The sequence below is a fragment of the Camellia sinensis genome, chromosome 3 (assembly GCF_055761805.1).
Source record: "Camellia sinensis isolate YWXY chromosome 3, ASM5576180v1, whole genome shotgun sequence".
Lineage (NCBI taxonomy): Eukaryota > Viridiplantae > Streptophyta > Magnoliopsida > Ericales > Theaceae > Camellia > Camellia sinensis.
The window spans coordinates 93,672,687-93,744,775 of record NC_138963.1 but is presented as its reverse complement, the minus strand read 5'-3'; the positions used below and the strand labels follow the sequence as shown (position 1 = coordinate 93,744,775).

The 72,089-nt window shown below is 34.1% G+C and overlaps 3 protein-coding genes and 1 long non-coding RNA gene across 9 annotated transcripts; 3 read left to right on the top strand and 1 right to left on the bottom strand.

Annotated features, from left to right (window-relative positions):
• Positions 1-2,300: 2,300 nt before the first annotated feature.
• On the top strand, positions 2,301-5,615 carry LOC114303957 (kinesin-like protein KIN-12D). Its single transcript, XM_082917362.1, has 8 exons — positions 2,301-3,001; positions 3,083-3,141; positions 3,238-3,349; positions 3,466-3,621; positions 3,797-3,967; positions 4,256-4,321; positions 4,915-5,034; positions 5,217-5,615. The coding sequence occupies exons 1-8, from the start codon at positions 2,960-2,962 to the stop codon at positions 5,352-5,354; spliced, it is 864 nt and encodes a 287-aa protein (XP_082773488.1). The 5' UTR covers positions 2,301-2,959; the 3' UTR covers positions 5,355-5,615.
• Positions 5,616-7,233: 1,618 nt separating this feature from the next.
• LOC145821069 (uncharacterized) lies at positions 7,234-8,639 on the top strand. Its single transcript, XR_014363108.1, has 2 exons — positions 7,234-7,571; positions 8,374-8,639. It is a non-coding gene; the product is annotated as an uncharacterized LOC145821069 (long non-coding RNA).
• A 7,713-nt stretch (positions 8,640-16,352) lies between these two features.
• Positions 16,353-26,623, top strand: LOC114303952 (uncharacterized). 5 transcript variants are annotated; one of them, XM_082920401.1, is made up of 5 exons: positions 16,353-16,722; positions 16,960-17,115; positions 23,285-23,713; positions 24,545-24,781; positions 26,358-26,623. In XM_082920401.1, exons 1-4 carry the CDS (start codon positions 16,666-16,668, stop codon positions 24,746-24,748), a joined length of 846 nt encoding a protein of 281 aa, XP_082776527.1. In that variant the 5' UTR covers positions 16,353-16,665; the 3' UTR covers positions 24,749-24,781; positions 26,358-26,623. The 5 variants fall into 5 exon arrangements, with proteins under 5 accessions (XP_082776527.1, XP_082776525.1, XP_082776526.1 ...); XM_082920399.1 differs by having other exon boundaries at positions 23,282-23,713; XM_082920400.1 differs by lacking the exon at positions 26,358-26,623 and adding an exon at positions 25,511-25,915.
• A 646-nt stretch (positions 26,624-27,269) lies between these two features.
• LOC114303950 (serine/threonine-protein kinase SRK2E) lies at positions 27,270-35,048 on the bottom strand. 2 transcript variants are annotated; one of them, XM_028249131.2, is made up of 9 exons: positions 34,328-35,048; positions 33,507-33,581; positions 33,257-33,358; positions 33,122-33,175; positions 32,930-33,022; positions 32,608-32,700; positions 29,249-29,353; positions 29,064-29,162; positions 27,270-27,837 (listed from the first exon to the last, which is right to left on the bottom strand). In XM_028249131.2, the coding sequence occupies exons 1-9, from the start codon at positions 34,502-34,504 to the stop codon at positions 27,550-27,552; spliced, it is 1,086 nt and encodes a 361-aa protein (XP_028104932.2). In that variant the 5' UTR covers positions 34,505-35,048; the 3' UTR covers positions 27,270-27,549. The 2 variants fall into 2 exon arrangements, with proteins under 2 accessions (XP_028104932.2, XP_082776523.1); XM_082920397.1 differs by lacking the exon at positions 29,249-29,353 and having other exon boundaries at positions 34,328-34,998.
• Between the last annotated feature and the right edge of the window lie 37,041 nt (positions 35,049-72,089).

Here is a 72,089-nt window from a genome sequence, read left to right as displayed (position 1 = left end):
TAGGAGAAGCAAAGGGGCAGTAATGTCAGCAAAGTCAACAATGACAGAAGTTTGGGGGTTTGGAAACTAGGGTTTTGGCTCAAGAAAGGAGATGAACAGTAGGAGGGTCGAATGACCCCTCATGTGTGTATAAAAAGGTGGGAAACCCAAAAGGCGCATCCGTTTGAATTTTGCGCTTGAGAAGACAGCTGTGAGGCTGCACGCCACCAATGGCGTGACGCCACGTGGCATCGAAAGGACAGCTCCGTCAGTACGGCTGTACGACCCTTGACAAGACTACTGGCGCAATTCAGAAGACCGACCAAGTGGGATAGCTCGGTCATTGCGGTAATCCAAATCACGCTTAGCTTGGATGGGATTAAGGGGCAAAAGGGGCAATTGAGAGGGAGATTTGCGCTGGACAGTACGACCGAGCTACAATAACGTGGGTTGTGGCAAATGGTTACATCGTATGCTCGATCAGGGTGGCTCCCCGGCGAATCACGCCGGGCTGAAGTAGGTCTAGCGACCGGAGTACGGGATCAATGATTCGGCTAGATCTGGCCACTGAAGTAGACCAGGAAAAACACAGCCCAGAAGTAGTTCTGATCGGGATGGGGGTCGGCGCGCCCCCAGCCGGTCTGATCGGAAAGATCGCCCTTCTTACGGCTCGGTCGTGCTGGTTACGGTTTGTGGTTCTTTCAAGTGATAGGTCGGTCATGGCATCCCGGTACGGTGCGCCACCTGGACCAATGGTGAGATAGAGGAGAAATCCACTCCTGGCACGCGTCAATACCATTTGGCAGTTTCGCACGTACTATTTGGAGGTTTTGGCCTTTACACGTGTAGGGTGGTGGGAGGCGAGCACTGCCACCTGTCTAGGGAAGGACAGCAAAGGTAGTGCGCGCACAATCCCTGAGGCTGCATGGCCAGCCTAGAAAAAGGAATGGAAGGGGAACGTTGGAGGTATGCTATCTGAGCAACTCTCTCTCTCTCTCTCTCTCTCACAGAAACGATATTCTTCTTCCTCAAGTGGTCTAACTTGATCGTCGGAGGGATTATCTGGCAACACTCCGCCGGGCAGCTCACCGTTTTTGTGTTTCCAGGACAGACGCCATTACGCAAAGCTTGAGTTCAAGGAGTACGGAAGGCGAAGGATATTTCACTCCCATACAGCTTTTAAATTTTTTGATCTAATCAAATGGATGGAAAAAAAAAAATTACATAGGTTTGTTTGGACCACCACTTCATCGTATGTTCTATCAAGATTGTTTTATAATTTGTTTGTATTATTTTTATTTTTTGGGTGATATAAGTATATAATCCCTTACTAATAGACAAACAAATGGCTAACATAGTATTTCGAGAAAAATGAATAATTTAATTTGAAAAAAAAAATAAAAAGAAAAAGAATTGAGTCCTAAACTACTAATGGACCAGCGCCCACAGGCAGTTGAAGCTGATGAGGCCGATTCTGGTTGGTGTTCCTGGTATGGATGTATATTTCGTGTTCTTTTATCTTTTATTTTTAAGTAAATTATACTTATCATACTTAAAATTTGAAAAAAAAATACAATTACACTTACATTTTTAATATAATTATATCAACCTCTCATGAGATTTGAATTCACGTAACACTTACGCTCTTTTTAATAAGTAATTTGTTAGTTATGTGAATGGAAAAATAATATTATCATTGAGGTCTTGTTTGGCAAGTAATTTTTTTAGTCAAAAAGTCACTAAAAAAATCAAAAAGTCAACACTCTATACCAAAAAGTCAAAGGTTTCATTCTCTCTACTTTTTGCACATCTTTTCGTAAAAAATTAAAAAATCTTCCAAACATACTAATTTTTTTTTACATTATATTTTAGCCAAAAAATTAAAAAGTTCCTAAAAAAGACTGTTTCCAAACGAGACCTGAGAGGGTATAAAAATAACCATATGAATTATATAAGTCCTAATCTTGAGAGAGAAATAGCTGCCAGGGATGCAGAGGTAAAGTTCTTGTGCATTTATACTTGTGCTTGTGATAGTTTTTCCGAGTTCCGAAATAAATTGTTACTCATTGGGTTATTCATGCGGTTCGAGTATTTAAGGTTTGTACTGTTATTTTTCAACAGATTGCCCAATGCAAACTTCATATCACTGAGCTAAATTTGCATGCAGAGGCACAGGCTTGTGAGTACAAGCAAAAGGTAGGCCAGCCTATGTACTTTATATATTGGTTTGGCTAAAAGCCTACAACTTATTTTGTCTGCGAAGAGTATTTTTTTCCTTTTACATTTTCTTGAACTACATATACTATGAACTTGGAAACAGTTTAAGGCATTGGAAGCCATGGCGGAACAAGTCAAACCTGAGGGCCCTGCTGCCCATATAGCAAATTCATCTTCAAGCAAGTTAGAGAAAAATGGATTGAAGTCTAGGGGTTCTGGTTCCCCTTTCAAATGCATTGGATTGGGCTTAGTACAACAAATAAAATCTGAGAGGGATGAGGAGCTAACTGCTGGAAGAGTTCGTATTGAAGAGCTTGAAGCCTTAGCTGCAAATCGACAGAAAGAGGTAGGTTTGATGCTTTATTGTGTTGTAACATATTCTTTTGAGATTGACACAATGCATCACTACTTTCAATTTATGTCCATTTCCAGATCTTCATGCTGAATGCAAGATTAGCTGCTGGAGAGAGTATGACCCATGATGTAATTCGTGATTTGTTGGGACTAAAGTTGGATATGACCAATTATGCGGTAAATTTACAATGTTCTATCCCAAATTTGTTGAAGTCAATCATGCTATTTATTTCCCATCTTTGAGAATTCGTTTTTAGGATGTTCTGCATTTGACAGTGTATATTGGATTGAGTTGGTGATGCTTATGAACATTGATTACAGAATATCTTCCCAAGTCAATGCAATTATGCTTATCTTTTTAGTTTCTTAATGTCAGTCGTTGCTGGATAATCAGCAAGTGCAAAAATTAATGGAGAAGACTCGAATCTATAATGCTGATGCTCAAGATAAGGTACACTCAGCTTCAATAACACTGAAACTGAATTGGACCCCCGTGCATTTTTGTTGTCTTGAACAGCATCTTTTGTTTCAGGACCAAGAGGTAATGATGCTAAAGCAGCAGCTCAATGAGTTTATCGAGGAGAGAAAAGCGTAAGCAACTTTGACCCAAAAACTCAAATTTAAGAGTTCATAGATTCTTTTTGTTTTTCCAGCATGTGTCTAATCAGCTTTGAGGCCTTACTCCAGATGGCTAGAGGAAATTGACAGAAAACAGGCTGAGATGGTGGCAGTACAGGTTGCATTAGAAAAACTTCGTCAGCGAGATCGGTTACTTACAACTGAAAACGAGATGTTCAAGGTGGAACTCTTATTTATTTTATTGTGTATGTAGGTAACAATAAGTCTTTATAAAAACATGGATTTTTTTTCCGTTTATTCTTCCTGATTAGGACTACTTGCTTTTGATTTGTGTAGATGGAAAATGTTAATCATAAGAAAAGGGTAATGGAACTTGAAACTGAAGTAAGAAGTTGTCTGGCCTGCAAAACCTTCAGCAACGGATCCATCATCATACCAAAATTAAGGCAAGATTCAAGTACTTTTGAATTTGGAATTACTATACTTTCGGTGGTCTCAAGTGGATACTAACTGGTTTGGATGATGTCTTCGGCTTTGTATTGATTTGTTGCTTGCTAATTTCAGTAGAATTTTCAAATTCACTTTGCCTTGAAACTATTCAGCAAAACATATTAAGCAATTTCTTGAAAAGTAATTTTGATAGCAAGCTTTCTATTAAATTGAACAGGAGGAAAACAATTTCTTGAAAAGTCAGAATGAAGAGCTTAGTATTAAGGTTCGACGAACAGAAGCTATTCTTACACGTGTAAAGGAAGAGCTCACTCACTATCGTGCAAGTAATGGCAGAAACCCCAACATCCATTTTGACGAGGAGAATCGGTTGAATAACTTATTGAAGGTAGGCAAAACTGTTGCTTTTTTCTTTTTTTTTTTTTTTTTTTTCCTTCTGTTTTTTGGGCTAGTACCTGAGAGAGGGAATAGTTTGGTCTAAGCAAAACACCCTTCTGCACGTGTAAGTAGGCAAAACTGTTTCTTTTTTCCTTTTTTTTCCTTCCTTTTTTTGGGCTAGTACCTGAGAGAGGGAATAGTTTGGTCTAAGCAAAACACCCTTCTGCACATGTGTTTGCACGTTTATTTGCAAGAGAGAGACAGAGCGAGTGCTAACATTCGAGTGAATGTGCAACAGGAAACTGAAGGGGAAAGGCTGCAATTAGCACAGAAGTTAGTGAGCTTGTGCACCAGCATTTTAAAGGTTTGTGGAAGTTAATTATTGATATTATTTTCCCTCATAAATGACAAAACTCATGCCAGTAACCCAAGTAGCACCTATGAAATATGGGCAATATCTAAAAAAATAGGATACGGTAACAACTGGGGTATGTCAATAAATGTTTTGTTTTTTATAATTTATAATTGGAGATTCAATTTACAAATCAAAGTTCAATATCAAAACTAAAATGAGAAATTATAAAATTAAAAGGAAAATCATATTTCAACAATACTAATACTAAAGCACAGTCTATAAGCTATTTTAATGTCATTAAATAGAAGAAATTACAAAACAATTTCATTCTAAAAGCAAGTTAAGCAAAATTTGAAAAGTTGAAACTTCAATTTTCACTTCTGTCAACTTCATCGTTGAATAACACATTTTTCATATCTGGCACATCAAATAAAGGATTTAGAATATTTTTAGATTCAACTTTTTTATTAAAATACACAGTTGTCAGACACGATGCGCCTCTTGCATAGAAGTGTTTGTACTTCTTAGCTAGGATCTTTTTCATCCAAATAAACAAGTGTTGCTTCTTACAGCTCATCTCTTGTTTGAATCTAAATTTATAGGCTGCGGATATAACAAGGCCGGTATCTGATGTAAGTGTCTCCGTGGCTGAAGAAGCACTAGAACAACTCAAGAACCGGGTTACTTCACTGGAAAGAGAGTTGCAGGATGCCCAATTCAAGGTAAATGAAATCATTTCTCTTTTTTCTTTATCTTTTTTTCGAATTGTAATTTTGAATTTTGATAGCAATGATTTTTCGCCATTCTTTCAGTTTTTCTTTTTGGGGTGACTGATAGTTTAAGTGATTTGTGATACTAACTTTTATGTGCTTGGGACTGAGATGGTTTTTAATTAATTCAACAGAATAGAATTACCAATGAAAGAATTCGATTGTCCGAGTTCATGCCACAAACCTCACCGTATAGCTCAAGAGCAGACGAGAATTGTCAAACTTCAAATAGAGTTTCTCAGACTCCATTTCTTTCTGCTTTGGATAGATAATGCTGATTTACAGATTCATTTCAGAGAAGAGATCAAGATGAATGGGTTAGCCTTTTGCTAGCAGTCGCAATTTTTTATTTTATTTTTATTTTTGGAAAGAGAAATAGCAGTTGCAAATTTGAGTTCAGCTAGCGTTGTTTGGCTGTAAATTGATTATTTCTTATTTGTATATTTTTTTCATCAAAAATATATATATTCAATAGAACCTGTATTCTGCTAATCTACACCCTGTAAATACGGTACAATAAATTATAAGGGCGATAAGGTCTGTAATGTTCTTGCAATTTAGTAATTTGAATTTTTTTTCATAATTTTAATGTTTTGAATAGGAATGGCCCTGTTTGGTTTTCTTTTCAAAATTTGCTTTATGAATATTTTTTGGAAAAAAATTGAAGTTACACCAAAAAATTGAGAAGTCCCATCAAAATTTCTAATTTTTTTTTTACAATTTTTATAATTCCATTTTTACCTTTCATACCTATCATTCACTCTTCTTATTACACCCAAAACTTAAAAAATTCTAAGTTCTTGTTTGTTTTACAGATTAAATTAGATGGATTAAAGATACAGTATGCTTGAGTGGAGAAATTATTAGTGTGATAATATTAAATGGGAGATGAAGTGTGTTTGTGTGTGCACTAGTATGGTGGTATTAGTTAGTTATGATTAAATCTATAAATTACGTAAAAATCCTTATTAGATAGAAGATATTTTTGTTGATTTTGTGAATGAGGGGCAAAATAGTCTTTTTGTCATCAATCTATGGGAGTGGAATGCTAATCCCATTCTTTCCATGGAAATGCTAATCCAGGGATTGATAGTCATATGGGATAATCTCATATCATCCCTCTGCAAACAAACATGCCAATCCTCCTTGAGTTTTGAATTTTAATTTATATTTTTAACATATGTATATAAAGAAAATATTTTAAATAAAAAATTTACAAAAATAATATTTAGAATGAAATGTGTGGCATTTTAAAATTTATAGTGGTTGTTTTTGTTGAAAATAAAAAGGACCGTAACAAGCTACATTATTATGTATAAAAATTCTATAAAAAAATCTCAATACAATGGTAATATCTATTAAGTTGAAAAATGATTAAAAAAAAGTCAAAAAAAAGTCAATAAATTATAGAAAAAAATTAAAGATTTCATTTTCTTTCTACTTTTTACACTTTTTTTGTGTGTAAAAAGTTAAAAATTTATCCTAAACATAATAATTTTTTGGAAAAATAATCAATAAGTCATATTCTGCTCTTAAGATTACTAACGAGTCCTTCAATATGGATAACTAAGTCCTATTTGCGATAAAGGGTTCCCAAAAGATTCATTGCTCTATAATGGTATGTTCCCAATTTTACCTTCATATTTAATATGAATAACAATTTTATAAATAACTTAATTAAAATTTTAATTGTAAAAATTATAGATCTTATATCTATAATTTTTTTAGTTTATGAAAATCATTTAATTTGAACAATTAAAAGTAATTTACTTATAAAATTTCTTATACATTAAAATTATTTATGAAAGTTTTTGTTCATATTTTAATGAAAAAGATAAAATGAAAATAAAATATACTATTATGAACAATTGAATTTTTTTTACGTATAGCAATTTATTAAAAAAAGATTTATTTGTTAACATTGAAATTTGATATAACTAAATAATAATTTTCAAAACAAAATAGAACTTTTTAATGATTTTTTCATTGTGATTTATGATTTTTTTTAATACAATATCATGATTTTTATAAGTAAAAAATATTATTTTATTTAGATTAAAAATATTTCCATATTAATTGAGGGGTAAAATTGAGATAACATCCACCATTATAAAGTAATGAATTTCTTGAAAATATATTATAAAAAGGGAAAATTGGTCTAAGGTCCCTACCCAACTTTTTGTATGAGGAGAGATCCATAATAATATTTTCTGGTGTCTAAGGTCCCTTAATGTTAGTTTAGTTTATAAAATACCTATTTTACCCTTTTGTATATTATACGTGGTTTTCAATTTTGGAATCTGAAGATTACGTTACTATTTTTATGGAAGATTACTTTGGGATGAACTTGGCGATCGATGGAGATTTCGATGATGCAGATTTCGTGGAAATTTTGTAGGAATTTTGTAGTCGTATAGTAGTTGAGTTTCGTTGATCGTGTAGAAGTTGAAGTCGTGTTGAAGCTCGAATTTTCAGTAGAGTTGAATCAGGTAAGTTTGACAATCAGTTTACGTTTTTTATTTTTCATTTGATTTGTATATATGGACTCCGATTTCAAATAAGTTTTTGTAGTTTATTTTGAATTAGGTTTTTATTTTCAATTTTGATCAATGTGATAGAAAAGCCAGCTTCGTGAATTATTTTTTGATTTTTGAAGTTGATTTTTCATTCTTTGCTTTTGACAATGGAGTTGATTTTTCATTCTGTGTTACATGTTTATCAATGATAAGTTTTGTTCTTCGTGTTTGGAGACCGGCTCTGTTTTTCTTCACTGTCTTAAGTTTTGTGCTCTGTTTTTTTCATTTATTCTGCACTTTTCATTTTTCTACACTTTGCTTTGTATTCCAAAGAAAATTATATGTTCATATTCCAGGGAAAATTGTATGTTTATATGCCAGAGAAATTTCTCTGCATTCTGATTTGAGTCTAATAATGCACAATCAGACAGAGAAAATTATAAGCTTGTAGTCCAGTGAAAATCACAGAGAAGCTTATAATTTGATAACTGATCTTCTGTGTGATTTTTGTCTATGATTGTGTTTAATAGTTAGCATTGAATATCTCTGTGATTTTCTCTAGATTCATTAATTTTTCTGTAATTTTGTTTTTGTTATCTTGAAGGTGAATTTAAGTTTGTAAATTTCTCTGGACTTTATTTGAGTCCAGAGAAAATTATAACGTAGGTATTATAATCCAGAGAAAATTATAATTATTAGAAATTTCTCTAAACTTTTATGTTATTCTTGTGAAGTATTTTTATATTGAACAAGTTATTTTTGGTATTTTTTGCAGTGTTGTTGCTGCGCAAATATGGGAATGATACTATTATCATTAATGTTTCATGTGAATTGAATTGATGATGCTATGATTTTACTTGCATTGAGTAAGAGATCAGCTAGGAGGCCAAAGAAGAACAGAATTGCTTCTACTGAAGAGTTTAAAAGGGTGATGAAGTGTAGTCGATGTGATAGGATTGATCGCCATAATAAGAGGACATACAAGGAACCTTTGTTAAATAGATGAGGATATTACATTTATTGATTGAATAATACATTTGAGAATTACTTTGTGTATTTTGTTTTGTGAAATGTACTTTTTGGATAGTGCATGTATAATACCAATCAAATTCATTCAGAAATTTTTTTAATAGTAATGAAAATTACTTTTTGTGTTACGTTTTTAGAAACATACTTTGGGAGTGCTTTTATAATACCAGTCAAATTGATCCAGAGAAATTTTCCCATAGCAGAGAAATTTGCTATGTGCATTGTGTTTGTTGAAATGTGCATTGTGTTTTGTGAGGTCAAATTCATCCAGTGAAATTTGTCAATAGTAGAGAAATTTGTGAGGTCAAATTCATTCAAAGAAATTTACTATGTGCATTGTGGCAAATTTATCCAGAGAAATTTTCCAGTAGCAGAGAAAATTACTTTGTGCACTATGTTTTGTAAGGTCAAATTTATCTAGAGAAATTTGTGAGGTGAAATCCATCCAGAGAAATTTACTATGTGCATTGTGGCAAATTCATCTAGAGAAATTTGCCACTAGCAGAGAAAATTACTTTCTGCACTATGTTTTGTGAGGTCAAATTCATCTAGAGAAATTTGTCAATAGTGCACTGTGTTTTGTGTGCTCAAATTCATCTAGAGAAATTTGCCAATAGTAGAGAAAACTATAATGTGTATTGTGTTTTTTGAATTTGATGATTGTTTCGTACCAACACAGTGCATTACAAATTACATGATCATATAGGCACCCTTTTGGCACGATACGAGTTAAATTTTTCTGTGAAATTATGGTAACTTCATACAAGAAAAATTTCTTTAGACAATTTTCTCTATGTGAATTGTGTTGATAATCACCACTAAATATGCATTATAAAAAAAATATTTAACCATTGATAGTTATAAAATTTACATTAGTTAAAAAAATATATACACATATATGTCAAACAACATTATTTCTTCAATGTACGAAAAAAAAAATTGAAGGGTCATTCCTAATTACATTGTGTACATTGTCTTCATTTCACTAGTATGCTTTCACTATTATACTTTCAGTTCTTCTTTTGGTGGTATTTCAATTGGTTCTGTCCATGACCGGCCAATTTCGATCGCAAATCTCTCTATGATTTTCTGTCCTCGTGAACCTTACGTCTTGTTTTGACAATGTTGAGCTGATAGGTTCATGGTTGCTATATTGTCTCATTATGTAGCAAACGAAGAGGCCATAATCCACACTGCATACAAATTATAGGTATAGTTAGTTTTAAGAAATATTCAAATTAGATCATCTTATTTATAGAATTTCTGTTTCTTACTTGGTGTTTATGGTGTTTTGCTGCTTTTACGTTTCGTCAGTTTTAGACAATGAAAACATAAAGATGTCAACATTAAATCTCAGAGAAATTTACAGACAACAAAAGAAAATGGAACATGACAAACACACACAAAGGAGAAAAGTGATGTGGCCGGAGAAAATTCAAGAATGGAACAAACTAAACATATACCAGAGAAAATTACACATGGCAAGCTAGGAGAAATTACATATATGCCAGAGAAAATTAACAAGGCAAGCCAGAGAAAATATGCATTCCATAATATAAAAATCCCAGAGAAATTTACAGACAACCAAAGAAAATAGAACATGACAGACACACACAAAGGAGAAAAATGATGTGGCCATAGAAAATTCAAGAATGGAACAAAATAAACATATCAGAGAAAATTACACATGGTAAGCCAGAAAATATTACATATATGCCAAAGAAAATTAAACAAGGCAAACTAGAGAAAATGTTCATTCCATAATATGAAAATGCCAGAGAAATTTATAGACAACCAGAGAAAATTGAACATAACAGACACACACACAAATGAGAAAAGTGATGTGGCCAGAGAAAATTCAAGAATGGAACAAAATAAACATACCAGAGAAAATTACACATGGTAAGCTAGAGAAAATTAAACACATGTGTATTCCATAATATGAAAATGCCAGAGAAATTTACAAACAACTAGAGAAAATGGAACATGACAGAACCACACAAAAGAGAAAAGTGATGTGGCCATAGAAAATTTAAGAATGGAACAAAATAAACATACCAGAGAAAATTACATATATGACAGAGAAAATTAAACATGGCAAGTCAGAAAAAATATGAATTCCATAATATGAAAATGCCAGAGGAATTTACAGAAAACCAGAGAAAAATAGGGAATAACCAGAAACAAATGGGGGAATAAACATGCCAGAGAAAATTCAAAGAAAACACATAGATCAAGCAAATACCAGAGAAATTCAAATGACAGAGAAATTTACAGACAAAATCACACAAATATCTTCAAGAATAAGTTCGAAACTTAGAGAAATAACATTTTTCAAATTCATGTAGGTTTTTATTACGAAATTGAAATCCTAATTAATTGAAGGCTAGTCAACTGTGTTTTAGAGAAAAATTAGTTGGATTGGAGAAAACTTACCAGAGTGATGATGAAAACCCTAATTTCGAACTAAAATGGCCTGAGATGAAGATGCAACGAGATAAAGATGAACTGAGATGACGATGAACAATGAAAACGGGTCAGAGAAATTTGTGAGGAACGAATTGAAAAGAGTTTGGCAGAAGATAATGAAACCGTAATGGCGACAGTGAAGATGATAGTGAAACCCTAATTCTCATGTTCTCTTGCTCATGAAAATGGTTGGATGTTTGGAATGAATTGAGTCGTCGGAATGCAATCGAGTTGAGCATTCTATGTTGATCTGTGAATGGTATTTTGGTCCAAAAAAAAAAAAAAAAATGCGCTTGTCGTTAGTGAGGGACCTGAGACATCATTCATATTTTTGGTGTCCTTTATGTTGTAAATTACTCTTATTAGGGATCTTAAAAAAAATTGCCCTTATAAAAAAATAAGATTTAGTTGTTCATATTGAAACTTGATAGGACTTGATAGTAATCTTAAGCGCAAAATATGACTTATTAATTATTATTATTATTATTATTATTATTTTTACCTTATATTTAAATTAAAATTTTTATTAAAATAGTGTTAACACAGGAGTCCTGAGGATGGCAAACATGATCTATGGAAATAAGCAAATCTTTGGCTGGATCGTGTTAATGAAAAGGTGGATTTGTCCCATGACTTTACCGAAATCAAAGGTTTTGTTCGGTTACAATTTTCAAAAATTATTTTTAGAATAAATTATATCGGTGCTTTTATATTTTGGTTCTTATATTATTTTGATCTTTTCACTTTCAATTGGTTTAATTTTGATTTTTAATTTTAAATTGTGTTATTTTGGTTTAATTGATAATATCGTTAGTGTTTTTGACAAAAAATAATTATTAAATTAGTTGAGTTAATCTCATTGAGTTTAGTAAATTTATAATTTTACTCTAAAAAATATGACACATGCCACTTTTATGTATATTTTTCATAAAAAATGCTAAAAGTTATAATCAATTGGATCAAATTAAAATAAAATCATAAATTTAGTGTCAAAATCGAGTCAAATGAAATTATAATGACCAAAATAATAACGGCCAAAATACAATGACTAGTGTCACAATTTGTCCATATTTTTATGTGGGTTTTCTTTTGTTTTTATTGATTTCTTATTTATTTATTTTATTTTTTAGATATATCAAAATTAGATGGATCTAAAAAGTGACAAGGTTAAACTAAATTATGAAAAAAATCACTAAAAATAAACTAGAACCAGAGCAAAAATGCACACAATTTTTTGTTGAATTTTCATTTATTTTTAATATTTTTTAAAAAATATTTTAGTCAATTTGTTTTACTTTTTAAAGGCATCTTGATTAGGCGCATCTAAAAAATACAAAACTTTGATTAAAATATCAAAAAAAATTACTAAAAATAAATGATAACTCATCTAAAAATAATTTTTGAAAAATCAAGCCAAATAAACATTTTAATATCGTGTTTTTCGTACATGATTATTGAAGTTGGTTTTTACATACAAACATATTTTTAAAGGGTTAATAATAGGTGAAACGTCTACGTGAGATCCTATATTATTTAGTTTAAGATTTAATTTTTTTTGGTGATAAGGATATGTTTGGAAAAATCACCAGAAAATTAGCTTAAAAGATGCTAGTAGTGGCTGGTTGCAATGAGGAAGATAAATATATGAATAGACAGGTGACATTTGAATAGATAAATGACACGTGTACAATTAGATGACATTTGAACAAATAGGTGACATCTTAACAAATAGATAAATAGGTGTCTTCATTTTGTTATTTCATCATGTAAGTCTTTAACAGAAGTTAATAATGTGACAAGCATATGATTATAAAATGAGGGTAAAAGAGAAAAATCACAAAAAATTTATCATCTATACACATTTCGTCCTAAAATTTACATCAAATTTTGATTGTATTTAACTAAAACAAAACGTAAATTATGAACAATTAAGGAGATAAACTAAGGTTTTGCAGAAATTGGAATAATGAAACTTTGTTTTCTACAGTAACAAAGTCTACGATTTCTTTGCCGCGTTTTTTTTTTTTGATTTTCAAAAGCTCTATTTTTCTTACCTCTTCCTCCTCACTTTCAACATATAAACACATACACACACACATACACATATTGTATTATATAACTCTCACACACTTATTACGAAAGACAAAGTATATATTGGTAGAAAATGAGAACGATCTCCTTTCCCGCTCTCATTTTGTGGTCACATGTTTGTTACATTATTGAATTCTGTTAAAAACTTAAATAATGAAGTAATATAAGGGGAAAATTGATGACTAGTAGGGGTTGACTGTCATAATTTTTTGTATAGGGACCAAAGTGGGATTTAACCAAAAGTGCAAAAAGTTGACTATTACGATTTCATGTGTAAGGACTAAAGTGAGATTTAATACAAAGTGTAAGGGTGCAAAGTGTAATTTACTCGTGACATTATTTTAATGTGAACACTATTGCTTTTAGGGTTGGGCATAGGGTTATCCGATTAGAGATGGCAATCGGAACCCGGCCCGACGGGGAACCGATCCCCCGACCCCGAATTGAGTGGTGATTCCCCGAAAAATACCCCTGACGGGCCGGGGGTGGTATTAAAAATTAAATCCCCGATGATATACGGGCCGGGGACGGGGATACATGTTTCAGCCCCGGCCCCGCCCCGACCCCGGCCCCGATCCCTGCCCAGATCCCCGCCCCGTTTTCCCCGATATAAAATTACTGTTTTGCCCTTATATATATATAACATATATAGGGTATATATATATATATAATATAGGGTTTGGTTGAACCGCAACCTCTTCTCCTCCATTTTATCTTCCTCTCTCTATCATCTCTCTCTCTCTTCTACTCTTACTCTCGTACCTCTCCGCGACGCCGATCGCCTACTCCGTCGTCCTCTTCCATCGTTCGTCCTCCTCCGACGCTGATCGCCTACTCCGTCGTCCTCTTCCGTCGTTCGTCCTCCTCCGACGCCGATCGTCCTCCTCCGTCGTTCTCCTCCGCCGATCGTCCTCATCCGTCGTTCTCCTCCTCCGATCGTCCTCCACCGACACAGATCTTGTTTTGAAACAGGTTTTGTGTGGAGGGTTTGTATGAAATACCATTAACCAAACCAAACCTCAGCCTCTGTTTGTGTATGTAATTTTTTTTTTTTTTATCTGGGTTTGTATGTGTATGTATGTATATAATTTTTTTTGAACGAATACAGATCTGTTTGTGTATGTAATTTTTTTTTTGAACGAATACAGATCTCTGTAACAGATCTGTAAGTGAATTTTTTTATTTTTTTTGAACGATTTTTTTTTGTGTGGAGGGTTTGTACGAAATACCATAACAAAACAAATTTGTTATTTTTTTTTTTTTATCTGTTATTGATTTTTTGATCTGGTGGTGGTGATGTTGTTTTTTGATCTGTTGACGAGGATCGGGGAATTTCGGGGTCGGGGAAACCCGATCCCCGTTGGGGACGGGGATGGGGACTGTGATTGGTTCCCCGTCGGGGATCGGGACCGGGGACGGGGAAGTTTTGGCCATCGGGGATCGGGGACGAGGAGGGTGATCCCCGGCCCCGCCCCGCCCCGTTGCCATTCCTATATCCGATCCGCTCAAACCGCCCTACCCGATCCGAACCGCATGCGTGTGGGCGATTTCACAAACACATTAGGGTAGGGTGCGGTTTGAATTTTATATAAATTTCATATTGCGGGCGGTTTGCGGGTTTGAACTGCACCCGCCCAACCCGCCCGCATTAATACATTATTATTATTATTATTATTTTTTTCCCTCTTTCAAATCTGACCGTTCGTTCATCTCGTCTCATCTCATCTTATGCACCTCATCTATAACAAACAAAACAAAAAAAAACTCTAATGATCTATCTACCTCTCAAACTCAAAAACACGATTCTCTCTCCCTCACTCTCTCATCTCATCACTGTCTCTCTCACTCTCGTTGTTCATCTTCTGCACTACACCGATCGTCTTCGTCTCACTCTCTCATGGCACCGATTGACTCACTCTCTCATCGCACCATCGATCGACTAACAAGTAAGCCTCTCTCTCTCTCTCTCGCCCCGATCTTTGAGTTTCTTTTACAATATATATATATATATCAAATATCTCTTTGATCTGTCTCCCTCACTCTCTCATCTCATCAGTCTCACTCTCTGGTTTTGCATGCACTGATCGACAGCAGAAGTTGCAAAACCCCCTACTTTTGGTAAAAATTTTAAAAATATTCACTAAAAACAAAAAAACACAAAAACCAAAAAAAATAATTTTTAAAAAACTTAATCCAAATAATTCAAACGAAACCTTAATTCAAACAGATCTTATATGAAGCATTACAGAGAGAGAGAGAGAGTAAAAAAAAAGGCTTGAGGAGCTCTTCTCAGCCACCCCCGACGCGCCGCTGCCACGCCGTTGCAACTCCGCTGCCGCTGCTACGCCGCCCGCCATATTCCAACAGATTGAAGAAAGAAAATCACAGGTTCGTTCATTCTCCAAACTTAAAATATTAAGGCTTTGATTCCAAAAATTAGGAAAATTTTCTGAACTAAGCACTCTCTCTCTGTGTGTTTTTGAGCTGTAGAAGAATTTCATGACATTTCGATGAGGGAAAGAAGGAGACCCATCTCACTTTCTCTCTGTAAATGATTTTTTTTCTCTAACCTCCTTTCTTGGTATATCAGCCAATGAACTCTTCCTTTGTCTTCACATTTCTAATCTTTTCATTTATATATATATATATATATGTGTGTGTGTGTGTATGTATGTGTATGGATGTATTTTAGCTTTTGTGTCTGTTGTAATTAGACTTATACTATGTTTGGGAACCTAATAAAAGAAAGGATTACTTAAGTAATAAGAGAAAAGAAAAGAAAAGAAATGATTGTGATTTCTCTTCTTTTTGTTTGGATAAGGAAGAAATAAAAGAAAAGAAATGATTGTGATTTCTCTCATTCTTGTTTGGTTAGGTTTCATTAAGAGAAAAGAAAAGAATTATTTTATGTTATATTACCAAAATAACGTTTTTATATTTTCAATTATTTTATTTCTTTTATTTTTATAGAAATAAAATTGGTATTATGAAAATAGTAGTTTCTTTTCTCTCCCAATCTCTCCACTTTTGGGAAGATTGAAAATGAGACTTATAAGAGAAATGGGTTTCTCTCAATTTCTCTCAATTTCTTTCCACTTAGGTTATCCAAACAAATAAAAGAAATACATATAACTCTATTTCTTTTATTTTCTCTCCAAATCACTCAATCCAAACATAGCGTTAGAATTTGGTTGTTTCCAGATCTGTTCTTTCTTTTGGCTATTTGGATCTTGGATGAATTGTTTCCAGATCTTGGATGAATTTTGAATCCAAAATATTACTGAAAATATTAGGGACTTTTTTTTTTTTTTTTTGAAATTACTAACCAATATTTTGAGCCGTCGGATCACTCACTTCAGGGAAATCCCACTCCAGAGGAATCTCTCTCTCTCTCTCTGAAAGGTAAATCCCTCCATAATCCAAAATCATATACCCCAATTTCTGTATTGTGGGTACTTCTTCAGTTTCTCCATTGAAAATGAGCTCTGCCGCCTCCTACGGTTGCGTTTATTTCGACCGTCGATGCTTTCGGAAGGTATTCTAATTTCAACCTTCTTTTCTTTTCTTTTCTTCCTCAGTTTTCCGACCAACCAAACAGATTGGTAGATGAAATTGTCTGTTTTTTTCCTTTTAGACTTTATATCACGGTTAAAATTACATCTTTTTGGGAGTGAGTTTGAAGTATGAGCTAGTGTGAGTTATTTACTTCAGGTCTGTTGGAGTTTTTTTCTTTTTTTTTTTTTTTTTCTGAATTATGTGTTTGAAATTGTAGGATGATGTGAAAAGTTCCAAGGTTAGGAAGCTGTATGTTTGTAATTCAGTGTCCTCAACACCGCAGGGCTTGCAGTTTGCAAACACCAAAGTGCAGATTCCTGAAAAGACTGTTCGAATTGGTGTTCTTGGAGCCAGTGGTTACACTGGTTCAGAGGTACAACTCTTTTCTTCTTTTAAGTCTTTCTTTTGGGTGGTTGTGAGGAGAGAAGGGCTGGGGTTCAATTTTTGATTGCTCACCATCTTTGAATTTGTAAGCCCAATGTCCCAAGTTCGACTCCTATCAGGGCCAGCCAGGCTGGGCGAACAATACCCAGTATCTGGAGTGTGGTTTAGAATGCCCGCCTATGTGCAAGTCCGGAACTTACCACTACACAATTCAGTTTGTGTGGCCCTGCTCTGTAGCATCACCTAAGGTGACCTCCGGGGCGTTGGCTCCCTTAGGGTCTAGCTTTAGAGGTCACTCTTATGTTGAATTTGTAAAGAATTTTGTCTTCTTTTTGTATATTGCACTCTGTTATCTGTAGAGCTTACACTTGTCAACAGATTTTGATATTAATCACTCTTTCTAATCATGCATGGTTTCATTGTGATTTGTATTTATTTGCATATGGCTGAACTTTTCATGATGCATGCACATATTTATGTGTAATTGTGTGTGCAACAAATTTCATAGCTCTCTCACCTTGCGTCTCTTCCCAAAATTGTCAATATTCAATATAGCATCAAGCAAAGCTGTCCAAGCAAAGAAGGCGACATTTGGAGTGGCCTTATACCTCCAAATAGCTTCCCAAACACGGAAGAAAGTGCCACCTCTAAGCATCCGGTATAAGAACAAACCGAGAACAGTCACCCCTCGTTGACCTCCATGCCAAAGCTTGTTGGCTGCCAAGCTTAATTTCAAAACGCCACAACAATCCAAAAGAAGCCTCTATCGAATCAACCTCTCAATCTTCCAAGGCCCTCCGAAACTCTGGACTCCACATAATACTTGTCATAGTCACCTCTAAATAATCCTCTGCAGTCCAGAATTGAATAATTAGGCCTGCTTGTAGCTCATTGTTTTTGGCTTTATAGAAAAGTTTTTTTTTGGCTATTTTGTATCTATTCTTTTTGCTATTTTGTTTCTCAACTTTTCTGCTACAAGCACATTTTTAAAAGCTTATTTTCCATCTGTCTGGTTTTCATACTATTAGAAACAAAAGGCATGTTTCTGTTATTGTACTTCAAGATCGGGTCCTGACCAAACTCTACTTGGTTGCTCTAGTTACTCTTATGATTTTATGAATATGAAACACATTCTATTCTGACGAGATGCTTAACTGGATGTTTAAGGCATTTGAAATGCACATGTTATGAAACTGTTTTGTAGAGAGGATGAGCATTTTTTGGACTTGGACTTGGGCTTGAGCTGTCCATTTATATATGGGTTATCCTTCAAAAAATTTTGAACTTCATGTAATGGCCCACCCAAACTCAATTCGCCCCCCTCAATATTTTAAAAAGCCCACTTTGTGCAAGTGTTTCCCTCCAAAATCTAATGCTCCATGTAATGGTCCTAAAAAATTCAATTTACTCTCATGTTAATAACATTGGTGAAAAATCTAAAATCCCTAAGATTGTGATTTGTGACTATGACTCAATATCGACAATGAATAATAATTCTCAATCAAACAATCATATAGATCTAATCCAATTGTAGGAGAATTGTACTTAGGACTGTTCAAATATTCGCCCGACCTGATACTGTATGGGCAGTTTCGAAATCAGATTCAGTTGATAACAAGTTTAGAATATTTGTTTTTGCAGTTTGGCGGTCGGATGTTAGATTTGCCGCCCAAAAAATCAATCAACCTGACCCAACAACAATAAGAAGATAAGATATCCAGTATTATTGGCACAAAAGATTACAAAAAAATCTTTTGCTCTGCCTTATTTAATATATTCTAGAGATCTTCAAATTTGTACTAATTGATATTCTTGGTATCTACAATTCATACTTATTGATAATCTTGATATCTATGTCAATATCTATGTCAACAATTCGTACTTATTGCAGGAGGTGGACCTACCCCCCCCTCCCCTCCCCTCCCCTCCCCTCTCCTCTCTCTCTCTCATTCTCGAAAGTTGCTGTTCTCTCTCTCATCTTGAAAGTTCCCCGCCCCCCCTCTCTCTCTCTCTCATTTTCAAGTCCCTTCGTAGTTTGAAAAAAATGCCATGGAGAATGGAGAGGTCATTGCTTGCTTTGCCCACTGTCGTCCCTTTGCCATTGTCGTTGCCACAGTTGACTTTGCCTTAGTCAATGCAATAGTCACTGTCGGTGGCTTCTCTGAAGCCTCTTCAAAAGAAACCCTAGCCCCGTCAGCCTCACTTCGCCAATCCCCTCCTTTTGTTTCGCTCCTATGTCTAGAGATCATATTTCTTTCTCTCATGCGTTTAAATCTTTGTTGAAAGATGTTGGATGGGAAGGATATATTTTTTTTGAAATAATTTGATTTCTGGAAAGATGTTTGAAGATTAGTACAACAGATGAGTGGTCAGTTTTGACCACCGACCGAAAATTTGCTAAATCTTTTTGTGCGGTTTTAATCATGTGTTCGATCGAAATTGGGTAACTCTTTTTCTAGCATGAGGTTGTCGGTTCGGATGACGAGTATATAGTAAACCCGGTCCGACTCGACCTGTGAACACACCTAATTGTACCAGATCTACTATCAAGCAACAATAATGGACATAAATGATTTTATGTGGAAAAAACCACAATTGGACTCCTCCAATTATGATAAAAAAATCACGGGCTAATGACCACCAAAGCAATCCACCAAGAAGAATAAGAATTATACAAGGAATTCATAAAATCACTTAGCGAATCCACACCCAATTGCCTTAAATCCCTCATGCCTCTTTTAATGCTATCTTCACCTCGGAATTGCTTCTCCAAACCTTGAATCTACAATGCCAATGTCGAATCTACGATAATGAGCCACTGCGGAATCCACCGAAACATCTAAGCTCAAGTTCTCTAGAATCCACCGATAAACATCTCTCTAGGAAAGTGTAATTAAGCATGTTGATTCATAGATCACTCTCAATTCATCAAGGTACACATGTAGATCTCACTAGAAAACTCTCTCTCTTTTTCGCATGCCAGGGATGATTATTTGAATGTCTCAACTTAGATCCGATCTAAAAATGTACTTTTAAGTGACTAAATAGACTTTAGACCGCTTGAGCGCAACTTTCTATGGTCAAGTGCACTTCGTGACTTTGCAGGATTTGTCTCTAAAACTCTGAGAAGTTACAAGCAAGACTTAACCGCTTGAGCGCCACTTTCTGCGCTCGAGCAGACATGATGATTTTGTGAGATTTTGACACAAAGGTACTGAGATGCTGTAAGTTTGAATTGAGGCTTGAGTGCACTTTTTCCTTGCTTGAGCACAACTTCCTTTGCTCTAGTAAAATTAGGTTGGATTTGCATCTAAAACACTCGTCTTCACAAAAACAAAAGAACAAATGCGATTACAATTGGATAGAGTTTTGTCCAACGGGATCGCCAACTACAAAATGCCTAACAATTGGTAAAGGACATTTTAAAAAATCTTGCAATAAGCAAGGAATGTAATTTAATTGATTGGCATGAAATAGGGGTGAGCAGCGAATATATCGATCCGCCAAACTCTTTTTCAATTGAAAATACAAATAGAATATCTAAACAAATTGAAAATACAAAATCTTACAAATTACTAGGGGTGCTCGCGGTTTGGCTGTTCGGTTGCGGCATAAGGAACCTCAAATCCGCCATCCGTCCAAAACTAAGCGGATTGGAAAAAATCAATCTGCAACTGTCCGCTCGTCATCACGCATCTGTCCAAAATGCGGCGGATCACTTCGGTTTGGGCGGATCGGTATATCCGCTGCTCGCCCCTATTTCATGCCAATCAATTAAATTATATTCCTTGCTTATTGCAAGATTTTTTAAAATGTACTTTACCAATTGTTAGGTATTTTGTAGTTGGCGATCCCGTTGGACAAAACTCCATCCAATTGTAATTACATTTGTTCTTTTGTTTTTGTGAAGACGATTGTTTTAGATGCAAATCCAACCTAATTTTATTAGAGCAAAGGAAGTTGTGCTCAAGCAAGGAAAAAGTGCACTCAAGCCTCAATTCAAGCTTACAGCATCTCAATACTTTTGTGTCAAAATCTCACAAAATCATCATGTGTGCTCGAGCGCAGAAAGTGGCGTTTAAGCGGTTAAGTCTTGTTTGTAACTTCTCAGAGTTTTAGAGACAAATCCTGCAAAGTCACGAAGCGAAATCAAAATTCCTCAACCAAACAGGCCTTAGTACAGAATTCCATAGCCGGGACCAGATACGCAACGAACGGTTCTGATTCCAAATTACGCGAAACTACACAAACTTTACACTGTGGTCGTCAACACTAAATCCATGCACCGCCATTCCTTAAACCCTGGCTTCAACTGAGAAAAATTTAGAGCAATATTGAAAGGGTTTCATAACCTTATCCTCTTTAACATCAACAATCAATTCTCACCATGGCGCTTAGATTGAATTCTCATGCTTTTCATGGATTCAAGGTAAAATTTTCTTAGCTCATATTCATGAATTCCTGATGTATATGTGTGTGTTTGTGAAGTGGTGTATTGATTTGTGTTTCTCACTCTGGGTGTGTTTAGTTGAGGGTTTTTGTGGATTCAGAAAATAGGTTCTGAAATAATTCACACTACTGTGATGCGTTAGTTTGCAAATGGGTTTGTTTGTAAGTACAGAAAATTCAATCATGTTGATGAAAAATTCTATGTTTATGTAAAGCAAATGGATTTGGGTGATTTAATTTTGTTTATTTTGGGGCATTGCTACAGGGAAAACATGTTATCTAGTTGTGTTTGTAAACTAAACTAAACTACACCCATTTTAGTAGATTGGGTACTGACCTAACCTTTGGCATGATTTGTCCAAAGTTAGTTCAAACCGACAACGCAATGGTTAGTAGCCTGAGTTTTAACTACTGAACCAGCGGCCCTCTGATTCGAAGGTATTCAATTCTCAAAATTAGGATTTGAGATTATAACAGGTGTAATGTTTCATGGGAGAATTACTAAGCACAGTAAAGTCATTTATATTGAGAGGAATTAGAAATAACTTTCCCATTTTCAGTAGGAAGTTCAGATACAAAAGTCACTTTTGCTACTCAGCAATTGACACAAAGATGAAGTTTCCTGTCCACCAAGCATGGATTTTCCCTCTGTAATCTATTGCAACTGTAAGTGGAAGTTGGAAGCCCTCGTCGTCCTACTTTGACAGGCTAAAATATACAGGAAGAACCTATGTCTATGCAGTAGTAGTGGATTTTGTTTGAAACAAAGTGTTGAATTTTGTTGGGCATGTTCACAAAAATTTTCTCCCTTTTGTGGCATTGATGAGCAACCTGATATGTGTGGTTTGATAGTACCTGTGGAGTTTTTTTGGGTGAATATAGTACCTGTGGAGTTGATTCCTTGATTGAGTAAATTTTTTTTTCTTCTCTGCAATGTGGTTAACTCTTTTTATTTTTATTTTATTTTATTATTATACTGGATAATTTACCTTTCTACTGGGTGTCAAAATTTGTTCTCCAGGCAAGGACGGATCATAGTTTCAAACAAAATATTATGTGTTTCTCCGTCTCCCTTGCTAGTTTTAGTTTCTCCACTGAAGGCCAATGATTTTAAAATGTTCGAGTTTAATGATATTTGGATCATTGCACTGTATATTTATTCCATCGGATAAATATAATTCCAATTGGGGATTCTTCTTACTACTAAATAAAATTAATCTCTTTTGCCTTCTAACTGCAAATTGTGGACTCATGTGATAGACAATGAATCTAAAGTATTTGAATCTGATGATAATCAATGGATTAGGTAGCCCTTCTATTCAGATAAAGCTTTTTCGCGGTTATGTAACTGGATAAATCTATGGTTACTAGGAGGAGGATGTTTATTGAGTGCGGATTCTCATTTCCATTTTCTACAATGAATATTCAAAATGCACATCCATTTGTATCTCTAGGCAGAGCTCAACTGGACTGGGCTAATTTGTGATTATAATCACTAGAGTTAATTTGTTATCTAGTTGTCTTTGCTAGGGAAGTATTACTTTTGGGAAAGTCAGCTGCATGGTGATTGAATCGATAAAGTATCTGTTGTTTATTTGTTGAGTAACAAAGCATCTGCCTCTCATGGTCTAATTCAATTTTATTCTTAATATTTTTTTACTCTTTTGTTATGCATTTGTTTCAAAAACAACTTTCTTTTCTTGTAGCAGGAGTGGTTACACTGTACTAAGATACACAGCTGTATTTTAAGTTTCAAACCTAATGGAGTATCTCAGAATACTAACTGCAAAAGCTTGTGTGCAATGAACATGACTGCTGGACAGTCGGGCAATCCTGAAAAAATAAATTTGGACCGAATAATCAACAAGGCGAGAAAAATTTGGGATAGTTCTCCTCAGTCAGTCAAGACCTTCCCCTGGAACAGAGCTTTGGAAAATTTCATTCAACTCATCCTCGACCTTATTGTGGCGGTCATCAAATACTTATGCTTACCTGTACTTGCAGTCTCTTCCCTTAGTGAGATGTCATACTGTGCCCACGAAAAAAAGCTGTTTCTTGTTCCAATTCCACTGCTAGTTGGCGTTGCTGTCGCTGGGGTCTTACGAGAGACGGCCTTGGAACTATCTCCACTTCTCAAGGTTGAAATAATTTACGATGTCGATTAATATCTCAAGCAATGTTGTCCTTTTTACTTATTGAATAACATCATAACATTGTTAGTAACGTCGATCTAAAGGATGCTGTACATTAACTTCTCATTATGAGTGTCCCAATAAGTTATTGGAGGTTTGCCTGGTCGTTAACTGTAGGGCCTTTAGGATTAGTTCTCAGCTGTCTTGATTTGAGGCAACTCGAGCCCAATTAGGCTGGGCTGGGCAGGAGATATCCTGGATTATCAAAAATAACAAAAAAGACTCTCATTATGTATCTGCTTGGGGTGCTTCATTTAATTATGCTTGGGAAATTAGTGCTCCTGACATTTGAACCATAGCCCTATGGTGGGAAAATCTTGAAGCCTTTTTTTCTCTCACAATATGATGGTATTTGACTCTGTCATGTACTCACCTTCTCTCTCTCTCTCTCTCTCTCTCAACCCAAAACACAGTATCAACCCTTGTGGGGATGCGTTATTGTTGCCTCATTTCTCAAATTGGTTTTCTTCAATTCAGAGATCTAAAATATCACAATTTCAATTTGGAGAAATTAGGCGCTCCTGACATTTGAATTGAAACATTTTTTCTCTCACAAGATTTGGTATTTGACTGTGTCATGTACTCTCTCTCTCTCTCTCTCTCTCTCTCAACCCAAAACACGGCTTGTGGGGATGCCTTGTAATAGTGCCTCACTTCGCAAATTGGTTTTCTTCAATTCAAGGGTCTAAAATATTTTGATTTCAATTTTTATTAGTTACTTTCTTATGTAGTATGTGTGTTTTTCACAATGATTTTCTTTTCTGGTTGTATTATCAGGATGCAGAAGTTCCCTGGCATCTGATTGCTATTGCAATTTTCTTCACATTACTCAAATTGCCAGGCCCATATTACCCCTACTGGGGGCGCATTTTTATTCCACACTTTGCAAATGGGGGATTATTGAGGACTCTATATTTTGCATTTCTGTGGTATAGAAGGCCCCAAAAGGCATCGGAACCACTGCCACCAGAGTCTTCCTGAGTATGATAAGCTCTAATTCTATGGGGTGAACAGGTAATCATTTGTTTGCTTAATTGTTTGAACTTTTTCATGGTAGAATGTATCACCACCATCACATGAAGTCATTCCTTCTTTGGTTCCTTCAATTTTGTATGCATAATTTTTGTCTGAGCTAATTTCACTTTTGATCCCCTAAACTGTTATCATTTTTTTTAATTTCATCTCTAAATTATCAATTTCATTTATTTAGTCCCTACAATTTTTTTATTTTAGCTCATATGGTCCAAATTCCTATTAGAGACCGTCCATCTAAATCAGTAATGGTGGAAACCTAACCTAATGAGTAGAAATGTAATTTTGTAATTAGGACAACCTAAATCATACAACCAAACACACATTTTCTTATTCACATTTTATTAGAGAACTTACACCTTGCAACCAAATGTTCATATTCTTCTCCACGCCTCATGTCAATATAGGGAATAAAAAAAATGAATATTATGGTTTAAGTTGTTCATATTTTGAAATGAACCTTTTGTCCATCAAATTTATGGCGTCTTCAATTGAATCATATAGCTGAAATTAGAAATTTTAGGAATTAAATAAATGAAATTTATAGTTTAAGGATCAAATAGAAAAAAATGGTGATAGTGCAGAAATAAATGAAATTAACTCTTTTTTCTTTTTCTTTTTTTGTAAACAAATTATAGCTCTTTGCAGAGTCTCATGGCATTGTTGACATGATCTGATACAATCATATTTATTTTTTAACTGTTTTTGTAGATGATACGAGGTGACACTTGTTTCAACTGTTTATGATGGAGGTGGTCAGAAAACATAATCCTCTGATTTTCAGTTCATCCAAACAGGAGGTTTTTTGTGTGTGTGCGCGCGCGCGCGCGTGTGTATTATTCCAAATGATCTAGTGCTTTAGATGCTGGGAAACATATGAGGAGTTCTTGTTTTTGACAACATAGGGACAACTTGTACAACCTTATCTAATGTGGTTAATCAAGGGTTGAAAATTTCTGAGAAATGCCTTCAGAGATTTATTTTGTTGGAATGTGCATATTGAAAGCAGAGGAAAATGTTTTGCTCTCAATTTTAGTTGTTCTTTTAGTGATGGGCCAAATATGTTGTGCTGATTTTTCTGCGTTTTATGGTTGAAATATACACGAGATTTGAGAAGGCCTTTTTTGGTTTGTGTTTCCCAAAAATTTTTGGGAAAAATTCTCTACAAATAAGTTTTCAAAAGTAATCAAACCAAACAAATTTTCCTAAAAAAATTTTCCAAAACTTGTTTGGTTTACAAGTTTTCCAAACAAATCTCTCTTTCATACACATCAAATCAATCACTTTTTTTAAAATTCTCTCTCAAAATAATTTTCCAAAACATCTTTTGAAAAAAACTAAATCAAACAACTTTTCGTACTTTTTATTTCTAAAACTCTTCTTTCAAACTCAAACCAAACATACGTTTTTTTTGTTTTTGTGTTTTTTCTTTACTGCCATCTACTAAATCTTATCCAAGGCAGGATTGTCGACTCTAACGCAAATGCTCAAACATGTCACTTTATTCTTAATTAGATGCAAGGTCCGATTTTCACCATCCTTTGATGTTTTGCTGCAGCTAGCTATGTCTGTGATTCATTTGGGTGGTTTTGAAACTTATATTTCGCTGTGGCCGTTGAGAAAAAGACATTATAGACATGAGAGTCGCAACTTGTAGCAAAAGAAAATTGGGTATAGAGATTTGTTGTAAACTCTTTTAGAGAAAATGGTATGATTCCATGATACTGTGAGTCTTGTTCCACTGTTAGATACTTCAAGAAATTTATTTGGTTGTGTTTTTGTTCTTTATTTTTTTATTTATCGAAAGAGATTTGAAATTTATTTGGCCAAGCCTCTATAAAGTCGCAATCATTCATTTGGTCAAGCCTCAATATAGTCGCAATAATTCACTTGATCTCATACTTCCATAAGTTTGTGTTTGAATACAGGTGGCTTGAATCACGAAGTTACACCCACCAAATTTCGTACTTGACATGGAATCATATACATTTGACCCCATACTTGACATGGCAATTAATTCTAATACAAAATTATGTGAACTCCACATGAAGCCATATTCATCTGATCACATACTCAAATTAGACCAAGTATTTAAAGACTAAATGATGCAAATTCATACTTATCATGGAGCCATATTCATCTGATCACAAACTCAAATTAGATCAAGTAAATGATGCAAATTCATAATCAACATGGAGCCGAATACATCTAATCACATACTCAAATAACAAGAAGTTTCTTAAATAGAACTCACCCTGAAAAAAGAGCGTTTAAAGAACTTTATTGACATGATCAAGTCCTTTGTCAACCAATATTAACAGGCCGATTGTAAAATCATTCCATATGGAATTCTTTATAAAGCGCTGGATTTTTGAATCTCTAGGGATCCTCCAGGAATTTCTCCCAAAACTTGTTGAATAATTTATGTAGATTCTGTCATTTCATTCCTTCGTACTGAATAACAAGCTACCGAATCCCCTTCTTTTGCCATTGGAATTTCCAATCAAATTTGTCACAACATGGTCCTAATGCAATCCAACAAACTAACTAAACGAGAGTCAAGAAGATGACAAAGTTATAATACAAATATTAGAAGCATTGGACAACATATTGGTGAATAACCATGTTATGGTACATACAATTACAAATGCCAGTTGGAAATAGAAAACATACAGAACAAAGCAGAAAGTGTCAATTGTCCCTTGAAATGACCAAATCATCTGATCCTCCGATGCGGGATTGTGCTACAATCACATTGCATAGACTATTTCTCCACTGCTATCGATGTCGAGATCACTATCGAGGTCATCATCCATCTCATCATCGATATCAAGGCTGCCAGTTAGATACTGGTTGAGACTCTGCGTCCCAGCTGCAGGTACGGTGGCCTCAGCAATTATCTGCATGATTTCCTCAATACTCTGCATGGGTTGATCGGGCTCTTCAAACTGGTTGTTCATTGTTTTTTCATCCACGAGGTCTGCTGGGAGGTTCCTTAGAAACCACCTGTCATTCCAGATTTCTGACATGGATATCCTCTGTTGAATCCAATAAAAGCAAATGAGGTTAAATTCAGCACTTCAAGTTATCATCTCCATTTAAACACCATAAACAGCCTTTCAAATAGTTTAAAAAGATAGGATTTTCTTGCACATAACTCTTCCATAATCCATGGAAAGTAACCTCCGAACTCAATGCCACTATCACCTATTGTGCTTGCCCCACAATTATTGTCGCAAGCAAACTTTATTGCAAGACTCTCTCTCTCTCACACAATGAAACAACTTGACTCCTCACATCTCAGTTAGATTTGCCATATTCTTTATTTGTTTTGTTTGTTGGCCCCCCCCAATTGGTTGTATGAGAATAAAGGAAAGGGGAAGCCAAGCATCACAACTGGTAAGGGAGCTCCTCATCCACCAGGTCAACGCCTTGGTCTTAGAGTTGCTACATTCAAGTGGTACCGTCAAGTGATACCGTTTAGTGAGATCTCTATTACCAAATGACTTGACTTGTCTAGAGTTGCTTCCAGGCAGTGTGGAGGGAGGAAATAGATATATAGAACATATTTTAGTAGTTGTGAATAGTTCACTTCGTCCTTATAAAGCTATTTTAATAGAGTGTAGTTGTCCTTGTGTATGGTAGTCTTGTAAGATAAAGTAATAGTAAATCCTTTGTTGACTAGTATGTATTATTGATGAACAATGGAGATGAGGTGTGTGTATCGATATCTAGAGAAGGGGAGAGAGCAATAGGGTTTTATAGTAACTGTTTTGGGGCTAAAGGTTCATCCATCTCTCTCCAAAGTTAGTGTTTTCCTGAGTCCTGAATAAAATCTTCTTCAGTATTCTCTTGCAAGTACTCTTCTATATGTCTTTTTAGTAGTTCGACAGTATTTGAGGTGTTCAATTGCCAATTGTGTTAATCCATTGGCAGGACTCTCCTGATTAATCCCTTTTCGGTTGAGGTTTTATTTTGATTAATCCTTTTTCACCAATACAAAGACCCAGATATGTGTCAATATGAATGTCCAAGTTGACACATGTCATGTGATCTGACTATGTGGTTCAGGTTACCAATTGCACTATTTGTACAAGATAGAGTTACTCATAAAAAAGAACAAACACAAAGAATAATAACATCTACAATTGTGGACAAGAAAAAATGTAGGACAAACTCCATTATCAAAAAGAGAACCCTAAAAAAGTACAGCAAGACAAAAAAAAAAAAAAAAAGGCTTTGCTACCAGCAAATTGCAACTGACCTTTGCAGGGTCAGCTACAAAAATCCTCGAGATCAGATGGCTGCACTCTGGAGATATATGAACATAGTCTGGAATAGAGTATTGAACTTTCAAAATTCGCTGCATGAAAAAAAAACAACTATTGAGTTCAGTAATTCAATTGAGATGTGATATCTACAGTAATAGCGTGTGATGAATTACTTTACTTGTATTGTGTTGCAAAAATTCTTAGGCTCCTCAGGATCCTCAAATGGGTATGCACCGACCAGCATGACGTATAAGGTTACACCGCAAGACCACACATCCGCTATCTATAATTATAATTGCATATTAAACCAGTAAAACAGTTGTTGTTATGGTTAAATATATGAATATAGCTGAGCAAAGGGATCTCCTTGCTTTGGTGATTCCATATCAGTGTATTATCAAAGTACATCGCTCAGTTTGACCGCTGTAACAGTACTAACATAAATTATAGTCCGGATGCATGTTTCTTTAGAATGAAAGTTCGGGAAAAAATTTCCACAACAAAAGTTACTGTGTTCCCTTTCTGCTTGCTCTCAATGTACAAGTGACGTATATTGTTGAACTTGTCTTTCTTTTCTTTTTTTTTTTTGGATAAATAATATTATTAAACTTATCTTCCTAAGTATCCACAATGCATAAACTAACAAGTCATAACATACATATACTTCACCCACTATTGGTCATGAACCAGGCAATATGAACAAGACAAATACATTAAACTTGTTTTCTTTTTGGTGTTGACTGGGAACCCCACCTCACACATATTGTGTATGGGTTGGGTAAACTCTGAATACACAAACCCATCAAGTCAGACTGAGCAAAACACACAACAAGAGTCAAGCCCAACACATGAGTTTATGGTTCGTCCTAGGCTTCGAAGCATGGATACGAATACAACACAAACACACCAATATGGCATAAAAATATATAAGAACTAAAAATATATAAACAATAAACCTTAAATAAATGCAGGGTACAACATGGTGGGGACATACATACAAATTTATATTCAACTTTTAATTAAATTTATTATACATTACTGTGCCATCAACAAATTGAGAAGAGTTAATGAGTTTTATGTTTTCTTTATTTATTTTTGTGTGTGTGTGTGATGCTTCTATTTTGTTTTTCATTTTTCCTTAATACATCTGGCCACAAGAGAAATAAAGACGGATAGGTTTGATGTTTGAGCCTGCTAATCATGTGGAAATATACAAACAGCCCATAAACCAAATTGGGCTTATGAAAATCAACCATATTTGAAGGATGAGACAGAAGAACTGCCATGTTAATATAAAAAGGGTCATCCAATATAAGGGAAGAGAATCAAAGAATATACAATAGATGAAGCAGGAGGAAGCTGTGAGGACAGAAAAATTTCTCTTCCTCTCATCACATCTTATCGCTGACCGATGAAAATAGCAGGTATTGTTCTTCTGGCTGAAGATACGACAACTTCTTTTTTTGCGTTGAAAACTTGTTTCAACTAAGCGTTTGGTAAGGGTCCAACAAGCAAAACTTTAAAAAAGGAACATTAGACGTATGTCTGACACGTGGTGTTAGAATGTATCTCACATTGCCTAGAGTTGTCCCGTTTGTGCTGGTTATAAAGCTACAGTTTCCCTCTTCTTAATACCTGGGTTTTAAAGAGAAGTGTGGGTTGGGGCTTTTAACTTGGTATCAGAGCTTGGTTGGCCTGTGATTGGTGTGCCGTTTGTTCGGCTATTGTATGCTGTAGTCTAGGAGGGTGTGTTAGAATGTGTTCCACATCGCTTGGAGTTGCCCTATTTGTGCTAGTTATAAAGCTCTAGTTTCCCTCTCCTTAATACCTGGGTTTTAAGGAGAAGTGTGTGCTGGAAATCACAAGCTGAACCAAACTCTGATATCAAATTGAAAAATCCAGCTCCCACTTTTCCTTAAAACCCAAGTATTAAGGAGAGGTGAAACCTTATAACTAGTACATACAGATGGGACAACTCCAGGCGATGGTGTGACACATTTCAACACACCCTCTTGGACCACAACATACACTAGCCGGACAAACGGCATACCAATCACAGGCTCAACTAAGCTCTGACATCAAATTGAAAAGGCCCAATCAATTAGTGGTACCGCATGTCCAACACATGTCGATGTCAAACATTTGTTAGTGGATTAAGATAAACATTAGCCATATGCCTGACACGTGCCACCCATGTGGATTAAGATAAACAAGACATGAGAAAATAATACATTAAACTAGTCAACCATGCAGTGAACTTTCTCGTGTTGTTAAATCATTGTTTAAGGAGATGACAATGCCCAACTTGATCTACCTAAACAATTTTCTTCACCATGGATGGGTTGATAGACAGTGATGACCAAAGTGACAAAAATTAATCATCCACAACGAACATTTCCAATCCCATGTTGAAGAATCAATCTTCATATTCATGCTAGTTTTTGCAGAGTCACCATATTGCAGTCAGCATAGTATAAAACAGATTTTTCTTAATCATATTGTAAGAATTCAATTAACCCACTGGACCCAATAGTAAAGGAAAAACTTCATACATAAACCAAGAAAATCACAGTGATCATCTTCCTCCTCAAGTCATTTGGACTACTGTTCAGTTAAAACAAACCAGGCCAACTTTGTGGCGTGATTTTAGCATAGTGGCCAATTATGAGCTACCATACCACCATAACAGTTTATAAGCTGAGCATTAATAGGACATGGTTGTTGATATAGTTTAGTTTTAAGTTTAGAAAAATCAGAATGCAGGTTCATAAATAGGTTTAAAGTCCTATCAAACAATTAGGCAAATCAATTGTGTGGTGTTGATATAGTTTAGCTTTAAGTTTAGAAAAATCGGAATGCAGGTTCATAAACATGTTTAAAGTCCTATCAAACAATTAGGCAAATCAATTGTGTGGTTTAAACATTTGCAAAGAAAGCTCATGAGAATTTGCTACGCATAAAAATGTCAAGTTTACGAAGTTGGCCCCGTTTGGTAGAGCTGTGAGAAAGTGATTATAGCTTATAGTTTAACAGCTTATAGCTTATAACTGTGAACATAAACTAATTTTTGATTTATAAATTAAGCTTCTCCTCCCCCACTCAAAGAATAATTTGATTTTTGACTTACAAAAAGCTATAAGCTGGCCCTATTTGGTAGAGCTTATTTTCAATTTATTTCAACTTTTAGCTTAATTTAAGCTATTTTGATGTGTTTGGTTCAACTTAACAATACAACTCATAGCTTTTTATAAGTCAAAAATCAACTTATTCTTTGAGTGGGCGAGGAGAAGCTTAATTTATAAGTCAAAAATCAGCTTATATTCACAGTTATAAGCTATAAGCTGTTAAACTATAAGCTATAATCACTTTCCCACAACTTTACCAAACGGGGCAATTGTTAAGCTGAACCAAACACATTAAAATAGCTTAAATTAAGCTAAAAGCTGAAATAAACTGGAAATAAGCCCTACCAAACAGGGCCGTTCACAAAAACCAATTAATAGCTAAATCGAATAGAGTAAACCAATATAAATTTACCTTGCCATCGTACTCTTTCTTAAGTAAAACTTCCGGGGCTATATATGCAGGGGTTCCGACAGTTGACTTTGGTTGTGAATGCAGCACCGAATGCTGAGATGAACAACAAGAGTCAAAATGCTTGTACAAATGACCACCAACATATGAAGAAACAATGGATTATCAAAGATTACCATACTGGAATGACCCCTTTTTTTTTACAATGGGCTACTCATGCACACAAGCAATCAAACAACTGTCCATGCAATATTCTTAATAAAGTTTGGTCTTAAACTAGATAGAGATTCATAATCACAGAAACAATTTCAGAGATAAGAGCAACCTTGGAATACCCAAAATCACAAATCTTCAGCCTAGGAGCTGGGCTTCCATCCAGTAATGTGTTCTCCAATTTCAAGTCACGGTGACATACTTGCTTCATAAAGGAACATAGAACATTGAATCAAACTCAACCACTAATTCTGTACAAGGATAAGGGATAAATCGAAGTAACAAGAGAAACTTGTTTAGATACCATTTCATGACAGTAGCTGACTCCTGATATGAGTTGTTGGAAGAAGAATCGTGCCTGCAGTACAATAGGTGTCAATAAACCATAAGAAAATATTGAGATCCATCCAAGGGAAAAGATCAATTAGAGGATAAAAACCTCATTCTCGTCGAACCGTCCTGCATTGCTTATCCGCGCAAAGAGCTCCCCACCAGATGCATACTCCATCACAATAGCCAGATGGGTAGGTGTTAATATGACCTAGAGTAGGGGTTACATGCCACTTAATTGAACTGAGCCTCAGTCTCATTTTAAAGATATATATTAAAAAAGAGTGAGAGGCAAAGAGAGAAAAAAATGGATATTAAAAGAAAGAGAAATAATACACAGGGATAGAAATTGAACAGACCTCTTTGAATCGTACAATGTTTGGATGCCTCAATGATCTGTGGTTGATAATTTCCCTTTGTACATTTTCATCTATCTGTTACACAATTTTTTGATTTTTATATTATTTTTTATAATAAATCTGCAGAATGTAAAACTCAATTTCATACAGACAGAGAAATTGGAACACACAATTTTAACAATTGCCATAACATAACCAAGCAAATCGAGTCATGCAGCATGCAGGAACTCAAATCATGTGAGTGAATAGACAGAGTGAACATCATCTTCTGAGACAGAGAGTAAGACACTTATATCTTGGAAATAATCATCAAGTTAGTTTGACTTGTTTCATAGATGAATCCACGATATACTCTCCTTAAATAGTAGAGTATGCCTGCTAATTCTTGCGCTCTGCAAGTATCCAACTAATTTCAATAGTATCCTAACTTGTGAGACCCCTTGATTATAGTTCTTTCCCATTTCAGTCAAGAAAACATTCAATTTTACCAAATTTCAGTCAACAAAAGCATATTGTATAAAAAGAGCATCAAAAGGGATGCTGCTTTAAGAAATCAAGTTCAAAAATCTCAGCAATTTAATGGATCACTAACATTGACAGAGGCCAATTTCATACCCCTAAGTTATATTGAATTCAGAACATACTCAATAACAAAACCATGATAAAAAATTTAAATAATTCGCACACAAAACTACTTTCAACTCCACAACAAATTAATTTCCACTTACCAAACAATGAAACTAAGTTAAAAACTTAAAATTTGAATAGGATAAAAAATTAATAATAATAATAATAATAATTTGGGGTTGAAAAAGACAGACCTTTTCACCTCTCTCGATATACTTGACGGCGACAAGCTCTTCGGTCTGCTTATCCCTCATCAACCTCGCCACACCGAAATTCCCGGCACCGATGTCTCGCACCAGCTCGTAGCGATCGCTATCGTGCATAATCGGTATGTCCATCCCCGGACCAATTGTGACGGCAGATCGATCCATTTGTTTGTGTATCTATGAATAAATAGTGTGGAAACGAACTCGAACTCACATTATAGGACTGAAAAAGGGCTGAATGGTGATAGAGAGAGGAACCCTAACACAGGAATCGACGTGGAGGCAGGTGGATCAGAGAGGATTGGAGAAGAAATAGACGGAAAGGTAGGAGAGCTCCGACCCCGTGAAGATTTTACTTACCCTCTCTCAACAGTCAACATATTACAGGTTTTTATTAGGGTTTTGAACACTTCGATGACGATGATGATTGATTTGGTGAGTTGGTGACGATGATGCAACAGTAGTCTTGAGAGAGAGAGAGAGAGAGAGAGAGCGAGCTCGTGAATTATCTGCCTGCCTCTTTTTTTCTTTTAATTTTTTTTAGTATATATTATTACTCCTACTTGTTATTTTTCTCTCTCTAAAAAGGACTGCTTTCTTCTTCTTTGTTTTTTTTTGGTTACATCTCTGCTTTTCAACATTCAAGTCCAAGGCTTCGTGAGGACGCAACGCAGTGTGAGAGAGACATAAATGGATAGCTATTTTTTGGGAGTTGTTTGGCATGATTTAAATAAATATATTTTTTATCATTTTATGAAAAGATGTGTAAAAAAATAGAAAAATAATATGATGAAAAAAAGATAAAAAGATGAATTATTTGAGACTTCCCAAACTTGACCTTAGCGAAAAATGTTTGGGAGCTAAAGGAGCTCTCCATCTATTCCCCTAATGTTTCGGCCTTAAGTTTTTTTTTTTTTTTTCACTATTCAATTAGAACTTCAAAATTAGAGGTATAAATCATTGTCGTTTTGTTAAAAAAAAAAAAATCATTCAGCTTGCTTGGTTTCAATTTTTTAAAAACACTTTTCAGAAAATTTTACTTTATTATTTTCTGTATTTTTTTTTATTTTTACTGAATTTTTTTAATATTTTAAACAATTTTCTTTACTTTTTAGACACACTAAACATAACTACACCTAAAAAGTCAAAAACTTGTAAAAAAAAATCTTTTAAAAATTCACTAAATATAAAAAGTACAAAAAAATACAAGAATTTAGTATATTTTTTGTATTTTTATGTATTTATTAATTTTTTAAAATATTTTTTCACAAGTCTTTTACTTTTTAAATATATTTAAGTAAGGTGTATCTAAAAAAGTAAAAAAAATATTTAAAATTTTAAAAATATTCACTAAAAATAAAAAAATACGAAAACCAAAAAACTCAGGGTATGTTTGGTTTGGATTTCTAGAGTGATTTTGGAAAAAAAAATTTAAAAAATTTATTTGGTTTGTAAATTTTTCAAAATAATTTTCAAAATCACTTTCTCTCTCTTACTTATCGATCAATCACTTTTTCTCTCTCTTTTCTCATTCTCAATCACTTTTTCTCTCATACAGATCTGCTCAATTATAACAAAATATCAAATCATTCCAAACTCCTAAACTCCAAAACTATTTTCAAAATACACAACCAAACAAACCAAAAAAACTTTTAAACTCTCTCTCCAAAACAATTTTTAAAAACTACTCTCCCAAAACCAAACCAAACATACCCTCAGTTTTTAAAAAACTTAATTCAGAAAACTCAAACCAAACACACTGAGGCCTCGTTTGGGAAGGGCCGGTTTAGCAAAAAAGTCAAAAAGTTACTAAAAAAGTCAAAAAGTCAAAAAGCCAACTACTCATACCAAAAAGTCAAAGATTCTCTTTTCTCTCTATTTTTTGTACATCTTTTCGTAAAAAGTCAAAAAGCCATCAGGTCTCGTTTGGGGAGTGGCTATTTTAGCCAAAAAGCTAAAAAGTTACTAAAAGTTGTCACATCACCTCTCTACTTTTCTGCATATCTTTTCGTAAAAAGTCAAAAAGTTACTAAAATAGCCTGTTCCCAAACGAATATTTTAACTAAATAGTCAAAAAATTAATAAATTAGGGGGAAATTATCCACAGGTCCCATGTGGAACATGTGGACACCATTTAATCCCATAACTTTTTGAGTACACCCAAAAGTCCTTTCCCCTATCTCTCTGTTTTTTGCTTCCCTTCCTCTCTCGTTTTTTTTTTCTGCATTTTTCTCTCATCGTCTTTGTCATGGACGACGACCGGTGCTCATGTCTTTCTCCATTGATCGAGATTCACTGATAACCGCCAACCATTGAAATCAACTCGTGACTTCACTCCCACCGACGACGAAGATAATATATTTCCGACGAAGAAGATGATATATTTTCGACGAAGAAGATGAGTGGATCAACTTAGATCTACATCAGATTTGGCTAGATCTAAACAAAAAATAGTTGCCGGAGTACAATCCTCTCTCTACATGCGCCTTTCTCCTTCGATCTCTTTTTTTTTTTTTTTCCCTCTGCTATACACTTCTGTTTTTCTGTTCTAATGGAGAAAATTTTCGAATTCTGAACAAGTAGTTTTCGAGTTTTAGTTACAGGCGATGAAAACTGTAAAATTTTGCAGTTTCAAATTTTTTTGGTACTGGAATGAATCATGGTATAAAACTGTAAATTTTTATAGTTTCATAACATGTTTTTCAGTTTGATTAATAAGGATAAATGCTTAATAGATTTTTGTTTTGAAACCGTAACATTTTACAGTTTCAAAACTTACTTTTCAGTTTGATCACTATTTAGAGATTATTTGCTTGAACCTTACAAAAATTGAAAAATAACATATGTTTTCCCCATTGCTGCTGTTTTTTGTCGTTTCATTTTTTTTTCTTTTAATTTATCAATATTTAGCACATTTTGCTATGTTTTTTTTGCTATAATTTATCAATTTATTCTTTTTTTTTTCTTGGCAATATTCTAGACATTCTGGTGAGTCTTCAGTGATGTTCTTAATGTCCAGTGAACGTTCTGAACATTCCGGCGACTTCCATTAACGTTCTTAACACTCCGGTGAACTTCCGGCGAAACTCCGATGACTTCTCGGTGATACTCCGGCGACTTCCCGGCGATGTTGAACATTCCGACGAGTCTCTGGTGACCGTTTGACGGAAGTCCTACGGTAGTAAGATGTGAATAGTGTCTGTAAATTTTTTTTTAAAAAAAAGGGTTTTTTGGTAACAATTAAAAATGTATTAGACTAATTGGTGCAAGCATTTTATTTTGGGATTAACTGGGTTTTAAATTTGGTACATGAGACTTATCAATAAGTTCTCCCTAAATTAGTTTGTTCCCAAATAGGGCCCGATTGTCGTTTTTAAGTAAATTTTTTGTAATATATTTCTGAATCAGTGCAACGTTGTCAGAAACTTTTTTTAAAAAAAAAAAGACCAAATTATTGCATGATGACAAATTCTAAAATTAATTAGGTATTTATTAGCCCATAAATTGATTTTGTTTAGTCAGAATCTAAAATATTTTATTCATAAGAATATGTTTACACAAAACAAGTTGAATCTATTTCAAGTTTTAACTAATCAACGAATCGAGTTTGCAGACCAAGATATGTCTTAACATTGCCGGCAAAGATCAGATAAAGTTGGTCTTTGAGACCATTAAGCTATTTTTTAACCTTCTTTTGTTTACAATATCATTAGTTTTTGTTCATTTTCTATTTATATTTTTGGTATTCTCATGTATTTTCAGCTTTGGGCTCTAAGACCATTTGCCTAATTTTATTTGATTTTATTTTTAGGTTATGGTTTTCTTAGTTTGAAAACTTCTACTATCCAAGAAAAAGATTATTTAAAAGGAAAAGTTGGTGTGTTTAACTATAAAAAAATACTTAGGGGTGTTTTGAAAACACACTAAAAAAGTCAATTTTTTGGCTTTTTAGCTTTTTTTAGCCCCAAAAATCAGTTTTTTTTACCCAAAACAACCCAATTTTTTGCCAAAAAAATCAATTTTTTACCAACTTTCCAAAACACCACTTAATAGCTCGAATTTGTGTGACTTGAATGACTCGAATGCATTAAAATGGCGTCCGTTTACTCTCAAAATGATATCGTTTTAAGACATTCGAACCATTCAAGTTATGAAAATTTGAGCTATCAAACATTATTTTTAAAAAATTTGAGAATTTGGGCTTAGATTACATGTTTTTAGACTTAAAAAGTTGGGCTCTACTTAGGGGTGTTTTGGGAAATTGGTAAAAAGTTGGCTTTTGACTTTTTACCAAGTTTTTTGACTTTTTTGGAAGTGATTTGGGAAGTTAGTAAAAAGTTGGCTTTTTTGATTTTTAATTTAATATTTTTTAAAAGTGTCACATCAGTCTAAAATGACCAAAATATCCTTACTTTTTAATTAAAAACACTTTTTAAAATTAATTAATTATAATGTCCCAAAGGGTAATTTGGTAAATTTTTAAGTGGCTTTTTTTTGTCTTCCCAAATGGGAATATCAGCATTTTGGGAAGGTTGGCGTTTTGGGAAGGTAGTGAAAAACGCTGGCTTTTTGTTCACTTGCCAAAACGGCACTTATTGTGGGTTGCTCGCAATCTCATTCATTATATTACACTTTTATCTTTTTTATATTTGATTATTTTTTTACTTTAGCCTTTATAAATTTTTTTTTCACTTTGACCTTTCACGTTTTAATTTTTTTTTCACTTTGACCTTTCATGTTTTAATTTTTTTTAATATACTTCTAAAGTTAATTTTTGTTCAAAATAAGACAGAAAATACTACAATAACTATCACATAACATAGAAGTATATTGTTATATTGAAATTTAAATTTATGTCAAATGTGTGGGTCATATATAATAAAATATTTGTATGTCACGTAATTGTGAATGTGTCATTTTCTCTCTCATTTTTAATAGAAATTAAATTTAGGAGTAAAGTGAAAAAAACTTGAAACATAAAGGATCAAAATGAAAAAAAAATAAATTTGAAAAACTAAAGTAAAAAAATGATCACATATAAAAGATGCAAAGTAATTTACCCTTATTTTATTTTGTTGAACACCGGTTGAGTGGACATAATAACACTTTACTTTTATTTTTGTGACCTATTTATCCTTTTCATTATATGTGTTGTCTTTCCATCTTTGTTCCTATCGTTTACAACCATCGTCATGGTTGCATAACCTGGTAGTAGAACATTCACAACCTTCAAGCACTTGATCCAGTCCAGACAACTTTTCTATTCTCGTCTTCGTTTGGCATGTCAAGTTTTTTAATTTTTAATTATTTTAATCATAAAAAGATAAAATAAAATTTTTAATCTAATAAAACAAAACTTTACATTTAAATCATAATTATTTTATTTTTTATTTTACAAAAATTAAAAAACCTAATCCAAATAAAATTTTTTAATCTCAAAATTAAAATAATAAAAAAATAAAAAAATTAACCCGCATCCCAAACCAATCCTAAATATCTTGATTCTTTCATAACATTGGCTCTTTCACCTTGCATAACTTGGTTGCATATCATCATCATTAAGTAGGGCACATGTCTCGATACTACAATTTCAACGTCAATAATTGTTTTGGGTGCTATGAATGGTTACATTTTCAGCTTTTTATAATGCAATAAAAGTTAGTAGGTTTAAAATGATTTTTTTAATTAAATAAATAATTGTGACAAAAAAATATGATTGATTGCTTGATTAGTTTTATTTGGAATGTATTATATAAATATATTTTTTATTTTTTTATACATCTTTTTATAAAAAGTTAAAAAATGTACTTGTTTATGAACTCATGGTAAAGATATGTTTCCTAGTTGATTGACAGTAAAATTTTATTGTGAATTTTACTGTTTACATCAATTTTGACATTTTTAATTTTTTTTTATAAAGAATTTTCTAATTAACATGGATCTTATTTAATAGATTTTTCATAAGAAGATTTAAAAAAAACTAATTTTATTAAAATTTGATATCTAAATTAAAAGTTATATCATTTTAAAGTTTAATATATTAAATTAGTCACTAAGAGTATTTTGGTAATAGTATGCCTTTCCGAAAACAAAGTTTGAGGCTTAGTTACTTTAAGCTTCCTTAGAGGACGCTCATTGAATTAATTTTGAAGAAAAACTTTTTGTACTTGTACATTAAAATTTTATTATGAGAGATTTTGACCAATTTTTCCTTTAAAATATTTTAACTACTTGCCAAAATAGGCCATAGGCTTATAGAATGGTCAAGTTGAGCTTGTTACACGGGTTCGGAGGTCTTGGGCTTTTTTCTCTTAATCAAAGCCCTAAATTATCACATTTAGAATGAGACATGATGGGCACCAAGTGCATCCACATCAACCTCAATAAATTTTGAGTTAAATTATAGCAAAATAGTTGTTTTTGTATTTTAGTTAGTATTTTTGTATGTACATACTATATCATACTCTATTTTAAATTTTAATTTTATAAAATATTCATTTTTATGATTTGTTGGATTATGTAAACAACCTGTCCAAACTGCTTCCAACAACATCTACGAGAAGTTTTTCAAAAAATAAAATAAAATAATAATGATGGTGTAGCAGTCAGTCATCTAGCCTGATGACCGACAAGATGTCTGGTAAATATTGTATTTTACATTCTTAAAAAAAAATTAAAAAAAATTATATGAGACAACAACCGATTGTTCGACAGAATGTCCGATCATTCTTAAGAATAAATAATAAAATATTGTATAATTTATGAACAGTACTTCGTTTGATGAAGTGAAGTATTGTAACAATGACAAATTTTGTTTTGCAATAACCAACTTGATGGAGGACTGATTTAAAACATTGATTTGCTAATAGAACCCTAAAATCATAATATTGAGTCTCATGCTGATGCTCTAAAGTGGGCTGGATGGCCCAAGAGAGGCAATGCTGGGTTTCAACTCGTGAGCCATTTGACAACCTTCATGTCTTGAGAATATGAATATAGGATAGGAATGAGATCATATACTACATTAGTCTACATATTAACAAGTGCAAGCCAAATATGTGTCCTATAAGTGAGAGCGGTATAAAATAACTGTTGTGATGCACTTTAAAATTTTACAATAATGCTGGGGCCCCTTACGCTGTGTTTGGTTGTGGGATTTGAGGAGGGATTTGGAAAGGGAAAGGAAAAAATTAGGTGAAATGTGAATAAAATATACTTACATTTCACCTACTTTCACACACCTTGTCCCTTTCCCTTTCCAAATCCCTCTCCAAATCCTCCAACCAAACACAACATTAGTGGGGGTGACCTCGAGCACTCCCACCTCCACGTGGGGGGTTGCAAGTGGAAGATCAAAAAAAAAAAATAAATATAAACCAATCAAAAAATAGTGGGGGTGGTGGGGGTCACCCCATTGGGGTCTGGGACATTTTTCAAAATTTTATATTATAATTCTTCATTTAAAAAAAATAAAAGTTGAATTTAATATTAAAAGAAAAGTTCCAATTAATTTCAATTTAGGTTTATATGGGTCAAGCCCAATCTGAAAACTTTTAAGCTCTACTTGTAATATATTAATTTAGGTTTCACTCACTTGTAATATATTAATTTATAATTAATTAATTAATTTATTTAATATTACTAATAACATATAAATATACTCCACCAAGTATAAGAAATTCACAAGTAAATGTAAAAATAATTATATCCCAATCAATATTGTCAAAGTAATAGGTGTGACCTTGATTAAATTGTGATTTTTTATTAATGGAATTGTAGTTGTGCCCCTGCATTGCACAAAAAGATTATGTGATATATTGGATAAATTATGAATATATGATAAATGTAATATATCTATAAAATTTAATTAACTCCACAAACATGAAGAAGTGGAAACAATAAAAAAAAAAAAAAAAAAAAATTAAAGCCTTTCGTCTCTCATATCAAAATAATATTTGAGGCAATTCTCCCCCTAAAATATGTATGGTATTAAAATGAATATAAAAATAAGAAGATTATGAAGTATCTAAACAAATGCATTAATATTTGTATAGGACTAGAAAGGATCAAAGCATGGAGGATGGACACTACGCCAATAAAAAAGAAGAAAAAAAGTGGATATATAATGATTCAACCCTTCTAAATACCCCCAGTGAGGTGGCGCGCCCCCACTGGCTGACAACCAAAAAAAAAAAAAAAAAAAACAATTTTTTTCGCCCAATCACAGGCCTCCACCTCACTGGGGGTCGACCCCAGTGAAAGTATAAAGCATTTTTGTATAATGATTTTTTCCTTGTAAAAATAACCAACAACTATCTCACTTTTTAATTTTTTTTATATCTTTTCTTAACAAAAAAAAAAAAAAATCATTTTAACCAAATGCATATCTAACCAAAAAAAAAAAAAAAAAATTACATATAAAAAATGAATTTAACTTTTACATTTGCTTCCTTTATTTTACTTTCCATCACTTTCTTTTGTCGAAGAGCTTTTTATCACTTTCGCTTTTAAATTTTTTGATCTAATCAAATGGATGGAAAAAAAAAAATTACATAGGTTTGTTTGGAACACCACTTCATTGTATGTTCTATCAAGATTGTTTTATAATTTGTTTGTATTATTTTTATTTTTTGGGTGATACAAGTATATAATCCCTTGCTAATAGAGAAACAAATGGCTAACATAGTATTTTGAGAAAAATGAATAATTTAATTTGAAAAAAAAAAAAACAAAAAGAAAAAGAATTGAGTCCTAAACTACTAATGGACCAGCGCAGACAGGCAGTTGAAGCTGATGAGGCCGATTCTGGTTGGTGTTCTTGGTATGGATGTATATTTCGTGTTCTTTTATCTTTTATTTTTAAGTAAATTATACTTATCATACTTAAAATTTGAAAAAAAAATACAATTACACTTACATTTTTAATATAATTATATCAATCTCTCATGAGATTTGAATTCACATAACGCTTAAGCTCTTTTTAATAAGTAATTTGTTAGTTATGTGAATGAAAAAATAATATTATCATTGAGGTCTCGTTTGGCATGTAATTTTTTTAGCCAAAAAGTCAAAAAGTTACTAAAAAAACCAAAAAACCAACACTATATACCAAAAAGTCAAAGATTCCCTTTTCTCTTTACTTTTTGCACATCTTTTCGTAAAAAATTAAAAAATCATTCTAAACATACTAGTTTTTTTTTACATCATATTTTAGCTAAAAAATTAAAAAGTTACTAAAAAAAATTGTTTCCAAACGAGGCCTGAGAGGGTATGAAAATAACCATATGAATTATGTAAGTCCTAACATTGCCATGTGGCATAATTTTGGATTACAAGTGTATAACAGTTGTCAAATCCTCATCAAACACTATATTAGTGTTTTATGTTATGTAAGGGTTTGTTTGAGAACATGCTATTTTAGTAACTTTTTAACTTTTTTGGCTAAAATATAAAGTAAAAAAACTAGTATATTTGGAATGACTTTTTGATTTTACGAAAAGATGTGCAAAAAGTAGAGAGAAAAAGAAATATTTGACTTTTTGGTATAGGTTATAGATTTTTAATTTTTTAGTAATTTTTTGGTTTTTTGGCTAAAACACTCGCATACTAAACGAGGCCTAAAACTAATTAAAAGATGAATATAAAAGTCCTAAACAATTGGAGATTATTTAATATAGGACTTTTGGATGCTAGACAAGTCACTAGCAATTATAAATAAACTACATCCCCATGGGTTGAGGTAGGCCTTTTCTGTCTATGAATATGTCCATTAAATATTTTGATAATTGAAGGAAATATAATACTATATACACAACGAAAAATCATATGGGTTCAAGCATACCTTGTGGGTAAACAGATTACACAATGAATCCAGCTTAGAAGGTGAACCACGTACTCTTGAATAATCTCCGCAGCAATGGAGTAAAACTATTAGAGTTTTACCCACACCAATTACATTACAATGGCAGAGTAGTTTATGGAAAGAGAGAACGTATATTTTAATTGTTGTACTAAATACAGAACCTAAACTCTATTTATATAGGAGAATTAGGAGACCCATAGGATAGATATATTATCCCAGATAATGTCTATCCCATATAAATAATATTTAATTAATAATTATCATCTAATAAATTGACAATTATCTATATCAAGATTATCCATATTAAGATTATCTCATATCTTGAAATATAGCCTATTATTATATTTGGATCTCTCCAAATCGGGTCATGCCACCATGGGCGACCCAATTAGGTATGGGTTCTAAACCCGACATCTCCTACTCGAACATGTGCTGCCATGACACCGCGCCTTTTGTATCTTAATCTATCCAATAAACGCAATCATACTTAGCTAATGGATCGTGCGACTGCTGAGGATACCTGCATGTGGGAGCTCTACACTAGAAACTCATCATGAGCCAACATAGAGGCATCAACCCAAAGATAATATCTCATATGCCCTAGATCCATCTAGTTACATCGAGTCAAGCATCTCTGATCCCTCAATGAGCAAACTTTACTCGTCCAATCATGCTATGTATTTACACCCAATTCGCGTCCCATATAGAGCAATGTGAGTTGTCGACAGTGAATATAGAGCAGAGGTGTAATTCTAGATAATCTTTCTTTCACCCTTATGTCACTTAGTTCGAAGTTAATTACTTTCTTGGACATGTTCCTCAAAGCCGAATCATACATGACCACAGACAACATACCAAAGTACCTAACATTGACTTTTTACTTTTATGACATAGTTTGAAAGTTGTTAAGGGTATAATATAAATGTCAAAATTTAAAGCATATTTTTGACGTATTTAGACTCACACAATGAGGAAAAATTGGGATCCTTTCTCTTACCTCACTAACTGGTCGCTAAGCACATGTAGTATGAATACATGCTATGGTGGAGTTACTCTTCTAAAGAGTGATGTCATCCTCCAAACATTGTACAGATCTTAGTTCAATCACTAACTAGCGCACATGTCGCTTTTCAAGCGCCTAACTCGAGTTTTTTATTTAGCCGCTATACAAGTATTAAAATGAGATCTTGCATCTGGCCATCATCTATAGGCACATCATGGAAAGTACAAATTTCTATCCATGGTCGGTCAAGTAACATGACCTCATCTTGGTCAACCAAGGCGACTTTAGCTGTGGATGATCTAAGTTTGAAACAACTCCCACTAAGATCTAACAACCACATGTCTCATTTTTGCTCGCTCCATTGAGTGCCAAAAGCGATTTCTCGTGTGAGTGAGCCAATCTTGTCTATTGACATCAATCAACAAATCTGTATGTGCTTTCTTACAAGTATATCCAAACACAAAAATGAATAGAACAAACATAAATACCGATTGCATAAATAATATCCCAAACATTGCAAAGTACATAAGTAATCATCCAAGTCTAAAAAAAACACATAAACATCACTACCATCTACGTAAACCCAAAGTCCTAACATGAATACAATAAGCATATCTCGAAATGATTTTGGTCAATGGGTCTGCAACCATGAGACTAGTAGAAATGTGTTTTAAGACAACTTGCTTCTGCGCCACTATTTCTCTGATGAAATTAAAATTTATGTCTATATATTTGGTTCTTCCATGATATTTAGGATCTTTGGCATAGGCGAGTGCAGCTATGCTGTTACAATGAATAGTGACAGGGTTTGTGGCTTCTGAGACTACTCCCAAAAGCTGTAAGAACCTTCGTAACCAAATAGCCTTCTGCACGGTAGCTGAGCATGCCACAAACTCTGCCTCTATGGTAGATAGGGAAATACATGATTGCTTCTTACTTCTCCAGGTAATGGCTCCACCATTGAGCATAAAAGCATATCCGGATGTGGACTTTCGCTCGTCTATATCACCACTCTAGGTAGCATCGCTGTAGCGAACTAGGTGTAAATCCATACTCTGGTAGCAAAGCATATAATCTGTAGTCCCTTTGAGGTAACTCAATATCCTCTTGACTACATTCCAATGAGTAGGTCCTGGATCAGACTGGTAACGACTTACCAATCTCACTACATAATATATATCTGGCCTAGTATACATCATAGCATACATCAAGCTTCTTACTGCATTAGCATAGGGTGCTTGGGCCATCCTTTCTTTTTCTTCTGGAGTCTTAGGTCTCATATTAAGGCTTAGGCTCTCATCTTTGGCTAAATGAGTGTCAACAGGTTTGCAACATTGCATCTAGAATCGCTCTAAGATATTCTTAATGTAAGTCTCTTGAGACAAATTGAGAAGTCTCTTAGAGCGATCTCTTAGGATCTTAACCCCGAGTACATAGCTAGCTTCACCCACGTTCTTCATCTTGAAGGTTGAAGACAACCACCCTTTGGTGGCGCTAATCATCTCTTTGTTATTTTTGGCCAATAGTATATCATCAACATATAATGACAGAACAAACCCATCGATGATAATTACTCGATGAAATCTCACATACCACTGTTTAGATGATTTCTTTAAACCATAAATATATCTTTGAAGCTTGCAAACTTTGCGCTCCATCCCAACAGCTGTAAAGCCCTTTGGCTGATCCATATAGATTTTTACTTCCGGTTCTCCATTGAGAAATGCAATTTTAACATTCATCTGATATAGCTCAAGGTCCAACTGAGCTACTATTGCCAGAATAAGGTGAATAGAGGCAAACCTTACTACTGGAGAAAAGGTTTCCTCATAGTCTACACCTTCCAATTGGGTGTAACCTTTCGCCATTACGCTATCCTTATACCTTTCTATGGAACCATCTGTTTTGCGTTTGATCTTGAGAATCCATTTGTTCCTAATGGTCTTTTGCCCAGTTGGCAGATCAACCAAGTCCCAGACATGGTTTTTTCTCATAGACTTTATCTCATCAAGTATCGCAACTTTCTACTCATTACCAGTAGGAGATGCTAGAGCTTTTTTTACTGTTTTTGGCTCAACAATGTCACTTGGAGCAATCATGAATGCTTTCCTCTCAATCTCAAAATGACGATGAAGGATGGATCCATGCTCACTTCTACGACGTTGAGGTTCTTGAGAATCCACATTTGCTGGACCTAGTCCATCAATGTCACTCCCACTGTCCCTAAGAGTTTGAGGGATTTTCTCATTCTCAACTAAGCTACTTGGTGCGCAATGTTGTGGTTCCTCCATCTCATAGAGATCTACATCTCTACTAATCTCAACTCTCTTAGGAAAATCCCCTTCTAGGAAATCCACATCACGCGACTCGATTTCAGTCACACTCCCGTTCGGCTGCTCTCCAATGAACACATAGCCCTTAGAATGCTCACAATAGCGAATGAAAATACACTTCTTTCCTCTAGGCCCTAACTTCCCATATTTATGAGAAGTGTTATGTATGAAAGCTGCTGAACCCTATGGCCATAAAATTGTCCAAATTTGGCTTTTCGCCGGTCCATAATTCATTAAGGGTGAACAGTACTGATTTAAAAGGCATGCGATTAAGGATGTAGGTAGCAGTGAGTAAAGCATCTCCCCAATAGGAAATGGGAAGAGTGGCTTGTGCCGTCATCAACCTAACTATATCTAGCAGTGTTCGATTCCTTCTCTCTGCTACACTATTTTGTTGCGGAGTGCCAGGAATTGTCAACTGTCTAATTATTCTTTTCTCTTCACAAAGCATTTTGAATAGCTCAAACAGATATTCGCGGCCTCGGTCTATCTTTAAAGCCTTAATGCTTTTGTTTAATTGATTCTCAACCTCTAAAACATAACGTCGAAAGCAATTGAATGTTTCTGACTTATGGGAGATCAAATAGACACAACCAAAATGCATACAGTCATTTATAAATGTGATAAAGTAAGGAGCTCCATTTCTTGCGTTAACATTCATTGGTCCGCATATGTCAGAGTGAATTAGCTATAATGGAAAAGATGCCTTTTCGGCTTTTCCAAATAGTTTTCTGGTTGCCTTGCCAGCAACGTAATGCTCACAAGTGGGTAGATTGGCCCTAGCGAGTGGGCCTCAAAGGCCTTCTCTAACTAACCTGATCATTCTGTCTTTCCCAATGTGGCTTAATCTAGCATTCCATTTAACAGAATTATTATCAACATCACAATTAGACATAATATATGACTTTAAAAAACCATGTAAAATAAAACCATTACCATAATAAATTGTACAAAAAAAAATGCTAACTTGTCCACTCTCAAACTAAAAATTAAAACCAAGACTTATCATGCCAATAACTGATAGAGTGCGTTATGAAGATATAGAGTGCGTCCACGTCATATTTCCATCTTGTAAGTGCCAATCCCAAGCACCTCCATGCTAAATTCATTCCCTATGTATACTTTTTTGCTACCAGCTGGAACTTGACGATACTCAATGAACCCAACTCTGTCATTCGCTACGTGGTAGGTTGCTTCTGAGTCTACAACCCACAAATGAAGAGAGTGAGCAACTAAAACTTGGCTAGAAACGTAACAGTCAAAGCGAGAAAATAAGTTAGGGAGTATCCTTCTTCGGCTCAAGGCAATCTTGAGCCAAGTATCCTTCCTTCTTGCAGCTAAAGCACACCATGTTAGCCTTAGCTTTCTTGCCATCTCTCTTACCTCTTTTTCACTTGAAAGTGCCAGTGCGCTTTGGTCCAAGGTCAACCCCATCTTTCTTTTTGGGAGCACACTTAGCCCCTTCATGCCTAGGGCCAAATGCTCGGTGCGAGTTAGATTCAGCAACAAGAGCAGTGCCATCAGGTTTAGCCGCCTCTAGGTGTTCAGCGTCAAGCTCTAAATGACCTAATATGTCCTCAAATGTTTTAACATTATCATTGTGCGTCATATGATGCTTCATTTCTTCCCAAGAATAAGGAAGTGAGCGAATCATTACCTGAACTTGTTGCTCTTGTGTCAGATTATGACCTGTTATTGCTAGCTCGTGTATCATAGTTGGCATCACCCTCAGATACTGCATCATTGAATGATGCGCTTTTTCTGATAGGAATCAAATTTCATGGTCAACCCGCACAACCTAGCCAAAGAGGTGATGTCAAATTTCTATTTGAGAGCCTTCCACATTTCAAAAGTAGTCAAAGAACCTTCAATATCTGCTATCAAGTTGTTATGCATGCTGCTTAACATCGTAAAGCGCACACATCGATCTTTGTTACACCATTTTTGATAGGCCTCAAGATCACGACGATGCTCAGTTGTAGTGCCTTGCTCAGGCTCTGTCATCACTTGCTCAAGAGTCTCCAAAACCTTTTGCTCATTCAGGAGATACTGGATCTTATGGCGCCAAATATCATAGTTATCACCATCCAGCTTTTATCCCTTAGTCAAATCAGCTACAATGCCTTTTGTTGCCATAGTTAACTATATCCAGAGAAAAAATGCGCAAGGGATAAAATTTTAGCACGATACATAATAATTTTGTTGCATAAATTTTAATAAAAAATACACACGTTGCAAGATTGAAAATTCTAAGCTTATAATCATCTCTTGTGCCTCTAGTGATTTTTTTTTTATCAAACATTCAATTCAATTTAATGTGCAAAAAAAAAATAAAAAAATAAAATTGAATAGGTTTATCAAAAGAATAATCCTCTAGTACATATGACATGTAATAAGCATGATTTGAAAATTTCACATATGAGCATCTCAATATGATAATACAATCCGAAAAATGATAAAAAAATATTTTATCATAAAATTCTAATTAATATTAATCATGCATCGGGGATAGCAACATAAGTTCTAACATAAAAAATTATTCATGATGTTCCTAACATTCAGAATATTTTAAACAGCAGAAAATAAATTTTAGAATTTTCCTGGAATTTTCTATAATTTTCTAGTGATTTCTTTAATAAAACAATATACAAAAAATATAAATAAATATTTCAGAAACTGAAATAGTATAACTCTTATACCAGTAAATAGCATATGATTTCAACTCTAAAAAATATTTTAGAGTTGAATTTTTATTAAAATTAATTTATAATTAATTTTAGAGGGGGTGGAAGGTCAAAAAATATTTTATAATTCAACTCTTATTGAATTTTGTTGCCATGGTAAAAAATATTTTATAATTAATTATGCTATTAATTATGCTATTAATTTTTAGCATATGAAATTAATTTTTTAGAGTTGAAAATCCGATCGGGTCATTTGTAGACACCCCATTGTTGACCGCTCTTAAGACTTGGGCGGCTCAGGTTGATCACTCGATGATGAAAGTTATGCTGTACAAACGTTCGATTTCTTGAACAAGAAGAGCTTTTAAGTCCCAACTTTACACCCCATTTTTGACAAAAACTATTTTAGACCTTAAAACCCTCTTTTTCAAAATATTTTTTCAAATGTTTTTACGATGTTTCGAGACTCACATTTCGTTTAAAATATTACACTTTTCGGTAAACCGAGTAAGGACAGAGTGAAAATCAGTGAAAGGGAGGTGAACTCTTTGAAAAATCTTTTAAAACATCTTATTTAGGAGGAAATTGGAGGGGGTGGAAGAAAACTAGTTGGAAAAGAAGTTGGGCATCAATCTGTTAGGAAAGAAATGAGCAGCCTTCACTGAAATAGGCATATCTCTTTTCACACTTAAGAATTTAGATGTGAGGCCACCACTATTGGAAATTAGGCTTCTGAGGCTTCAATTTAGACTTAAGAATCACCTAAAACCGAGTCCGGATGAAGGAGATATGCCTGTTTGAAGTCGGGCTTGAAAACAGATTTTTGTTTGGCCGCCCACTAGTGGCCGACTGGCCACTAATAGTGTACGGCCAGCCCCTATTAGTGGCCTGCCGGCCACTTGTGTCAAAAAATAGATTTTTGCAGATATTTGTTGCCAGCTATCCCCTACAGGTGCATGCACTGCACCAGTTGTTCCTATATAGATATTTCCGACCTGAGAGGCTATTTTTTTTTATATATAGATGACACCCCTCTTGAAATTAGGTTGGAAAAAATTCCAAAAGCTCCAATACTTGCATAGCGCGCGCATACACACAAACACACACACACACACACACACACACACACACACACACTCTCTCTCTCTCTCTCTCTCTCTATATCTTGCAACCTACACATTCGCTCTCTACACTTCCTAAACCAAAAATTTAGCTTTTCTTGCTGAGGTTGTTGAGCTCAAATCTCAGCCCTTAAGAGTGAGAACTTGTTGGTTTGTCAACAAAGAAGTTACCTCTCTTCAAGAGGTATAATTTTGAGCATCTCTACACTACTTCTACCCTATATTTTCTTGTTATTTTTGAACTATTTTTACAGGCTGAAGTTTATGGTTTAAGGCCATTAAAGGTAGAGGGGTTAATCACCCTTCTTTGAACGTGTCTCTTAAGCCTTTATACTTGTGTTTTCTATCTCTTCCTCAACTCTTTTTTGAGACTTTTACCATTGATTTTCAGAAGTTTTCAGAGGCTAAAAATGTTGCTTTGAAGTCCCAAAAATGGAAGGGTTAGCCATCCCTCCTTATGCTTGTTTATTAGCTTAAATTCCTCAATATTGTAGCTAACTTTTTCAAGCTTTTCCATGTAAATTTCAGTCATACATTTGACTATTTAAGGATTGTTTTAGGTTGTTTATTTCATTTGTGCCTTGTACAGCATGCTTGTAGTGTAATGGTCCTCATAGGTTTGGTGCTTTAGGCCTTAGCCACCACCCTATTTGAGTTGATAGTATTTATTTCGTGCTTTCCATACTTGTGTTCATGTGTAATCACCTCTGCAACCTCCCCCATTTCTTGGCTTTTTTATTTATTTGAGAATTGTTTGAACCGAGTGTTGTTTAAGCTTGAGAAAATTCGGAGGTTCATGACCAGTGCATTACCTCTCTCTCATGCCCAAAACTACTTCTTGTTTGACACTCTTCTCCATTTAGTGGACTTAATGCTCATTCTTGGACTAAAATGACTAAATAATGGAAAGGTAATTAAAAGGTGTGAAAATTGGAATAAAATTGAGCAAGATAATAAAATGGTTTGGGGTTCAATCGGACGTTAATTGAACCCATTGAGTCTTGAGTCGTTTCATACTTGTTAGTGATGAAAACGGTTCAACAATCAAGGTCAATGGCTTCCCTTGATCAATATCATGATAGGGAGGAGGTTCATGAATCTTTCATTGTGCATTTATTGAAATTATATCCCTTGGTTCATGAGTCATCACGCAATGGATTTGTGCCGATTGATGGCTTGTGAATCGAGCCTACCCCTCATTTGATTTGTCTGATGATAAGGATAGGCAGGGTGGACAAACATCCCCTGAGAATGATCTGTTTGCATTCTGTTTGTTTTCCATTGCAGCAGGAGAAACCCAACAGTAGTGGCCGGCAGGCCACCTTTATTGTAGGGTAGACCACTATTAGTGGGCGGCCGACTACCATTTATGGCCGGCCGGCCACCTTTTTCAGCCAGGCAGTGTCACTTTCTTCACAGAGCAGAGCAGAGGAGAGGCTAAGGTGCAAAACAAGACAGAGGCATTCTCGACGGGGAAAAATTTATGTGCATGCATAAGCCATTTCCTTGCTCCTCGGGACCCGCTAAATTTGTTTTTGTTAATAGTAGTATGCTGTATCTAAAGTATTGAACTTGTAATTAACTATTTAGTTAATTAATTCCATAATGTAGTTAATTATTTAATTTGTATTAATTAATTTTGTGTTGTAATTATTTAGCTTGGCTAAAATAGTTAGTTAATTCATAGTAATTAGCTAATTCATTTATTCGGACTCTCCTGCGTGAGGGCAAATGGTAATAATGTGTATGTCTTCCAATCCCCATTTCTTTCTCCCTTTTATTTACTCGCTTATGATGGATAACATAGAGCATCATGTTTTAATTAGCATTTTCCATGCCTTGCATCCATTTGTCTTGCATGCATAAGGGTTCGGCTCATTATACTAATCAATGTCAATTACAAAATTCCTTACTCGAATACGTACGCTACCGCATGTCTTGAATTGACTCACATGTCATGCTAGTAGCCAAGCCTAGTAATTGCCTTTTGTATGTGTTGCATTAGTCACTTGCATATTAGAGCATGCATTTTTCTAATTGTTTTGTTTCTTTTGGGTTGCCTTGGAGTACGAGATAAGCACTTATTGCTTTAGCATATCGCGTGTGTGTGATTGTTGCCATATCAAGTATATTTCCATGAGGCTAAGTGCTTAAGTGATATAACTCTTGAATGCTTGTGGATGAAGGCTAATTGCTTGAATTGGAATAATTTGAGTAATGTACGTATGAGATCACTTTTTCAAGTGGTACGTATTCAAACAATTTTCAAACAAACATGAAATCAAAGTGTTCCTATCTTTGATAAGGCGAGTGGGGTGGTCAATTCATGACCTTCCCCTCTCGTACCTAAGTTCCTGAGCCGAGACACTTTGGTGATGACAGATAAGTGGCCTTTGGCACGAGTCCCGAGCTTCTTAAATTTTCCAAAAATATTTAGGTAGCAACTCTGTAATCTGGCAAAACAATCCATTTTGGGCATTTTGATTAAAAATCGATTTTTCAAAAGATTTGCCGGATTTGGACTTTTTTGTGTTTATCTATTTCACATTGCACTTGTGAGATCAGATTCAGAACCACGGCAGTCTGAACTGTAGAGCTATCATATCAGAAATGAGCATGAAAAACAAGCTACACCTCCCACCATGCGCGACCCAATTAGGTCTGGGTTCTAAACCCAACCCAATTTCCAACAATAATATTGGAGGACTAACTTGGGCATCGGAGGGCCCTTGACCGTTCAATGGCTGGGGAAGTTTTATCTTGTAGATGGCAATCACGTGGTGGATCTGGTCATCTTTTTCGTGGGATTTCTTTATCAACAAGCACATATTTTTTTTATACCCGTATAATTGGCATCGTCTATTGAAAATGACTATATTCAATGAAGAAGAAGATCAAGAGGGAGATTAAAATTTTGTAGAACCTGTGTGTGGCAGACCAAACATTATGAAATTACTTTATATTGTCAAAGGCCAACAAATAAGTTGAAAATTTTATTTGGTTTATGCAACTCTCTATACTTACACTTTCATGTGGGATAAGGATCTATGAGGAGTCCATGTGATCATCATCACGACATCAATATTATTCAACAATGTAGAAATTCTGATTAATAATCCATGTAAATGGATCAACTCTGACCGATGTTGACTGATCTTGTTGTATCAAGTAGGGAAGCTTTTGATTAACTTTATGAAAAATGTTTGGTAGCTTGAATTTGAGTTTATTCGACTAGTCCGAATTTATGCATATCGGTCGACCACTTGGACAATCACCTGGATGACTGGTGCAACATTTGTCTACCGCGGCTGTCATCTTGTTGCTGGATGACCATCCGGACAACTGGCAAGCCAAAACTCAAACCATTCGGGCAAACTCAAATTTGAACTACGTAACATTGTTGTTTTATTTCCTTTCTTTTACATATGGGCACATACATATACGTATATCTAGTGCCTAGAGTTAATGGTAAGGAGACCTAAAAAAATAAATAAATTGCAGAGCGTGCGATTTGGATTGTTGAGCAAGAATTTTCTCTTGCGCTCCACTATAATTGTGATCGGCTAGCTTGACTTAGTGGAATCAGTACTAACACCTGCTGCATGCCACCTTTGTGAGGCAACAACGAGCATATGGTTGGATAGACGTAGTAAAGAGCATATAGATCCAGTAGAGCGGTAGTGCATCCTATGGCTTTTCCATCTACTCCATCATCTACAAATCCATCCATCAACACTCAACACGTACGGTGTTCGTCTTCAAGGACTTCAGGGCTAACATTGGTATCCTTTCCGGCCACCTCTGCTCCATTGTTACAATACATCGTGAAAGGCCGTAGATCGTGGTTTTGGGACAGACCGTGGAAGGTCCGTCTGGCTATGGTCATTAGAGTCATTTACAGGCCACCAACACCAGGGATTTACGTGTTCATGTTTTATAGCAGCACATATGTTTCTTCAAACACTATCGTTACTATTGTTCATAACTTCCCTGACTATAGTGGGACCATCATGGAGTCATAAATTTACTAAGAATTTGGAAATATTTTATTGTGTTTACACTACATCAAAATCTAAAAGGCAAGAGGATTAGATGAGATGAGTTAGAATATGTCTGAATAATATGCTGAGATGGAGTTCGCACTTTATGGATCACAAGGGAAAGATGAATTACACTGCGCTTTGGTTAAAAATTTTTAATTCCTTTTTGAGTGGGTGTTGCTCAGTGGAATAAGTTTGGGGATTTGCCAACTTTGAAGTTCTTGTCGAGCGGTTTTAGTACGACCTAAGGGGCAACAGTTGCTGCTGCCCTTTGTTAAATTTTTTTAAACTCCTTTCCGAGTTGGTGTTGCTCAGTGGAATAAGTTGGGGGATTTGCCAAGTTTGGAGTTCTTGCCGAGCAGTTTAAAAATGGCCTAAGAGGTAATGGTTGTTGCTGCGCTTTAGTTAAAAATTTTTAAATAATTTTAGAGCGGGTTTAGCTCGATGGAATAAGTTGGGGATTCCGACTTTGGAGTTCTTGTCTAGTGAATTTAGTATGGCCCAAGGGGCAATGATTAGTGCTGCCCTTTGGTTAAAAATTTTGAACTCATTTTCTAGCGAGTTTTGCTCGGTGGAATAAGTTGATGGATTATCCAACTTTGAAGTTCCTTACCATGCAGTTGGAGCACGATTCAAGGGGCAAAGGCTGTTGCTACCCTTTAGTTACAAATTTTAAACTCCTTTTCTAGCGAGTTTTACTTGGTGGAACAAGTTGGTGGTTTGTCCAACTTTGGGATTCCTTATCGAGCTGATTTTGTTCGCCAAGAAGCAAGTTTGTGATTTGTTCAACTATAAAATTTCTTGTCGATCTAATTTTGCTTGCCAAGAAGCAAGTTGGTGGTTTGTCCAACTTTGGGATTCCTTGTCGAACGGATTTTGTTCATCAAGAAGCAAGTTGGTGGTTTGTCCAACTTTGGGATTTCTTGTCGAGCAGATTTTGCTCACCAAGAAGGTAGGTAGTGGTTTGTCCAACTCTAGGATTTCTTGCTAAGCGAATTTTGCTCGCCAAGAAGGTACTTGGTGGTTTGTCCAACTTTGGGATTCCTTATGAAGCAGATTTTGCTCGTTAAGAAAAAAATTGGTGGGTTGTCTCACTTTGGGATTCCTTGTCGAATGGATTTTGCTTGTCAAGAAGCAAGTTGGTATTTTTTGGTAGTCTTAACGAGGTTAGGCATTCTTGGAATAAGTCCTAGCAATGCTAGGATTTTTGGAATAAGTCCTAACTAGATTAGGCATTCTTGGAATAAGTTTTGACAGGGGTAGGCATTTTCAGAATAAGTTTTAACAAGATTAGGCATTATTAGAATAAGCCCTAATGCTCATATATCGTTTTAGCTAGCAATATTACATGATTATTTTTATCTTAATAATAACAAAAAGCTTCCACTCCTTCATTGGGCTCAAAGACAATGAAAGCTTGGGGGCAATTGAGAGGGAATAAAAATAACCACAGGAATTATGTGAGTCCTATCACTGCCACATGGCATAATTTTGGATTATCATGTGTATGGCAATTGTCAAATCCTCATCAAAACTGTATTAGTATTTTATGTTGTGTAAAACTCATCAAGAGATGAAATATTATCAATATAGGAGTCCTAAATAACTAAAGATTGTTTGGGATAGGACTTCAGGAACATTCAAACTATTTGCTAGGCAAGTCACTGGCTATTATAAATAGACCACACCTCTATGTGCTGAGGTAGGCCTTTTCTCTCTATGAATATGTCCATTAAATATTTTGAAAATATTGGAGGACTAACTTAGGCATCAGAGAGCCCCTGTCATTCAACGGCTAGGGGAGCTCTATCTTGTAGATGGCAATCACGTGGCAGATATGGTCATCTTCTTTGTTGGAATTCTTCAGCAACGAGCATGTATTTTTACTAAAATATATATTTATCTTTGTTTATTTCAGTATTTATCCACCATCTACATTAGTTTTGGTCACTTTAGCCTTACGAAAAGAAAAGTTAATGCAATTATGTCAAAAATCTAGGGCAGTTATATATTTTCCCAAACCGCTAGCGAGGTGAGTGTAATCTTTTATCTTTTTATCCTTGGTATGAAATGATAATTGAAAATTTAACTTTTAATGTGTTTGGATTGAGTATTTGTTGAGAAATAACTTTGAAAAAGTAAGAAGTATTAGGAAAGATAACTCTCTTATAATGTCACTTTCATTTTCTCACTAAAATGGTGAGAAATCAAACTGATTGATTTTATATTTTTTATAATACCAAGATTATAGATAAGAATACAAAAGAAGATTTATTTATTTAATCCATGTCTTTATTTCACATGCTTCGTTTTCTTACTCTTCTAAACATGATAATAAGAAAAAACACAGTTATTTCATGTCTTCTCTTTTCTCATTCAAGTAAGATATATAATCATTTCTTTTCTTTGCTCCCTCATATACCAAACAAAGAGTTACAACCTGTTTCAATTGTGTGATTCGGAGAGAAAATAAAATAAAATAATCAATTGCTCTTAATCTTAATCACTTGTTTAGGTTACTAAAAATGAGAGAAATTGAGAGAAATAAATTGATTTATCTTAAGACTCATTTTTTGAATCCTTCCAAAAGTGAAGAGATTGGGAGAGAAAAGAAATAAGATGATTATTAATTTTTTTGTAATATCAAAATTGTCCATCTAACTATTAAAAAAGTGTAATATAAAAATTTATTTTAGTAATAAACTTGTAATAATTTTTATTTTGTGTTTTTATTTTTATTTTTTTATATCTATATAATAAAACAGAATGATTTTTAAAAATATTCCTCTCACATAATTGGTTAGAACGGCTAAGATCAATCTATCTATGAGATTAACAATTAGATTTGTATGAGTAAAAATAAACTTCGTGCCCAAAGAGGGTTGAACACTTTCTTAGCACCCTCTCGCCCTCTCTTTCATTTTTTTTCCTATTCTTTTTCTTTTTTCTCTATTGTTAACTACTTGCAATTCACTCCCCATCTATTTCCATCTCTTTCCTTATTTTCTTTCTAAAGCATAATTGTTTTTGAAAATCTCTCTCACAATTAATTAGAACGACTGAAATCAAACTATTTATGAGATTAATGGTTGGATTCACTTGATCAAAAATGAACTTCTCGTCCAAGGAAGTTTTAACACTTTTCTAACACCTTGCTCTCTTAACTTTTTTTTCCTATTCTTTTTTTCTATTTTTTCATCCTAACTATTTGCGATTCACTCCCTTTCTCTCTCTATCTCTTTCCTTATTTTCTCCATAAAATATAGGATTATCTATTTATGTAAATTTGAATGAATTACTATAATAATTGATTGCCCGAGTTATCAAAACAATATTGTACTTTCACTCCTAATAGAAATTGTTTACTTATCTTTTAGAACATGATCATGAGCTTGAAAATTTATGACTATTTTCTTGCTGGACTTTCAGCTTTGGTACATTTTTCTTTTTTTCTTTTTGCACAGTGATGACCATGCATGGGGACCCATTCCTATCCATCTCTTACAATCACAGAAACCTGTCTCCCTTGCCATTTGTTCATGGCTTGGCCAAAAACAGAAGTGATAGTGGAAGAGAGAATTCTTATATATTTTCTTATATTATTTTTTACTATTTTCTTTTCTATTATTTTTTAAGTATTTTGTCTAATTTTTTTAGCATGGTGATGATGGCTATGGATTCAATTGGGGGATCTGACCATATTCTTGACTAAATGTTGCTTTGAATATACACTTTTTTTTAAATAAGTTTGGAGTTTTTCTCTTTACCATCTTTTTATTAGACCAATTTATTTTTATGTTTTTCTAATTGAAGAGTTTGGTTCAAGAACAAGTCAATCTTTTTTTTTTTTTAATTATAAAATACAGTTTCAATCATTTAGTTTTGTACAATGTCTTTTAACTTGTCTAAAATAAATTGTGGTTGCATATAAATTGGGAAGGAAAGGGGGAGATAGGCCAATTGCATGAAAGTGATTGCTTTTGATTAGTATTAAATTGTGTTATGAGTGCCTTCATGCACATGTAGTCTGCTAGTGTAGTCTATGTATGAAAGAAGTCACTATATTAATCGGGTTTGACTTCTCTTATTTCATATATTTGAGGAGTCTATCACAGGTTTTATTTTAATTGTTCGAACAATTTATTTCGTAAGACCTTCAATTTATATTATCCATGGAACATATTAGATCAATACAATAATTATAATATTTTCATTTTGTCAAGTTTGTCTCTAAAAAAAAAAAAAAAAATTATTTTAAAAAACATATCTATGAAGTTTCAAAATTTTCATAATTTAATTTAATTTTAAAATTTTCATGAAATTATGTATTGCTTTGATCCTCTGTCTCCTCTTAAAACTAATCAAATGAAATTATGCTCACCCCTAAAAATCCATTTGTTTGTCAGATTAGATTTGATGGGTTTATTAGTACGCTAAATGAGTGGATTATCAATGTGTTGGTATAACGTTAGAGATATAAAATAAATTATGTTTATTCATGCACTGGTGTGGTGGCATTAATTAGTTAAGATTAAATCTATAAAATTATATAAAAATCCTCATTATACAAAATGTCACTTTATTATTTTTGTAAAATGGGGCGCAGTAAGGCCATTTCACCTTCAATTCCCGAATCCCATTGGATTGGATTAACAAACTCAAGTTCCCTATGAGATTGTTAATCCCTCCTTGTATGGATTTCATTGTCCCATGAAACTGTAAATCCTATGATAGTTTTTTTAAAACAAACCTTTGGGAACACCTAAAAATGCCATATATATATATATATATATATATATATTTGTCTTTAGTGATTTTTTTTTTATTTTAAAAATTATATATATATTTTTTTATTTTAAAAATTTCCAATCTATCTCATGTAAAAAAAAATCTAAAAAATAAAATAAAAAAATTTAAAAAGTTAAAATAAGTCAAAAAGGTCTACTATTTTTTGCTTATTTTTATCTTTTTCTGGAATTTTTTATTTTTATTTTTATTTTTTAGTTCGTTTTGTTGCGCTGAGTCTAAACACTTAATTTTTTTAGATTTTTTTTTTTGAAAAAAATCATTGAAAAAAAAATATGCTATGGCTTGTTTTGGAAAGAAATAAAAAAGTCAAAAAATCAAAAAATTAAACAAAAACGTTAAAAATTCTCTTTTATATCTACTTTTTGCATGTTTTCGTAAAGCATTAAAAAATATCCCAAACATACTAATTTTGTTCTGCTCATATTTTAGCCAAAAATTAAAAGAAAATTATTAAAATAGCCTATTCTCCAACCAACGTTAGTGTTAATCCAATCTCACCACTTATTATTGAAAATAAATAGGGCCTAAGGAATTGAGGGGTAATTTGGGATTTACATACTTAGTGATTTTTTTTTGACATTTTATATAAAAAAATGTATAAAAAATAGAATAATAAATAAACAAATAAATTACTTATTAGGCGAATTACACTAACGGTACTTATAATTTGAGACTTATGCTACTTTGATTATTGACTTTTTAATTGTGATACATTTGACCTTAGATTTTGAATCTCGTTCTAAATAAGGGCAATTAAAGACACCATTGCTCTATTTCAAGGGTAAAGTAGTCAATTTGATAAAATATATACTAGTTTGACAAAAATATATGTCAAAAAATTATTTTTGAATTTTTAAAAATGATTTCTACCCGTAAAAATGATAAATCTTTTACATTTTTATTTTTTTTACCAAATAAAGTTTTAGTATGTATTTGGATGATGATCATGTAATGGGTTGTTATTTTTTTTGATACTATTGGATGGTTATCATGTAATATATAGTTGTATTTGTTGTTAATAGATATTTTTAGATAGTTTATGCAATGGATGGTTATTAGGTTTGTGTAATTGATATGTTTATGAAATATTTTTAGTTTTGGATTTTTTGATAGAATAGATTAGTTTAATAATGATATCAAAATTGTCGGTATGATTGAATTTTGAAAAATAGAAACTAACAAAATTAAGGGTAAATTACATTGAAACCCCTAAGGTTTGGTCCGATTACATCTCATCCCTTGACGTTATAGAAATTACATTTCTACTTCTGTGATTAATAGTCTCATTTTACAAACCCCATACTTCTATAAATGGAAGCAACTCCTGGTAGAAAAACAAAGAAAATTATATTAAAACAAAAAAGTAAAGCAAAGGAAAAGAAAGAAATTACATCTCACCCCTTCACGTTATAGAAATTACATTCCTACTCCTATGATTAATAGTTTCATTTTATAAACCCCATGCTTATATTAAAGGAAACAACTCCTGGTAGAAAAACAGAGAAAATTATATTAAAACAAAAAAGTAAAGCAAAGGAAAAGAAAGAAAGAAAGAAAGAAAAAAAAAAAAATAGAAGAAGTAAAGCAAAGAAAGAAAAGAGAGAGTGTATAAATTCAATATCTTTTTGATACCAACGTTAATTCCGTTTAAATAATTATAATGACAGAGGGGTTAATATAATTTTCCAAACGTCAGTGGGTGATATGTATTAAATCTAAACATCAGGGGATGTAAGTGTAATTTACCCCAAAAATAAATATAAAAAAATTATTTCTACCATCTCCAAAGATAAAATAATATAAAAATGATGTATGTTTAATTTTTTTTTACTAATTTAATTTTTAGTTTCTTAAAAAGATTTTCTAAAAATAGATTTTAAAAACAAAACAAAATAGAGTTTTATAATTAAGAAAGTTCCAATATTATTCATTAAAAAAGGCTATTGTGTTTCAAATAACATACAAGTTAACCAATACAAAATAAGTTATATCACGATTTTGTCCTTGAAATGAACCATTTGCAAAGGAAATATTTTTGATTGTCCTTGTTTCGAATAAGATTCAAAATTCAGGGTCAAACGTATCACAATTAAAAAATCAGAGACTAAAGTGACACAATTATCAAATTATAAGGATTATTAGTGTAATTCGCATTTACTTACTTAAATTAGGGTAAATTACATTGACACCTCCTTATGTTTGATCTAATTACATCCCACCCTTGGGTTCTAGAAATTAAATTCCCACTCTTGTTGTTAATAGTCTTATTTCACAACCCTTACTTATATAAAATGTAACAACTTCCCCCCTGAATGCTATATTTTTAAAATCACCGCCGTTCATATGCGGCGAACTGATTCCCACTTTTGATTGGTCTTCTCTCTTCTCCCCCATACTCAATAGAGATGGAAAGTAAGTGCTACATTTTACAATTATAATTTAAAAATATAATTATATTTTAAATTTATGAATTTTGAAATTATAATTTAATTTTTTTTTGTTTAGTTATGAATTTTAAAAAAAATTTAAATTGAGTTTTAAATTTTTGATATGACATATGAAATAAAAAAAGTTGCTTAGTTATGACAACTCAAAAGTGTTTTTAAAATTTAATTTAAAAACTTATAACTCATAATTAAACACACAACTCAAAACTCTATTGAAAATTTCATTTAAAACTCATAACCAAACTCTTTTTAACATTTAATTAAAAAAAAAAATGTCATTTTAGTCTTAAAAAAAAATAACTTCTATATTTTAAAAATATTAAAAATAAATATAATTTTTTTCCCCAAATAACAAGTGGCGATTGGTGATTGGCAATTGCAAAAAAAAAAAAAAAAAATTACATTGTTCCGGTCAACCGACTGAATGTCCAAGAAGATGATCGGGTTGACTCAAAATTCAAAAATCCTCTGCCTTTTAGAATGGAAAACACGAAAGAGAAATATGTTTTGAAATGTGTTTTTAAAACTCCATCCAAACAATACATGCAAGCGGAGGGGTGAAATTATGATTACAAAGCTGCACCAAACATAACCCAAATTTTTACTAAATTTTTTATCACTCTCCTAAGTGGGGGTGGGATATTGTGTAAAATATTATTCAATACGTTAAAATTACATTAATTTGTATTGTATACTTTTATTTGTTAATTATAGGTTATATTTTAAAATATATAATTTGTTTTTAAAACTGTTTCATTCCGTTATAATTAATATATATATATATATATATATATATTTTAAGTTTCTAATTAAATATCAAAGTAAAAATGAGTGCGACAGAAATTTAAGATGTAAAATTCGTTATGAATTAATAGTTATATATATAAAAATATTATGTAAATTAATGTTATATATTATGCAAATATTTGATAATTGGTTAAGAATATTCTTCAATCCATCCCAAACCGTCTAAACAACGATTTAATTATTTCTCAATCCACCAATCCACCATTTGATATATGATTTTATTTTCAAATCACTCGAACCGCATCGTGCATATCCTTAAATGTAAGTTGTACATGGATGTGAATCCCATACTAATATGAGTGATTAGAAAAAAAAATTTGAAAGAATTTTTTTATATCCTTAACATTGTTCATAAACGACATAATGTTGTACCCACCTTAATACAAAAGGAAAATTGTACTATATTACTAATGAAAAGTTATTTGGTAAGCTTGGAACATTGCTCCCTACCACTCATGTTTAGACAAGTATTTTGTTATCTCTTTAAAGGAGATACAAAGTAGTAAGATTCACTGTTTTAACTAATAATATACAAGTTGAGGCACCGCCTAGGATTATCCCAGAAGCAAATTATAATTCATCGTTACTAATGCGCCAACTAACTTTTTATTGGTTGAAATAACAAAATTTATTATTTTTGTGTTAACTATTGAGAAATAAAGAAAAATAATACAAGGTGGATGGCCTGGAGTATTGCTCTAGAAGCACCAAATAACCTCTCAAATACGGAATGCGCTAAACTCTTTTAGGCCATGTTTGTTTAGATCCATCATCATCACGCCACCACGACTATTACTACCACCAAACCTCTACTACTACCACCATTGCTACTATATCTCTATCACCATTGTCATCAAATCATAAGTATCACCATCATTTCATTATTATAACGATTTTGGTTTAGAATTGATCTATTTGATGTTCTGTATTCGGGTTTTATTGTCTTATATGGTTGTTTATGTCTTGTACCTCCTTATTCCTTATTGAGTTTGGTTATTGAAGTGTCTTGGTTGCATTTGGAATAGGTTGATAGCTTGTTTTTCAAAACTATTGTTGCCTAGAATTTTGCCTCGTTACTCGGACGGTGATTCCTGTGCTTGAGTGGTCTTTGTGAACTTCTAGTACTTTTGCAAGTCTGCAGAGATACTGGGAGATGGCATTCTTCGCTCGAGCAGTCTTTCTTGCGTTCGAGCGATGGTCTTTTGTCTGTAAAACTGCAGAGAGTTGGTATCCTTCGCTCGAGCGGTCATTTTGTGCACTTGAGTGGTCCCACTTATTGTGGCTGGTCGCTCGAGCGACACTTCTTGCGCTTGAGCGGTCTGTGCGTATATTAGTCCGTAAAGTCACATTTTTGGCTCACTTTTTCATTTCTCTTTTTCTCTCTCTCTAAACATTCTACAAACCCTAGTTCTAGAGCTTCTCTTTCTAAAACTCACATTCTCTCTACAAATACATTTAGATCCATTGGTTTCTCCCCCTAGTCCCTTTGATAAAAAGGTAGAGCACACCAAGAGCTTCCTCTTAATCAGAACAAAGTTGATTTTTGACGTCTTTGAGGTTCCTCCATTGTCTCTCTCGTCTTCTAAGCTTGAGGTAGAAATTCTTCACACTTTCTTATGATTTTTAATTTAGTTACTTGCTATTTTCTAAAACACTATCGTGATTTGAAAATTTTTGGACAAATCTAGGGTTTGGTTTAAAAATCAAAAGAGGAGTTTTCAAATGGATTCTTGAAAATGGTAATGGGATTGTAAATGAGGATGAGTTGTGATAAATTGATGTGTTTTTATCATTAGGATTGATTTATAAAGAAAAGAGAGTTTTGTCCTAAAGATTTCAAATGTTGATTTTGAAAAGATAATGGAATTGATATTGGAGGTTTAAAAATCAAAAGAGGAGTTTTCAAATGGATTCTTGGAAATGGTTATGAGATTGTAAATGAGGATGAGTTATGACAAATTGATGTGTTTTTATCCTTGGGATTGATTTATAAAGAAAAGAGAGTTTTGTCCTAAAGATTTCAAATGTTGATTTTGAAAAGATAATGGAATTGATATCGGAATTGTGAAATTGGGTTGCTATTGATAAGGATGGTGAAGTTGGATAGTATTATCATTTACATCTTGAAATTTGAGAAAGTTTATCTTTATGAAAGATCTATTTATCTGTTTAGAGATATCTATTTTGGGCTATCGGTGAAGGATAACTATGATTGTTGTAGAATTTTCATGAGAACTAGGAGAACTGCAACTATTTTCTCATCTATTTGCATTGGGAATTGTTGCATATCAACATGTTGAAAATGTTTATTGTTTTGAGAAAAAGAGGTGAATACTTGGTGAATCTGGGTAGTGGGCGCGGTTACGATATTAAGTTGGTCCGTGTGTCCTTGGTGAAAGACCAGAAAACAATGCAGATAGGTGTCGAGCCTTCCAATTAATACCGATAAAAATGACAAATTGATAATACTTGTATAGTCTACTTGCAGACATGTACTTAGAGATTCACAGAGTTGTATTCACAGTCCTGCTTTCTATTGAAAAGGAAACGTTTTATGAATTGTGATATAAACCTAGCATTGCATGATTTTGGAAAGAGATATAAATGTTTGTCACGAGCATTGCATATGCATTTACCTTATGTGTAGCACTTGTGTTCTTTAAACTATTGGAGAGTGTATTTAATTCATTTATTTTCATTTTAGGAGTTGTTGGAGTTGCTGTATCTTGGTTTTGAAGGAGTACAATTTGATTTGGACTTGTTGGGATTGTTCGTTCACGCTTGTTTTCGTTGAAAAGTTCTTTGGGAACTTGGAAAATTTGTTCTGGTGTCGACATTTCCTTGGGGTCGACACCATTTTTCTGCCTTGCTCTTAGTGTCTCTGCTGGTTTAAAGGGTCGATACCACTGGTTCCAACGGTCGACCCTTGTCTGTTGCTGTGTTTTGGGTGTTGCTACTGAAATAAAGGGTCAACACCACTGTTTCCAAGTAGGGCTGCAAATGAGTCGAGTCGAGCCGAGCTTTAGCATGCTTGGGCTTGTTTATTAAGATTTTAACGAGCTCGAACTGAATAAAAATTTAACGAACTGAGCTCAAGCCGAGTTGGCTTAGGCTCGGCTCGACTCGAGCTCGAGCCTGTTCACGAGCCTTAATGAGCCAAAAAATTTATAAATTCATACTTGTATGTGAGACTAAAGTTACAATTAAAACTTTGATTATACAATTATATACACAATATATATAAACATACTTAAAAAAAGTCCATATTTTACTAAAATAATAATATTTATAGTTAATTGTTATTTACATTTATATTTTTTAAATATATAAATAGCATATTTCTCTTATTTTTTATACATATTTTTATATTATTTATATATAAATAATAAATATTAAACGAGCAGAGCTTTAGAATGTTTGGACTTATTTATTAAAAATTTAACGAGCTTGAGCTCGATCTTGAATGCAAAAAAAATTAACGAATCGAGTTCGAACGAGCTCTTACCAAGTCGATCTCGCGCCTGTTCACGAACGACTCTGTTCATTTGCAGCCCTAGTTCCAAGAGTCGACCCTTGTCTGCTGCACACATTGGTGTCTTAGCATTTCTTCGTGAGGGTCGACACCACTGTCTTGAGGGTCGACCCTAGTGAGTAAATTTTAGATTTTTGGGTGCGGTTTGGGCCCTACTTTTTGGGGGTTTTGACTTATTCTTTTCATTGACTTTGGAGCTATTATTCTACTACTATAAATAGGCTCCAAACCCAGGTTCCTCATTATTTCTTTTCTCTCTCTTTCTCTTTTTATTTTTATTTATATATATATATATATATCTTTATATCGTGAGTCTCCATTCTCTCTCTCTAAACTCAACTTTTTCACTTAGATCTTTAGATCTACTCATCTAGAGCTATCTTTTTACCATGGTCCTCTAAGAAAGATTGTAGATCTCGTCAAGGGCTTCCTTTTGATCTAAGTAGTTCATGGTTTTGTCGCTGGTGATTTTTGGGTTGTCTCCTCTTCTCTTCAAGAGGTAGGGATTTTTTTGCTCATTTTTAATACCTTGTCTATAGATAGACATGCAGTAGATTTCATTGCATAAAAACCATATTCATTATGAATTTCCTTGAAAGTCATGAAAAGGGATCTAGGGTTGATATTTGTGATTGAAGTTGTTTAGTTGGTTGTTGTTTGGGTTAATTGGGGAGTAGTTTAACATGTTTATGCTGAGAGGGAGGAAAGCCCTAATTTAATATTGTTGACTTAATGGATTTAAAAGGAAGAAAGTTGAATAATCTTTTGTATTTTGTTAATATGGATTGTATAATTGTGTTAATATCTAAAAGGGAGAAGTAACCGTGGTATTGGAGTTGTTTCGATTAATCATGTTGAGTGGGGTTGGGTTATGGCTTTGGCATCAAGGATGTGGTTTTTAATTAAATGAAGAGAATGAATTTTTAGAAAATGATTGGAGTGGTGTGAATTGGAAAATAAGAAAAATTGGTTTTTGGAAAAAAAGTGAAATCATAGCCCTTCGTAAATTAATAATGAACTTGAGGTCAGATTTTGAAACATTTACATATTATTATTGTTATTGGACTTAAGGTCTTGTGAGAATTGGATTGTTGTCTTACGTGTATTTAATACATATGCTTAGAGGTTTTGTCCTTGGTTATCGGTAGAGGATGACATTGTTATGTTAAATAATATCGTGTATGTAGTACACTTTTGTTATTATGCATTCTAGTATGTTAAGATGGTTCAAAATGTTCACGAACTGAGAATGAGAGGTACTATTACCTTCCAGCTAGTGCTTGGAGAATTGGCCGCACTTAGAATAAGAGGTACCAGTACCTTCTAGCTAGCGCCTGGAGAACTTGGTAGAGGTTCCATTACCTTCCAGCTTGCATCTGATAAATTGACATTTCGTTATGGAAAGGTGTATCCTTGGCTTACCATGCTTAAAGTAGGTAGAACATTATTTCGTTTCTCATTTCGACTCGGTGTATCCTTATATATCATGAGTAGTTGATGGTAATGGTTAGGTGAGGCAGGGTTGTTTTATGAGAGAGTGTAGTAATCATTGTACATGTATTGATTTTGTATTCGTGTTAGGACATATATACATGTCCCTAGGTGTATTGGAGGAGTTGTTGAAAGTGTTCCCTGACCATGGACTTAGGGTTAAGGGAATGCGATGAATTTATTAAATGTGAACGTATGTTTTGCATTGGGCGTAAATAATGAGAAGTAATAAAGTTTTATGAAAGTATTTTTAAAAACAACCAGTTGTGATGTGTTATTCATAAATGGGAAATGAGAAAGAAAAGTGAATTGTTTGTGTTGTTGGGCAAATTGAATGATTTTGAGAAAAGTACCTGTATAAGTATATTTTCAGTATAAACAGTCACATTATGTATATGACATGATTTAAAGCATTCATGATCATAGCTATCTGTATGTTGTTATTGTTCAGGATCATGTTAAGATCCCTACTAGACTTTATGTTTATCCCACATTGCTAATCCTTTTTAAGGTGAACGTCGAGAAGTGTTTCAAGATCGAGGAACTTCTTTATCTGTTGGCCATTTATTTGTGGGCGGAATGCCAATGATGTAAAAGGGTTAAGCCCTTTCTTTTAATTTAAAAGACATAAGCCTACGGACAATTTATTTAATTATAACTCATGTTGCATTCATATTGTATTCAGATGAGAGAATCTTTATTAATGTGTTCTTGTTAATGTAAAGAGTTTTCGTATGTTATCTCTGAAATTGAATCTATAATGATGGTTTGGTAATAGAATCCGAGTAACAAAAAGTGGGGCATGACATTATGACTTTGTTAAGATTCATAAACTATGTTTTAGTATCTCTACTAGGCTTTGGCTCACCCTATATGAAAAACTATTTTCTGGTGTTGATGATATGCCTTCGCCAAGGTAATAGCTTGGGAGGACTTGCAGCAAGAGCTTCATTTTGTTTACTTGTTGTAATTATTTTTGTACAAGCCTAGGGCTTTATCTATATTGAGTTTAAAACTCACTTTTGTTGTAACTAAGTACCGTCTTGAAAAATTGTAGCCTTATCCTTTTTCTTTATCATATAACATATGCTATAGATTTAGGGTTAGACTTGTGAATGTATATCTGCATATGTTACTATTTTGTACAAGTAATTGGAATTAATGGAGGATAATTATTTTATCATGTGTTGTTATTTAATTAACATGATGTATGGTTTATGGTCATTTATTTCAGGGTGTTACAACTTAGTATCAGAGAGTACCGGGTTTGAATACTTTGGGTACGTGGGAAGTGGTTCTTACCACAATGTGTTTATCTCGCTTGATAAGGATATTTGTATGTATGGTATGTTATGTGATAACATGTTTATGTATCTAAATGTGTATGGAATTTAATTTCTAAGATGTTGATTGGGTCTACGAGTTTCTAGAAGTCCTGTTAGAAGAACACTTGATCACTGCTATTTCTAACTGGAACTTTGGCACTGTTGCGGGACGATCTTTATCTAGAAAAGAAATATGTATGTGTTTTTGTGACTATGTGCTTATGTAGAGTAAATTAATTGTTGTCCATTGCATTAGGACGCAAGTGAATTAGCTTCGACACGTTTGTAAATGTGCTAATCTCTTGTGTAACCTTAATTACGATGTTAGGACGTGAACGTGGTGGTGGTAGGCATGGCAGGCCTAGATAACATGAAATGCCTGTTACTGGATGAAATTCCAGTGCAGGAGAAAGGAGTTGGTCAGGCCAATGTGGTCGAACCAGATGGTTAATAAGCCATGGGCGCTTTGGCCTGCGAAATGGTCGGAGCTTTATGGGAATCCATGGACATTCTCAAAGTTAAAAGCCCATGTTTTTGAGATGGGGCAGTCTTTCTTAAAGAGGGAGTTTTTTCGGTTGAATCTGGATGAGTTTTTAGGGGATCCGAAGGAGCCATTGAAGGCGGATGAGTGGCTAGAGCAGATTGTGAAGATGGTCGAGATGCTTGGCATCGAGGACGGCGGGTTGAGGGTGACCTTGGCATCCTTCCAACTGAAGGAAGATGTGGGTCAGTGGTGGAAGTACGTGCGTGGGCGCATTGGGGTGACTTTGGAGGCCTTTGTCAACACCTTTCAGGATACGTTTTTACCTCTCACTATTAGAGAGAAGTTAAGGGAGCAATTTTTGAAGCTTAAATAGTTGAACAAACCGGTGGCCGAGTTTGAGGCTACCTTCACTAGTTTATCGAGGTTTGCAATGGAGCTCGTCGCGACGGAGGAACGCCGTTGCATCGAGTTTGAGAAGAGATTGAGGACCAGGCTCTTGTTCAAGTGGCCGGGTCAATGATTAGGGACTACGGACTCCTTAAGGAGACAGCAACTCATCTTGAGACTGTGGTTTAGATGGAGGAAGAGTGAATAAGGGGCTCTAGGAGGAGTCAGAAGGTTTAGGGAGAGACTCGGGACAATAAGAAGCAGAAAGGTTCCATCTCACAACAGTCCCAGGGAGCACAGCCTAGGTCCACTTTTCCTGTATCGAGTTCTAGGTCAGGGAGCGATCACTTATTTTAAGTGTGGCTAGCTAGGTCATAAGTCGGTAGTAGGTAATAGTTTGCACCGTTGGCAGCTCGTTCTCAGAGCCATAGTCAGGGGAGAGGGAAGCCGCCTACTGGTTATCAATGTGGGTAGTCGGGGCACGTGAGGAGGTTTTGCCCTCTGTTGGGTGGCACATCTGGTGCATTTGGACAGAGGCAAACACAGAACCATCAGCCTATACCATCAGCATAGGCCTCGAGGGCCAATCAGGGAGCCTCTTCAGCTCAGTCAGTGTTTCAGAATTGTTCCGAGGGGTGAATAGGTAGAGCAGAGACCTACAGGGCGTGTGTATGCTGTTACTACGTCGGACTTAGTGCTAACGCCTTCGGTAGTGAGAGGTAAATTCTTGTTGTGTAATTCTATTGCCAATGTGTTGATTGATATGGGTGCATCCCATTCTTTTATCTCGTCTACATTTGCTTCTGTATTGGAGTTAGAAGTGACCCAGTTAGCATCTTTACTCAGGGTAGAGTCACCTGTTGGTGGTGAGGTTGTATTGCATCAGGGGTGTCGGGGTTGTGAAATAGAGGTTGCCGATCGCCGACTTCCTTTTGTATTTATGTTGATTGATAGAACGAGTTTCAATGTTATATTGGGTATGGATTGGTTGTCATTCTATCAGACTGTTACAGATTGTTATCGTCAAAGGGTATTGTATGTACCTCGAGTGGTGATTGTTTTTATTTCTTGGGGGACAGAGTTGATAGAGCCTTGTTGCCAGTGTGTGATCCGCATAGTTGGGGTGAACTTAGTCTTATTTTTGCTACATTCTTGGGTGTTGAGAGTGATACGGTCCTGTAGACGTCCCCGAACGCCCCGAGAGGATGAGTCTCGTTCCGTTCGTTTTATGGGTCTACTACAGTTCGGACTCTCGAATCGTCACGGTTCTTAATCTGAACCAAAGAGTCCAAATTCGGCAAATTATTTTGAGAAAAATAGATTTTTAGAAAAGAAGTGCCAAACATGGACTGCTTTGCCAGATACAGAGTCGCCACCTAAATATTTTATTTTGGAAAATTTAGGAAACCCTGACTCGGTGCCAAA

Bases quoted from the DNA above. Each gene is read 5' to 3' on its own strand.
- LOC114303952 (XM_082920399.1), top strand. From the start codon at position 16,666: ATGAGCTCTGCCGCCTCCTACGGTTGCGTTTATTTCGACCGTCGATGC. The intron at 16,723-16,959 runs GTATTCTAATTT...TTGAAATTGTAG, and splicing joins ACCGTCGATGCTTTCGGAAG to GATGATGTGAAAAGTTCCAA. The intron at 17,116-23,281 runs GTACAACTCTTT...CTTTTCTTGTAG, and splicing joins GTGGTTACACTGGTTCAGAG to CAGGAGTGGTTACACTGTAC.
- LOC114303950 (XM_028249131.2), bottom strand. From the start codon at position 34,504: ATGGATCGATCTGCCGTCACAATTGGTCCGGGGATGGACATACCGATT. The intron at 33,582-34,327 runs GTCTGTCTTTTT...ATTGTGTAACAG, and splicing joins ATATCGAGAGAGGTGAAAAG to ATAGATGAAAATGTACAAAG. The intron at 27,838-29,063 runs GTCAGTTGCAAT...TGGATTCAACAG, and splicing joins TTGTAGCTGACCCTGCAAAG to AGGATATCCATGTCAGAAAT.
- LOC114303957 (XM_082917362.1), top strand. From the start codon at position 2,960: ATGGAGAAGACTCGAATCTATAATGCTGATGCTCAAGATAAG. The intron at 3,142-3,237 runs GTAAGCAACTTT...GCCTTACTCCAG, and splicing joins TTTATCGAGGAGAGAAAAGC to ATGGCTAGAGGAAATTGACA. The intron at 3,622-3,796 runs GTCTCAAGTGGA...TAAATTGAACAG, and splicing joins GAATTACTATACTTTCGGTG to GAGGAAAACAATTTCTTGAA.